The sequence below is a fragment of the Nycticebus coucang genome, chromosome X, assembly GCF_027406575.1.
Source record: "Nycticebus coucang isolate mNycCou1 chromosome X, mNycCou1.pri, whole genome shotgun sequence".
In the NCBI taxonomy this organism is placed as follows: Eukaryota; Metazoa; Chordata; class Mammalia; order Primates; family Lorisidae; genus Nycticebus; species Nycticebus coucang.
Window position 1 is genome coordinate 145,412,862 of NC_069804.1, and position 72,089 is coordinate 145,484,950.

The window sequence follows — 72,089 nt, forward strand, 5'->3', positions numbered from 1 at the left end:
TCATGAGGGCAGAACCCTTGTGACCTAATCACTTCTTTTTTTTTTTTTTTTGAGACAATTTTACTCTGTCACCCTGGGTAGAGTGCCATGGCATCATCATAACTCACGGCAACCTCAAACTATTGGGCTTACACAATCTTTTTGCCTCAGCCTCCCAAGTAGCTGGGCTTACAGGCATGTACTACCACACCCAACTAGTTTTTCTGTTTTTAGTAGAGCCGGGGTTTTGCTCTTGCTCAGGCTGGTCTCAAACTCCTGAGCTCAATCTGACCCCTTCAGCCTCCCAAATTGCTAGGGTTATAGGGGTGAGCCACTGCAGCTGACCCCAATCACCTCATAAAGGCCCCACTTCTCAATATTGCCATGTTGGGGATTAAGTTTCACATGAATTTTGAAGGGAACAAACGTTCAAACCATGTTGATGGAGGTTTTAGTTACTGCTAAAGACGAAGTCTACAATATGACTATGGGAGAGAATGATTGAGATAAGGTAGAGGGCAAGCAAGATCATTGGAAGAATGGAGTTCAAGGAACTCAGAGTAAATGATGTTAGAAGAATCAAGTAATTGCATATTCAAAGATTCAGGATAGGATTAGTGTTGGAGTGACAGAATCCAAGGAGTTAAAATTGAGAAGTGAAGAGGAGTAATCCAGAGGTCAGCAGATTACAGTAACAATGAGTGGGCAATGGATGAATAATATAATCTGATGTGAATTTTTTTTTTTTTTTTCAGACAGAGTCTCAAGCTGTAGCCCTGGATAGAGTGCCATGGTGACATCATAGCTCACAGCAACCTCCAACTCTGGGGCTCAAGCAATCCTCTTGCCTCAGTTTTTTTGTATTTTTAGTAGAGATGGGGTATCGCTCTGGCTCATGCTGGTCTCAAACCTGTGAGTTCAAGCAATCCACCCACCATGGCTTCCCAGAGTGCTAGAATTACAGGCATGAGTCACAGTGCCTGGCCTCAAGAGACAACTTTTTTTTTTTCTTTCTTTTTTTTTTTTTCTTTTTTTACTCTGTCTCGCTTTGTAGAGCGCTCTGGCATCACAGCTCACAGTAACCTCCAGCTCTTGGGCTTAGGCAAGTCTCTTGCCTCAGCCTCCTGAGTAGCTGGGACTACAGCACCCGCCACAATGCCTGGCTGTATTTTTTGTTGCAGTTTGGCCAGGGCTGGGTTTGAACCTGTCACCCTCGGTATATGGGGCCGGTGCCCTACTAACTGAGACACAGCTGCAGCCCAAGAGACAACATTTTGAATGGGAGAAAATATTTGCAAATCATTCATCTGAAAAAGGACTAATATCCAGAATCCGTAAGGAACTTAATAACAAAAAACAAATAATTCCATTGCTAAAGTTGGCAAAGGGCATGAATAGACATTTCTCTAAATAAGACATGCAAATGGCTGAGTGTTTTAAAAAATGTTCAACATGGGTGGTGCCTGTGGCTCAAAGGAGTAGGGCACCGGCCCCATACACCGAAGGTGGTGGGTTCAAACCCAGCCCTTGCCAAAAACTGCAAAAAAAAAAAAAAAAAAAAATTCAACATTACTAATCATCCAAGAAGTGCTAATCAAAACCACAATGAGATATCTTAACCCATTTATAATGGTCATTATCAAAGAAACAAAAATAACAGATACTGGTGAGGATCTGGAGAAATGGGAACTCTCATATACTGTTGGTGGGAATGTAGATTTGTACAGCCATTTTGGAAAACAATATAGAGATTTCTCAAAAAACTAAAAGTAAAGCCATATGATTCAGCAATCCTGCTGGATATTTACCCAACAGAAAAGAACTAAGTATTATCAAAAACATACCTGCACCCCTATGTTTATTACAGCACTATTCATAGTAGCAAATATATAGAATTAGCCTAAGTGTCCATCAACAGAGACATAGATAAAAAACTGGCATATATACACAATTGAGTAATATTTAGCCATAAAAATGAATGAAATCATATCTTTGCAACAACATAGATAGAATTGGAAGTCATTATGTAAAGTAAAATAAACCAGGTCCAGAAAGACAAATATCACATGTTCTCACTCATGTGGGAGATAAAATACTGATCTCATAGAGATGGAGAATACAGTGATGGGTAACAGAGGCTTGTAAGGGTGTGCATTTGGGTGGGAATGAAGAGTGGTTGGTTAATAGGTACAAGCATGCAGTAAGATGGAAGGAGAAAGTCCTAATTTTTTTTTTTTTTAGAGACAGAGTTTCACTTTATCACCCTCGGTGGAGTGCTATGGCATCACAGCTCACAGCAACCTCCAACTCCTGGGTTTAGGCGATTCTCTTGCCTCAGCCTCCCAAGCAGCTGGGACTACAGGCGTCCGCCACAACGCACGGCTATTTTTTGGTTGCAATTTGGCCGGGGCTGGGTTTGAACCCACCACCCTCGGTATATGGGGCTGGCACCCTACTCACTGAGCCACAGGCGCGGCCCCCTAATTTTTTTTTAAATGTCTGATAATTAGAAGGGTATAGATGATTAGGTTACGTTATTTGTGTTTGTTATGCAGAGTCCAAGTTGTAGTTGTGCCCCTTACCCAGAAGGTATGCATATACCCCTACATTGTGCCTGTTAGGTACAAGCACACCAATACCCTTCCCTCCCCTCAAGTCTTAAGTCTTGGTAGCAGAACAGAGCAACTATAATTAACAATATATTGTATATTTCAAAAAGTCCAGAAGAGAGGACTTGAAATGTTCCCAACGTGTAGAAATGGTAAATACTTGAGGTGATGGATAACCAAAATACCCTGACTTTATCATTACACATTTTATACATGTAACAAAATGTCACATATACCCCACATATATGTACAACTGTATTATAAAAAGAGCATATATGTCCTATATATGTAAATGCAAAAAAAATTTCTGGAAGGATAGATACACAAAATTATCACCAGTTTTTATCTGTAGGGAGAGAAAGTAAGAGCTGAGGTGGGGAGGGAGGGCATGGTTGGGTGAAGCAGGCTAGGGTAAGGGCAGGGGGATCTTTTATGTGTTGTGTCCATAGAGTACAATGTTGTCTAACCACTTGGTTCAAATCCAGATTCTGGTATGAATATTTGGTTAATCTTGGACAAGTTGCATAACCTCCTTTTCCTCAGTTTCTTAATCCTTCAATGGAAATAGTAATAGTATCTAATTCATAAATCACTTTGAGAATTAGATGAATTAATACCTGAAAGTTTTTCTTTTGTTTTCTTTTTCCCTTCCTTCCTCCCTCCCTCTTTTATTTATTTATTTTTTTTGAGACAGAGTCTTACTTTGTTGCCCTTGGTGGAGTGCCATGACATCATAGCTCACAGCAACCTCAGACTCTTGGACTCAAGCACTTCTCTTGCCTCAGCCTCCTGAGTAGCTGGGACTACAGGGGGCCACCACAATGCCTGGCTATTTTTAGAGGCAGAGTCTCACTCTGGCTCAGGCTGGTCTCAAACCTATGAGCTCAGGCAATCCACCTGCCTCAGCCTCAAAGAGTGCTAGGATTACAGGCGTGAGCCATGGTGCCCGGCCAATATCTGAAACTTTTTCAAAGGAGATGGATGAATAGTCCTGTTGCAGCAGTGCTTGGCACAGGGTAAGTACTCAATAAATGTTAGCCATTGTTACTGTCATTATACTTCTATGCTATTTGAGTGTTATATAAGGTGAGAATATTTATGAATTTCCTTTGGAAAAGCTGAAGCTGAGAGGAAGTAGCCAACAGAGAAGGAGAAGTTGAAAATACAGGAGAGGTTGAATAAGGTTTTTGAGGAGACCCATACATGAATGGGATCTGGAACCCACATGGAGGAATTAAACCTAGATTGAAAGAGGGATATCTTTTAACAGTAGGAAAGGATGGCTATGAATATATTTCTTGGGCAGCATTGTAGAGCCTCATGTCAAGATGACCCTGTAAGATCCTTTCAAATTTCGAAGAAGACAAACATAATTGTTAAAACATTAAATGCTTATTAGAGCTGGGTTACAGATTTTAGTAAAATGTATGATAGACTTGGGTTTTCTGTGTCCTATGATACATGTACATTAAGAACCCTTGCAAAATAAATGGCACAGAACAGTTGTGTACTTATTATAGGACAGAGAGCATGTATGTCTAAAACATAAAGTTTTTTTATATACTTTTTTTGAGATAAAAAGTGTCACTTTGTCACCCCAGTAGAGTGCTATGGCATCATAGCTCACAGCAACCTCTTGGATTTCAGCGATTCTCTTGCCTTAGCCTCCCAAGTAGCTGGGACTACAGGCGCCCACCACAACACCTGGCTAATATTTATTTTCAGAGACGGGGTCTCACTCTAGATCAGGGTGGTCTCAAATTCAGACTCATGAGCTCAGGCAATCCGCCCATTTTGGCTTTCCAGAGTGCTGGGAGTACAGGTGTGAGCCACTGTACTGGCATAAAAAAGTTTTTTTTTTTTAAATGAAAAGTTCAAGAAATTAGAAAATCTATCTAGGTGTTAATTTCTGGGTCTATCAAGTTATTACATATGGTATACATAAGATCTCATGCAAATAATACAATTTCACTTATCTGAATCTGCTTAATAATAGCTGTTTATAATGTGTTTGTTGTTAAATGGCAGGCTCCCAGGGTGATATGAGAGTGATATGAGAGTTGCCAGGACAGGAAGGGTCTTTGGCAAGAATCCTGACAGTGTAGCACTAATCAAAGCTTGGGATCTGGGTTTCAGTTTTGCATGTTCAGTATTCCAAATGTTGCAGAGTTGATTGGTGCTGGAAATGTGGATTCACGCTAAGGACGTTTTACAAGAGATCAATGTACTAACCAGAATGCCTATTGATTAATTTACAAAGACAGAACATAATAGTTCATGCAGATTTGATTTGAAAATATAAAATTCTTTCCTTGTGGGCAGATCTTCATGGGAAGCCAAATTATAATCAGAAGATTGTTTGTACCATAGAATCAGGACAAGGTGAGTTAATTAGACAATTTAAATGCATAGTACCATTTGTTATGATTGCTTTAATGGTCCTTCTCCCCAATATGAACAAGAGTATTTACTCCCTGGAGGGACTGGTATATTCATTTTAGAAGTCAGTGCACACCCACCCCACTTCCTGAGTAGTGCCTATTCAGGTTTTTAAATTTTTCTAACCCTTTCTTTGCTTATCAAAAAAAACCTTCTTGACTGGCATAAATTTGTTTTCCTGCCAGCTCTCTTTTTAAAAATTTACTTTAAAATAAGTAAAAAATATATCTTTAGTTGTTATTTCTTCGATCAGATTATAGTCAAGGAAATTACCTCTCTTGATTTATATTTCAACTTGTAGGTATCGGGGTGAAGCAGGAGGCAGCAATCTAATGACTTTTGTTTAGTAATTCTACGGGAGCACATTACTGTAGCCAGTGACTAGCATTACCAGATAAAAAAACAGGATGCTCACATAAATTCAGATAAATAAATATTGTATATATTTTAGTTTAAGTATGTCTAAAATATTGACGAGGCATAGTTACGCTAAAAATAATGTTCATTGTTAATCTGAAAATAGTGTTCATTGTTAATCCGAAATTAAAATTTAAATAGATATCCTGTATATTTATTTGCTAAAACTGGCAGTCCTATGAGCACATTAACATGAAGCCCTGAAGCATGCCTGTGTTCACGCTGGTCAGAAAGCACCAATCCATTCGGTTGCCTCATACCATCAACAAAAACCATTCCCACTAAAAAAATGTTTAGGTTGACAGTAGTTAGCAACGAAGATCGAAGAGTCTTGACCCTTTGAGGACTCCGTAACGACGCAACTGCCATAAATGCTGCTTTGATTGATTCCCCGCCCACTCCATTCTTGTCTTCCTGCAACTAGGAAGAATTGCTCTATCTCTTCTTCCTTCTTAAGTCCCGCCCTTTCAGCTACCTCCAACTGGACAAGAATCGGTTGCTCAAAAGGAGCTGTCTAAAGCGCCGACGTGGAGTTCACAGGAGCGGAAGTAGTTAGATTTCACTGATAGCCGTAAAGCGCGGCTGGCTTGCTCGTCTTCCGGATAACGACAACAGCTTGGACTGTCAGTGCCGGCCTTCCTCGTGTAAGGGGATCTGCCGGACCCTTGCTAATTTAATTTCTTTCCCATTCCGGGCCCTTCCCTATCGTCGCCCCATTCACCTTGGATCATGTTCAAGAAGTAAGGACATGCTATGGCCTCTATCGGCTGCTCACAAAGGTGGTGGGGGTGGGAGGTGGGGAAGAGGGTGAGAGCAATGATCCTCTTTCTCTCTCCCCCGCCCCTGCCATCCTGACTCCCTAAGGTTTTCTATAGTACTATGCTCTCACTCGCAACTTTGAACACTTCTTTAACCTTTCCATCCCTGTTCTTCAGTCGGGTCTCGGTCCCTCCACTCCCATTTTTATACTCCTTGTCCTTCTTTCTTTTTTGTCCCCTCCCCCAATTCTATCTCTATTCCTAGGACTCTGCCAATCACATTCGTGCACTGTGATTTAGGGGCATATCCTCTTTTTAGCTGAGAGGGGAACCCTACACTCATTGCCATATGTTTATTAGTTATGAACTGAATAAAGGAAGGCTTGACTTCCTGGGTCATGGAAGTGAAGGAGTCTGGGTGACAGGAAGCAAGCGGCCTGTCATGCTTATTGCTTAGCTGTCAGATTAACCTTGCCTTGAAAATAACGTGATTGCCCCACAGGCTGTTCGGTGTAAGGAAGACAAAAATTCCTTGGGAACCTACCTACCCAGTGGGTTTGCCTTCCAGATTTGATAGACGAAAAAAGCAAGGGGGGACATGGGCAAAGGAAGGTGGGTTTTCTGCATGGAATTTTGAGCAAAAATAAATAGAGATCTTAGAAATCATCGTCACTTAAAAAAAAAATCTCAGCAGATTGCGTAGCCTAGCAGGGGGCAGTTTTCTGTGTTCGGTTGGTTCTGTTTGGGTTGGTCTTTTGTATTTCAACCCTTGAGGGATTTTTTTTTCCGTCTTAAAAACAACATAGGTTTTATTATTGGTGGGAGTCTGTGTTTCTTCCTGGGTAGAAATGAGTAAGATCTTCCAGGAAAAGCATTTGCGTAGCTAATTAGAGATTATAGGGCAAAATCTTTCATCCCTCTTCTCCTCCCCCAGCTAATTACTGTATACATGACAGTTTATTTTAATACTGTATTAACACGTTGGTTTTGTGCTGGACAGAATAAAAAGGAAATGTTCTTTTTTTTCTTGGAAAAAAAAACCCCCTAATTTCACAATTATTTTAAGCATCTAAATACTTGTATGGAAATAGATGACTAGTTAGAACAATACCTTTAGGTATTCTGATGCTTTCTACTTAGAAATACCTTTTTTTCCCTGCAAAAATTACTTGGCAGATTTGATGAAAAAGAAAATGTGTCCAACTGCATCCAGTTGAAAACCTCAGTTATTAAAGGTATTAAGAATCAATTGATAGAGCAATTTCCAGGTATTGAACCATGGCTTAATCAAATCATGCCTAAGAAAGATCCTGTCAAAATAGTCCGATGGTAAGTTTTTGTTTTTCTCTTTGTAAAGCTCAGAGTAGCTGAATATTTAATGATTAGATTTCATTCATTCTAAATGGAATTATTTTCAAATTAGTTACTGATAGATTAATGGTGGGAATAGACACAGAATAACTAATATTATTGATATTTGTATTTTCTATGTCTATGAGAAATGCAGCTTTGTATATTGATTGTTCTATTAAAATAAGAGTTAAATGTTTTCATTCAGAATTGGATTTGGTTTATTTCAGTTTGTAATTCAGAGATTTATTAAATTATCTAACTGGAATTAAAATAATGTGAAGTAAAATTTGTTGTAGCAAGTTATGTTTTTCTTTGTTTCTTTACTAGATTTGTATGATGGGAAAAACAGTATAAAAATGTTTTTGGCTGTGATACTGATTGAAATGTTTTTGGTTTACTTTATCTCTGTGTATATGTATTTCATTGTAAATGTTAAAGGATGTTTGACTTATGTTCATTTTTGAAACAAAGTATCTAACTTGGCACTTTGTAACATTTGTCTTACAGCCACGAACATATAGAAATCCTTACAGTAAATGGAGAATTACTGTTTTTTAGACAAAGAGAGGGGCCTTTTTATCCAACTCTAAGGTTACTTCACAAATGTAAGTCTTGTTAGAAATATGCATTTGGGGATATGGAAAGACAAATGGAATTGAAGTGCCTTTTCATAGTTAACTCATTATTTATTAGTACTAGGTAATAAGGAATGTAAAACTAAAATGAATACCCATCTGAAAAATGCAAATTATCTCATTATGCATTCCAGAAATCCCAAGAATGAGCATTCATTAATTTAACAAATATTTATTGAACTTACTATGTGCCAGGTTCTGAGCTTAGTATTGAAAGTATAATTGGAAACAAAGACAGACATGGTCCTTATGAAGCTAATAGTCTAGTTGAGAGAATAGACAACAATTAGATAATTACACAAATATGTTACCTATAAATGTGATAAGCACTGTGAATACTTCCATTTTTTAAATTTGTGCCCACATTTGCCTACTAGAGAAAATTTCACGAATGGGAAAATATTGACTAAATGTGGGAAGTCTCACTTATTCTTAGTTGAGTGTCATGGTCAGATGTTATGAAACCAAATAATGTCTGTTTTGTACCCACATTTGCATGTTAGATTGAATGTATTACAAAAGAAAATCCAAAGTAAGATATAATACCGGGGCACAAAAAGTTTTCAAATGGGTAGTAAAATTTCTGCTTTTTAGTTCTGGCATTCTATCTAAGAGGTGGAAGGGAAGAAAGTAATTGGCAGGTTCTGTTGGTGATGGTAATGACTTAATGAGTTTCACTGTTTGGTAAGAGGAGATAAATTTTGAATTACTTGGTAGTGCAGAGTTAAGGAGTAGTAATGTTAGGCAAGTCTTAAAAGAGATAAAGCATTTTAATATTTAGAAGAAAATAATTACAGTTATTTGGTTAACTATTTCATCAGGTTAAAAAAGACTTTAATAAGAGAAATTGAATCCAGAAGAAATGGAAGAAAAGTTTTAAATGGAAATATCTTGGTGACATTAAGCTAATTGGATGACATTGATTTCTATTCAACTAAGAGAAAATAGAGACAAAATAATCAAATGTATTACATAAATCTAGATTTATTTCTGATTTGAAAAAGAAAGGGAAGTCCATTTCCTCTTTTCTCCCTCCTAAAAAAGATATGATAGACTTTCTTAGGACTGTTGAGCAAAATTGGAATATGATTTGGCTATAAAATGATATTGTAGAACTGTTAAATTTTTAGGTGTGCTAATAGTATTGTGGCTATGTAGGAGAATGACTATTCTTAGAAGATGTTTGCTTATTTATGGTGAAGCTTATATTTGAACTTAATTTCAAATGATAGAGGAAAATGTGTATATAAATAGAGACAAAACAAATATAGCAAAGTGTTAATGAACAATTGTTGAATCTAAGTGGATAGTATCCAGGTATTCATTGAACTGTCCTAGTTTTTCGGTACATTGAGCATTTTCATAATAAATCTGGGGAGAAGGCTGTTCCTATTTAATTTTTGCTGGGAATCAACCTTTTAGAACTTCTTAAAGTTATCCTTGTGCAAGAAGCAGATAATATGGTAGTTTAAAACATGAAGTTAGGCAGACCAGGGTTCAATTCCCAGTACATGTTACTTTTGGCAGCTCTTTGTTTCTTTATCTTTAAAAATGGACATGATAATTATATATATCTCTAGCTATTGTGAGGATTAAATGAGGTAGTGCATCTTATGTATGTAATACAATGCCAGAAACACGGTAAATGCTTAATATATGGTATCCATTGTAATGATGTAGTAATTGTTCAATAAATATTCATTACTAACTACTACTTCTTTTTTTTTTTTGAGATAGTCTTACTTTGTCGCCCTCTGTAGAGAGCTGTAGTATCATAGCTCATAGCAACCTCAAACTCTTGGGCTCCAGTGATTCTTTTGCCTCAGCCTCATGAGTAGCTGGAACTACAGGCACCCACTGCAATGCCCGGCCGTTTTTTTCTTTTTTGTTGTTGTTGTTGTTGTTGCAGTTGTCATTGTTGTTTAGCAGGCCCGGGCTGGATTTGAATCCGCCTGCCTTAGTGTATCTGGCCAGTGCCCTAACCACTGAGGTACAGGTGCTGAGCCAGTAAATTTTACCTGTTATTAACATTATTATTCCTAGAAATCTCTGAGAGGCTTAAATTTTTTTCTCCCAATATTTGTTTGAAATTCTCTAGGGATCCTTTAATTATTAGGTTATGGATTATTAGTAGATACACATACACACATATATTTACTTACAAAAGGAGTACATGTACATTTGCATAAATGTAAACATATTTATATTTACACAATATATGGAGTACAGGGAATGTTTTAGAATGGTAAAACTATTCTAAATTTTGTATCATACTGTTAACAGTAGATACTTGACATTATACATTTGATAAAACCCATAGAACTGTTCAATACAAAAAGTGAACCCTAATGTAACTATGGGCTTTCATTGTTAATCATGTATCAGTGTTGGTTTATCCATTGTAACAAATGTACTATACCAAGTAAAGATTAGTAAATACCTGTATTCCCATGACCTAGAGTAAACCATTATTAGTGTGTTGGTAAACTTCCATGCAATTATTTCTTGTGATGTTTATAAATGTATATATTTTTTATTTATTTATTTTTTTTTTGTAGAGACAGAGTCTCACTTTATGGCCCTCGGTAGAGTGCCGTGGCCTCACACAGCTCACAGCAACCTCCAACTCCTGGGCTTAAGCGATTCTCTTGCCTCAGCCTCCCAAGCAGCTGGGACTACAGGTGCCCGCCACAACGCCCGGCTATTTTTTGGTTGCAGTTTGGCCGGAGCCGGGTTTGAACCTGCCACCCTCGGTATATGGGGCCGGCGCCCTACCGACTGAGCCACAGGCGCTGCCTGCATATTTTTTTTTTTTAAATTGAGTTTTCTGCTACAGAGTTTTTTGATTGATATAGTATAACAGTTGTACTTATTTTGGGAGTATATGTTATATTTTATTTATTTATTTTTCTTCAGTTTTTGGCCGGGGCCGGGTTTGGACCCACCACCTCCAGTATATGGGGCTGGCGCCCTACTCCTTGAGCCACAGGCGCCGCCCTATATTTTAATACCTATATACAGTGTGTAATGATCAATTCAGAGTAACTGGGATATTAATTACCTCAAACATTTACCTTTGTGTTGGGAAAATTAGAATTCTTCTCTTCTAGCTATTTGGAAATACACAGTAAGTCATTGTTAACTATAATTTCCCTACTGTACTATTGAATACTAGAAGTTACTCCATTTTTAGGGTATAAAAGTATTAATTTATTTTATATTAGAGACAGAGAAGAGAGTGGGGGCCAGAAATGAGAAAGAGAGAAAACTGCAGAGAACAGGGAGTGAGAGAGGGGAAGAATGGGACAAAGAGAGAGAAAAGCAGCAAGAGAACCACATGGCATCCCAAAGAAAGAAAGGAAGAATGCCCGCTGAAGTTATTCCTTCTATCTAACTATATTTTTTGTAACTCTTAATCAACTTTTCTTTTTTCCCACTGTAGTTTTTTAAAAACCAATAGACTTTAGTTTTTAGAATAGTTTTAATTTTATAGAAAAAGTGAGCAGAAAGAACATAGTTCCCATTCATACATTCCCTCTATCCAACTCATTTTCCCCTATTATTAACATCTTTTGTTGGTATGATACATTTGCTACAATGGGTGAACCAACACTGATACATTATTAATGAAAACCCATAGTTTACATTAGGGTTCACTCTGGGTACTGTGCATTTCTGTGGGTTTTATCAAATGCATAATGTAGAGTATCTACTGCTAAAAGTATGACACAGAATAGTTTTAGAATAGTTTTACCACCCTAACCGTCCCCTGTACTTTACCTACTTACCCTTCCTCCTTCCTCCTCAATCATTGATCTTTTTGGTAACTCTTTGTTTCTTTATCTTTAAAAATGGACATGATAATTGTATATATCTCCAGCTGTTGTGAGGATTAAATGAGGTAGTGCATGTTATGTACATAATACAATGCCAGGAACACAGTAAATGCTTAAACATGTAAATGCTACTTTTTTCACTTAAAATTGTATTATGAACATCTCCAAGAGCATTTGGTATTCTTCAAAAACATGCTTTTTTTTTTTTTTTTGAAGGAATCTTTTTTATTTTATTTTTTTTTTTATTTTGTGTTTTTTTTTGGCCGGGGCTGGGTTTGTTTTTTTATTTTTATTTTTATTTTATTTTTTTTTTTTGTAGAGACAGAGTCTCACTTCATGGCCCTCGGTAGAGTGCCGTGGCCTCACACAGCTCACAGCAACCTCCAACTCCTGGGCTCAAGCGATTCTCTTGCCTCAGCCTCCCGAGCAGCCGGGACTACAGGCGCCCGCCACAACACCCAGCTATTTTTTGGTTGCAGTTTGGCCGGGGCCGGGTTTAGAACCTGCCACCCTCGGTATATGGGGCTGGCGCCTTACCGACTGAGCCACAGGCGCCGCCCCCCGGGGCTGGGTTTGAACCCACCACCTCCGGCATATGGGACTGGCACCCTACTCCTTGAGCCACAGGATATAGTTAGAACAGACATATCTTAATTCTTTCTCTCTTACCTTGTTAGGCATGTAGGCTGATTCCAGTTTGAGTTATTAAGTATTAGTACTACGATGTATATCTTTCTACCCAGATACATTGTACATCCTTCATTTTCTCTTAGAGTAAAGTACTAGAGGTAGGATTTCAGAGTCAGAGTTTGAACTTTTTCAAGGTTATTGATGCATTTTTGCATTAAGGTTATTGATATATTGTTGCCAAGCAGTTTTAAAGAACTACTGGTACCCTGTTTCCCTGAAAATAAGACATCCTCCAAAAATAAGACCTACTTACTGGAAAGATAAGACGTCCCCTGAAAATAAGACCTAGCGCATCTTTGGGAGCAAACCTTAATATAAGACACTGTTTTATTTTCGGGGAAACAGGGTAGTAGAAGACCTCTAGTAGTACATGGAAATGCCAGGGTTCCTACACCCTTGCTAGCACTAGCAATTACTTGTCTTAAAAATATTCACCAATTTGGTAAGTGAAGGATGTTTCAGTTTTATTTTGCATCTGTCAGAGTACCGTAATTTGGGGAAATATTTCTTCATGTTCTTTGCCTTTTTCTTTTGAGTCATCAGTCTTATTAATTTGTATAATGTTTTTCTTTTCTTCTAGATCCTTTTATCCTGCCACACCAACAGGTTGATAAAGGAGCCATCAAATTTGTACTCAGTGGAGCAAATATCATGTGTCCAGGATTAACTTCTCCTGGAGCTAAGCTTTATCCTGCCGCAGTAGATACCATTGTTGTATCCTTCCCAGGCTATAACTGCTGGAGAATGGATTCATTGTCTTTTTGTCATTACTGAAAGAAATATCTATCCAAGGAAACATTAGATGTAACTTTTTGGGAGTTACTGCTGCTGTTGTTTCATGCCTTTCTGATTACATTTGAAGTTGTGGGAAGTAACTGCTTTTATTCCTTAATACTATTTATGTCCTGTCTTAGGTAGTTTGTTTGTTTGTCTGTTTTGAGACAGGGTCTCAGCCAGGCTAGACTTTAGTGGCATCGTTATAGCTCACAGCAACCTCAAGCTCCTGGGCTTGAGTGATCTTCTGCCTCAGCTTTCCAAGTAGCTGGGACTACAGGTGTGTACCTCCATGCTTGGACAATTTTTCGTTTTTTTTTTTTTTTTTTTTTTTTTTGTGGAGGTGGGGACTTGGTATATTGCTCAGGCTGATCTTAAACTCTTGGCCTCAAGTATTCCTCCCGCGTTGGCCTCTCAAAGTACTAGGATTACAGGCATGAGCCACTGTGGCTGGTCTGAGTAGTTTCTTAGAAGTTAAATGAGAACAAGTTATAAAAGAGCCCCAGCTACATTTTGGCCCAGTTAAGGCCTATTGTTATCAGAGCTGAGACACAATATGAATCTCTTGATTACTGCTGGAGAGGATGTAGGTGATATGATTAGATCAACTACTGGGACACCAACTTGTTGCTTTAATGTTTAGTTTGACTTACCCATATATACAGAAATAAACGTTCTCCAGCGGGAAAAGAATTCAGGCGCTGGGTATAGTATCTCTTCCCAAATAACAATTTAGTGTTAGAAGTGGGTAGTGGGAAATATTGACAATCTCCACCTTTTATTTTAAAAATTTAAGTTGTTTGGGTCTCAGAGCATGTTTTCTCAAAGAGAAATGTCAAAGTTCCAGATAGTCCTTAAAGATCTATTTTTTATTTTATTTATTTATTTGTTTGTTTGTTTTGAGATGGCGTCTCACTCTGTCACCCAGGCTGGAGTGCAGTGGTAAGATCATGCTCATTGTAACTGCAAGCTCCCAGACTTAACTGATCCTCCCACCTCAGCCTTCTGAGTAGTGGGACTACAAGTGCATGCCACTGCAACTGGCTAATTTTTAAAATTTTTAGTAAAGATAGGATTTCACTACATTGCCTAGGCTGCTTGTTCTCCTGGGCTCAGGTGATTTTCCCACCCTGGCCTCCCAAATAGCTGGGATTACAAGTGTGAGCCACCACACCTGACCTTTAGGATCTTTTCAGCTTATGACTTAGCTGATGTATTCAAGGCATTAAGTTGGGGTGAGGGGAAATTCTGCATTATTTCCATTTCTGCAAAGCCATTTCAGTGATATTTTAGATTAAATAGGTTTTTGTGACTTCTGAACAGGAATCCATTAGAGCCAAAGTGGCCATTTGGGAAAAGAAATGGTGAAATAGGGAAATCACTTTTGGGAGTGGGTTCAAGAGTGCGTCCTTTGTTCAAAAGGATATCTTCTGTTGTGGCAGTTATAGCTAGTTGTATGTTTATATTTTAGGAACAGCTTGTGTTGACATAGATACTGTTCACATAATAGGTGCTGAAATATTTGAGACATTGAATGAATGAATGAATTTAAAACCAATGGAGAAAAGTATTCTGTGAGTACAGGCTATCTTTTTATATTTATGATTTGAGTGTTGGTAAATTTATAGTTCTGGAGTTTCCCTTAAATGGAAACTTTTCTTACTACCTAGACTTTACTTTTAAAAATAATTTTTATTTTGAAATAATTATAGATTTATAGAAAGTTGCAAAAGTTGTTTCAAAGGTTCTGTATACCTTGAACCTTTACTTTTTAAAATATGTACTACAGTGTTTGCCAATACAAAAACTTCAAATGATAACCAACGATAACCACCATTCTGGTGGTTCTAGAAAGGTTGTATTGGTTCTTAAAAATAGATTGGAAATGTAATTATTATTTTAATATGTTCTTTACATAAAACCACCATTCAGTGATTAAAACACTAGAACAATTGACATTTATTTCTCAGTTTTTAGTATATGTGCAAGAAATTTTATCTCCTTTTTTGTGTGACTTATTCTGGTTTTGTTGTCATGGAGTTATAGTATTAACATTTTACTTCAAATAAAAATGATTATAAGATTTATTCATTTAGTATTCTTTGAATATTTATAGTGTTTCCACAGACACTGCCAGGTCCCTACTCTCAAGGAGTTAATGGTCTAAGAAAGGACATAAGATGGATTCAAAGTGGCTTAACTAGTAACATGGTCATTATTTGACACCCTTCCCTCCCCTCAAGGCATTTTGATAGTTTTCTTAGCTGTGTTTTCAGGCGATCATGGCAGAAGGAAAACAGCATGCTCTGTGTATTGGAGTCATGAAGATGTCTGCAGAAGATATGTAAGTCTCACTTTAGGCCCCCTTAGCTTTTGAGGTATGGGTAATCAACCCAGGAAGCATCAGAATTACAGGTGAAATTTGCTCTCATTCATACCACATCTTGCAAATATCTAAGCACAGAAGCCTCATTTCTGATTTTTCCTAACACTTAGGAAGCCATTGAAACCTATTATGTCTTCGGGATTGCACTCTTTCTTATGCACACTGAAAAGAACCCATGTACCAACACAGCTGTTTTTATATGTATGTATGTGGTACTATAGGAATTTTTTATTTAGTACAGTTTAAGTGCGGAGGGGGGAAGATGTTTTACTGCTAGTTACTAAAACAGTGACGTAGTTCAGTACCACACAGTATTTATATTATATTCTGACCTGGTGGCAGAAGAAACAGAATATTAGAAAAATTATATATTTTGATACTTTGGGACCCATTTGATGACCATTTTGGTCCTATTGATTTTGTTTCAGGGTTAATGTAACACTTTGATATTCCAGGCAGTGACATTATTACTCTGCTTCTATAGACTTATTAGTTAAATTGCTAAAATTACTTTAAGACATGAACTTCTACAGAATGATGGAATTTAAAATAGTAATGTATGATAGTAATACTCTATATATGGTTTAATAATTACAAAATAGCAGTATACTTTGAATTATATTCATCATTAATAAGCTCCTAAATATGCATAAAAATATTTATATGTTTTTTTCCCTTCTGCAGAGAGAAAGTCAACAAAGGAATTGGCATTGAAAATATCCATTATTTAAATGATGGGCTGTGGCACATGAAGACATATAAATGAACCTCAGAAGGAATGCATTTGGGCTAAATATGGATATTGTGCTATATCTGTGTTTGTGTCTGTGTGTGACAGCATGAAGACAATGCCTCTATGGTTATGCTGAATAAATTCAATAGATGCTAAAATTCTGTTAGCTTCAGAAATTATTTTAATTTTTCTTAAACTCAAAATTATGTAGCTAACTTGGACATTAAAAGGTATCTGGTAAGTAACTAAACAGACAACTTAATGTTCTTTCTTAGGTTAGTGATAAATAATGAAGGGTAGGACTTGATAAATGGATTTGCCAGTTTATGGTGAACCCATAGTGAATCTGCCTAGTTAATGGGTCTAGAAGATAGAGTGGGAATTTTATGTTATTACCCCAGGGAACCTAGCAGTGCCCCTTCTCTTTTGTGTGTGTGTGTGTATGTGTGTGTGTTACTAATTTTTTAACTTTTCTTTATGGAAAATTCCAAACATATTCTAAAGTATGGGGAATACTATAATGGATCTTTCTATATCTATCACCCAGTTTCAACCTTAGTTCATCTATACCTCACTTATTTCTGCCCACCTAGTTATTTTGAAGCAAATCCCAGACATCCTATTATTTCATCCATAACTACTTAAGTATGTATCTTTAAAAGATAAGTTGTCTTTCTTTTAAGGAAAACACATAACCACAATACCATTATCATACCAAAATGTTTTCTTAATATGATCAACTGTGTTCAAATTCCCTTGCTTAACTGTTGATTTGCTTAACTTAAGCACTAGACAAGGTTCATACAGTGCATTTGGTTGCTTATTTAAATCTTTAATTTATAAGTGCTCTCCTTTTTTCCCTTTTAAGTTAATTATGTAAGAAATCTAATTGTTTTGGGTGACGCCTGTGGCTCAGTGAGTAGGGCGCCGGCCCCATATACCAAGGGTGGCGGATTCAAACCCGGCCCCCGCCAAACAGCAGCAACAACAACAACAACAAAATAGCCGGGCGTTGTGGCAGGCGCCTGTAGTCCCAGCTACTGGGGAGGCTGAGGGAAGAGAATCGCCTAAGCCTAGGAGTTGGAGGTTGCTGTGAGCTGTGTGATGCCATGGCACTCTACCGAGGGCGATAAAATGAGACTCTGTCTCTACAAAAAAAAGAAGAAAAAAGAAATCTAATTGTTTTGTCTTGTAAAGTTTCTACACATAGTTCAGATTTTGTTGATTATATCATTGTGAAGTTACTTGTTTTTATGCCTCTTGCATATTTTATAATCAAAAAGGCTTGATCAGATTTGGGTTTCATTTTTTTTTTTTTTTTTTTTTTAGTGCCTACTATTGAGTAGAATCATACCTAACAGATGCTCAGAACTTCCAGATTTGGGTCCCCATTTTATTCTTCAAAGACTGTATATCTCCTATCATAAATGGAGTATGGGGACCATGGGCCTACTTTAGTAAGAACAGTAATCTGTTTGGAAGTTAAAAGACCAGTTATGAATTAATTTGGTGACAAAGGCCTTTCTTCCTAATAACCTTGGTATTTTTCTAGTGTATAATCCATCTTCATTTGGTTGTTTACCAATATATGACATGTGATTTTATTTTTCAGATGGATACAGACATTTACAAGATTGTGGTGACCTGTGTTACAGTTAGAAGTTGGTGAGAAAGGTGAGGGTGGATAGTAAAAAGAGATCATTCCAGCTGTCTGTTCCAGCTGGACCTCCCAGGATATAACATAGGTGAATGTAGATCCAGGGTCTGACCCTCAGATTGAGAAACCATTTCCCACTGACAAAACTCTTAAGACTTGGAGATTCCCCAGTTAGAATGTAAATGTATTAATTTATTGTAGTAAGTCTAGGGTAAGCAATGAGTAAATAGGAAGTTTCTTGATGAACATGGATAAGAACAAAGGAAGGTTGATAACTTGGGATACTATTTCATTTGGGTTGGTACCCTGTTTCCCCGAAAATAAGACATCCTCCGAAAATAAGACCTACTTACAGGAAAGATAAGATGTCCCCTGAAAATAAGACCTAGCGCATCTTTGGAAGCACACCTTAAAATAAGACACTGTCTTATTTTCGGGGAAACAGGGTATAAGGCTTGGAGAATTTTTTCTGCTTCATCCTTAATTAGAATGCTTATCTTTGCCAAAATCTCGTCTCTTTTTCCTACTCTGTAGAGGTGCCCTGATATTTTACTTCCTATATCCTTTTAAAGTTCCATATAGTTTTCCTTTTGTCATGCCAGTTTTATTCTACTACTTGCCATCTTGTTACATTATTTGTTACTGGTAGATAAAAGTGTAAATATTCTTATTGGAATACATTTATAAATCGTCTCGCAAGGGAGGTTTCTCATTTCTCAGATAGTCTCATTTTATACTGTCTTATTGACTTCAAATTCAGATGTCTGTCCATTTTGGAGAGGAGGCAACCCTATAGGAGGATTGTAACTCCACATGTTCTTCCAAAAAGAATATACAAGTCATTTATGTCAAAACCAAACTTCGAACCTTTATTTTTGGTGCTAAGGTAATGTTAATCGACCAAGATTGCCTATAGAGTGTTAGCATTGAACAACAAAGCACACACAAACACGCATTACAGAAGTTAAACTTCTAACTGCCTGGTTTCTGAATTAGTTTATCCTTTTATCTAACCACTGTTATAGTGGGTGTAGGCTACACTTTTAAAATATTCAACATCAACATCTGTGCTTGTTTTTCTACTATACTGAGGTACACTAACTGTGTTGCCTTGGTGATATGGACTAAATACATATGTTCCCTGCTTCCCCTGGGTCTGAGGCCTCAGATTTATCAGTGTTAATCAGGGTTGTCACTCTATGTGTGCGTGCCTTGTCATTTTCTAAACATTAATTCAGGCGTGGAAGCCAGTTCAAAGAAATTAAACTAGCAGATATATCAGTCTCTTTAGGCATTATTCTTGAAGGAAATGTTGAGTTTACCTGTATTCCTGAAAGCAGAATACAGGGAAGGCCTGTTTTCTGTCAAGCAAGGTATCTCTAGTTAATTCAAAATTTAATTTTGTACCAAACCAACTTATAGTCTAGCTGTTTCTGTGTTTCTGATTCTTACTCAGCTGAGGTCAGTTCAGCTCAGTAATTATTTATTGAGTATCTATTAGGTTTTAGGTGATATGGCACAAAGATGATTAATACACAAAGCAGTCCTTACCCGTAAGGAGTTTCTAGTCTAGTGAGTAAAGAAAATTTACATTTTTAAAAAATCTGGGTAATGGTAACAGCCCAATACTAATTTATAAAGCCAGTAGGAATTTGCTAATACTTTTCTAGTTTCAGTTGTCAAAATTTGTAAATTACACATGAACCAAATATAAAAATAGTACTTAGATTGTATCCAGTGTGAGGTTAAAAGAAAATCCAAATGTCTCAGAGTGGCAGCAGTTCAGTGTTCCAGTGCATATGGTTGTCCTGTTGTCCAGTCAGTAGCATAAAGTCCTGACCAATCCTCTTCTAGCAGACTCTCTGTTACAGTGGTTTGGTGGTGTTCTGTTGGTTGCTGCATTTTTCCTTTTTCTTTTTTTTTTGTGTGTGTGTTCTGGACCCCAAACAAAAGCAGCTGAATTTATCCCATGGGTAGTCATGAATATTTCCAGTTTGAGAGATTTGATATTCCCCAAACAGTAGGTCAGATGGCATTTGTCAAACTGATTATATTCAGCTAAATTCCCCCTCTATACAAATCAGAAGTTGAGGATACAATATTTCTTAGTATTTCAGAAGAAAATATAAGAATGGCAGTTAATTAAATTTGCAGAGGTATTTTATTATAACAAATATTTCACTTTTTTGTTCACGAGAATAATGTAGCAATTATATATTAATAGAAATATGAAATTAATGTCCAAACAAAATGTGGTAAATATTTTAACTTTGTTTATCTAGGTTCCTTAATATTGAGAATATATCTCAAGGCTCTTGAAGAAACTCAAAATGATTCCAATTTCTAAAGGAGTATCCACTAAATGTGATTTATAATGAAAGAAAAACAATGAAAATGTATGTGCCCTATGTCATTATAACCATCACTTCTGAGGTCTCAAGCAATGAGAAACTTACTCAAGTTATTTAATAACCTATAAGAATCAGGCCATTAAAATACATTTTGGAAGCTGTGCAGAACACTATTGTTTAATATGTCATTAATCATAATTAAGGCAGTAGAAATTAGATGAAATATAATTGTACTCTTAATATCACAGTCTTATAGGAGCAGTTTCTAAAGAAATCCTGTCAACATGGATACTGATGCATGTAAATGTATTATACTTTTTTATACTCTATGTATTTATACTTTGTATGTATACTTTTATTATAATTTTATAGCAGGTAAAATAATAAGTAGATATTTTAAATTATAATATCAATTTGGTGAATATTGTATTAAAACCACAAGTGTTAGTAAAAGACCCCAATTCCATCAAATCAGGAATGAATGAACAAAATTGAAAGCCAGTTTTTAAATTAATGTTGAGACTATTAGGCAGGATGGTTTGTCCCTAAAAGGTTAGTCTTTTAGAGAATTTAATTTACACATGGAAAGAGATAGTGGAGATGATTCAATGTAATTTCTCCTAATACGGTTTTCATTAAGAACAAGTCATAGGAAGGGAAAACTAATAAAAACATCCAAACTCATTAGTATAGTTAATATTTGCCTCTTGGAGTGAAAATTAACTCCAAATTTTATCCTTTGAGAAATAAAAGATGAATTAAGGAAATAATTTCTACTTAAAATCTTAGTTGTTACAGAGAATTACATGCCTCACTATTAATGTCTAATTCTAATTAAGTGGATTGTTTTGGTAATGTTTGTGAAATATAGCAAACACAGTAATACAAGTGAAAACTGATGTTTCAAATGACTGAAAGACCTTGGATTTGAGGGAGGTAGGAAAAGGTGTGTAAATCATCAGAGGTAGTTAATCAGAAATTGAACTTATAGTCATCAGTCTTATACGGAATATTATAAAACTGTAGATGGTGATGGCCAAAATATAGCAGATATCTTAATATACAAGGGCCATCTGGAAACTATCCAGCCTATGTAATATGAAAAATAGAGACATACATGGCTGGATACTTAGCAGACAGGCCTTGTATATGAAATTGGTTTATCTTTTAGGCAAAAACAGAAAGCAAACAAATTTATCAACCCATTCACACACTGAAAACAAACTAGATTTCTATATTGTAAATGCTATTCTTGTTTCATTTCCCATTTAAAATACTTTTAACTTTAGCCAATATGTGACTATGGGGGACTTGTAGGGCATAATCAATTGCTTCAGTCCCTTCAAGTTCGTTGTAAGAGTTCTCAGAACTCTACTACATAGATTTGAAAGACAAAAATATTTACCTTTTTCTTTCTAATTTTAACTTTTATCACAGACTTGATTGTCAATGATAAGTATTATCTTTCATTTAATCGCATATGTGAAATAAGCAATTTCTTCTGATTTTCAGAAGCATGTGAATGAAGGATGAGGTTTTAAGGAATAAAACATTTGTCCTAACTAAGCACTTGCTTGGAGAAAGTGCTGTTTCTCTAGATACGTGCCTTGAAAACAAATCAAATTTAGTTCCCTTTTTGCCTTGTGGGAATCCATATTGGGAAGACTGCCAAGATCGGGCAACCCATTATCATTCTTACTAACTTCTATTTCAAAAGGGGATGCTTTCTGTCTTTGTTCCCAAATTCTGGGGTTCTCCTTTTATGCTGATATATAATGAAGCCCTGCGGCTTGGAAACTTGCAAACCAGTAAGTTAACCAAAGTAAGATGATTTTGTGATGAAACTGCATGTTAGTTTGATACTCTCTATTGATAGTCCTTGAGTAAGCTTAAAGTTGAGACAACTTTTTTTTTTTTGGTTTTTGGCCGGGGCTGGGTTTGAACCCGCCACCTCCAGCATATGGGACTGGCGCCCTACTCCTTGAGCCACAGGCGCCGCCCAGGTTGAGACAACTTTAAAAGCAGTATGTACTTTTAGTTTTGCTTCCCTCATTGGAGCTCAAAATGTCTGTTTCTGCATACTAGTTTTTTTTTTTTTTTTTTTAGAGACAGAGTCTTACTTTGTTGCCCTTGGTAGAGTGCTGTGGCGTCACAGCTCACAGCAACCTCTAGCTCTTGGGCTCAGGTGATCCTCCTGCCTCAGCCTCCTGAGTAGCTGGGATTACAGGCGCCTGCCACAACGCCCAGCTATTTTTTGTTGCAGTTTGGCCCGGGGCTGGGTTTGAACCCACTACCTTCAGAATATGGGGCTGGTGCCCTACCCACTGAGCCACAGGCTCCGCCATCTGCATACTGTTTTAACAACTTTTCAGTTTCTAGTGATCTGAAAGATTTTGTATGCTCTAATCTGGATACTTTTTTTTTTTTATCAGTTTTAATGCTGCTGCATTCAAAATTCATTTTTTGAAGCCGAAATTCACTCTTCACATCTGGACTAGATTTGACAGGGTGAGGAGGTTGGGAGGAGAGTCCTTTTCACCCTGTAGGCTATGGACAGCTTTTTTAGACAGTTGACTTATCCAGGATTAGGAAAAGTATGTTTTTGCATGATTAAGTTCTTTTTAAAGTTTTCTTGTATAAGCATTTTAAATTTAGGAAAGTTCAACTTGGAATATATTTGAATATAGAGTAGAACAGCTTGATTTAGTGGAACAATAGCATTCTCTAACACTTCAAATTAATATCTGCCTCCTAAACATCTTTCAGAAGGATCTGACTGGAAAATATTTTTCATTGGCATGGCTTTATTCTGTTTTTAAAATAGTAGGGGCTAAAATGTTATTAAAAACTTGGATGCTTACACTGCACTTATATTTTGTGTTTCACAGGGTTAAAATTTTATATTTTATAAAATGTCTGAAAAGGAATCCACAAAATAATTTCTTTCTTGTTTCCAAACACAGAGATCTGAGAGAAGGCACATGGCCCTATTAGCTTCTGGGTGTTAAAAACAATTCTCTCTCAAGTACTGAGTGCCCAGATACATTTACAGGGATGCTGGAGTCTCATTTATACAACAGCTTTTGCTAATAGAAAGAGAAACCTCTTGATTAAAGTGTGGGGAGATAGAAGTCATATCAATTTGGACAATTCTAGCCCCCCAAATGTCTACTTTTCTGTAAAAGAGGAGCATGTTCTAAGCTAATGTTCTTAAAAGCAACTTATGAATTTCTCCTTAAAATTTTTATAAAACTATTTTAGGAAAAGCTGTTTTATTGCATGGCACAGATTAAATGTACATATGTCATCTTAACTATTAAGGAATTCCCTTGTGATTTTGAATATTCAATGCCAACTATTATTCACATCAATATTTTCATATTTTAGCATCAATATATCAAATATAAAGTATTGATAAATAATGTTTAACTGTTTAGAGTCCTAGTTAAACTTGTTGAGATGAATAAGGTAAGGGGAAATAACATTCCTAAATGCCTACTGCGTGTACTAACTCTACGTAAGTATCTTGCCTAATCTTTATTTATTTTTTTTCAATGATTTCATGAGACAGATTTTAATTCTCATTTACAAATGAGGAAATAAAGGCTCAGAGAGGTGGTATAACTTTCCTGAATATACATAGCTAATAAATGGCAGAATTGGAATTTGATCTAAGTCTGGCTCACTGCTAAGTCTATGTTTTGCAGAAGACTCTCCTCTTGTATTTCATAAACTGCTAATCTCAGCCTACATTTGGATTATCATATTTATGGGTTATTGGAGAGAGGTATAAGTTGGCAAGCCTCTATGGGAAAAATGTGGATAGAATTTGAATGAGATAAGAGTGGGATGCTTTCATAGTGTCTTATTTGTGTTGCTGAGGGAATGTTTTTGTTTCCCTCTTCAACAGCAGAGTATATAGTAGGAGGATGTTTTGAATTGAAGTCAGTCGGATCTGAACTTTTCCTATTATGAGTTAACCTTCAAGACAGGTGATTTGTGACCATTTAAAAGTTCTGTTATTTAAAAGCCTTAGCTAGATCTCTAAGAAAGGACATAAGAAGGAGGGTTATTAAGGAGCATGGCACTAAGGATGTAGAGTATAATGGGCTAAATCAGGATTAGCAGGTTGCTATGAGCTGGGGAAAAGATTAGTGAATATTAAATCCAATGATAGGAGCAGTTTTGTTTCAGTTATAACTTAAGAGGAAAAGTTGAGGGGCCTAATCTATATTTTGCTCCAGATCCAGTTATTTAATTTTGAGCAGGAAGATCCAGTGATTGAATTCATGCATGGAGATGGCCTGGGGCTTACTGAAAGGTGGCAGTTACCATTGCAAGACAATTCAAGAAAATTAGAAAAATTAATACAACTTTTAGAAGAAACTTTAAGTTTTTTCTCATTTACATTTAACCCTGGGAGTCTCATACTTCGAGAATTGCTTAGGACTTGTGCTGTCAAAATATGGTAGCCACTAGCCATTCATATGTGGCTACTGAGTACTTAAAATGTGACTAGTCTGAAATGTATAACTATAAAATACATCCTAGATTTCAAAGACTTAATAAAAAACAATGTAAAGTATTTTTTTCTGTTGATTACATGTTGAAATGACAATATTTTGGATGTATCTGAGTTAAATAAAATACATTACCAAAAGTAATTTCACCTGTCTTTACTTTTTTAACATGGCTACTGGAAATTTTAAAATTATGCATGAGGCTCACATTATATTTCTTTTGGATGGCACTGGGATGGAGAATAGGCAGTATTCCCTGAAGCTTGCTTTTAGAGGCAGTGCGTTACAGTGGTAAATATGGAAAAGAAGATTCTCAGTGCCAATATTCAGTCTTCCATCAAGGCAGGTATAGTTTTTCCCTCTTCCCCTCAGATGGTACTGTGGTGGTATTTTGACTATTATAACATTCCCATTTGTTCAGCACTTTGGGTACATAGGTAAATGTCTGTGTCAGTCACTCGATCAAAGCACTTTTTTTCCTCATGGAAGTCTAATACATAAAGGGTTGTTATTCTTCCTATCTCTTAAGATTTGAGTGTCTTTTTTCTTTTATTTCAGATTAATATGAGGGTATGTATGATTAAGTTACATTGCTTGAGTTTGTTAGGAAAAGTCTGGGTTGTATCTGAGTCTTTTTTAAGACTTCACTAATTTGCATGTTATCCTTATACAGGGACCATGCTAATCTCTGCACCCCAGTTTTAGTGTATGTGCTGCTGAAGGGAGCACTAAAATCTGAGTCTTACTTTTAAGTCATGCTCTTTTTTCCAGGGCTTTTGCAAAATTGCCAATACAATGGCATAACCAATGTGGCTATTCTTGCTTGGAATCAGTGGAAAAATATGCCAGAAATGCAAATTATGTGGGTTAAAAGAAATAGCATTTATCAAATCTAGGAATTTTAAGACAAAAGGACTGCTATAGTCTAATAATAAATTATGGCTTGTCTTATTGCTCATGTAAAACTTATGTAAAATGATTGACTCCCTGTAATGAATCATGAGTTTGGGCTCCTTTTGCTTTCTACAAACCACCAGGCCTAGTGTTAACTTCATAGATACTCAATTTATAGGGTGTCCCAAAGGTTGCCCATAGTCACCATACATAGAGAAAATGGGAAATTGTAGCTAAATGTACTTTTATTTACAAAATACTTAGAAAATATTTTCTATATATTGGCCACCTCTTTGTAAAATTTTATATTTTGTAAATGAAGGTACATTTAGCTACATTTCCCATTTTCCCTCTGTATGGTGACTTTATGGGCAATCTTTATAGAGCACCCTGTATATGAGGAAAATTACAGCATATAGACTCCACACTAATAAAAGTAGGTTTTTATTTTGTTGTGGTAGAGACCCTAGGTATACACTGCTATTTAATCATTTCATATTTTCCAAACAAGTCATTTTTCTCATACTTTAAGTGCTCTGTAGTAGTCTATCTTTGATGATATTAGAATTGAGTATGGTTAATTACATTTGGGGGGAATCTTTTTTAAAGGGGAGGAGTTGGTAAACATTTCTGAATTTTCTTTGAATGCCAAATGAAAGCTAATTTCTTTAAACACATGCTTTTCAAGTAACCACACAAGCATGCACTGAATCCACCTAAGTCACCCTAATCAAAAGGAACACAATGTTCTTAACAAATGGAATTAGTTGTACATCTAGACTCTGCATTCAGCAACTTTTTTTTTTTGGCCGGGGCTGGGTTTGAACCCACCACCTCTGGCATATGGGGCCAGCACCCTACTCCTTTGAGCCATAGATGCCACTCTCAGCAACTTTTCTAATACAGGTGTTCCTTGCTTTATGGAAACCCAATAGTTTGTTTAAATGCATTATAAGAAAATCTGGGTATTATAAATCAAATTTAATACATAAGCAATCTTAACAATATGCAAAAAATGCCAAGTGGCCTAAATCTATATTTTGCTTAAGATTCAATTTTTTTTTTTTTTTTGAGACAAGAGTCTCAATAAGTCACCCTCAGTAGAGTATGGTGGCGTCTCAGCTCACAGCAACCTCAAACTCTTGGGCTTAAGCCAGTGGTTCTCAACCTTCCTAATGCCGAGATTTATTTTCATTGTTACAAAGGGGTCACAACCCACAGGTTGAGAACCACTGGCTTAAGCGTTTTCTCTTGCCTCAGCCTCCCGAGTAGCTGGGACTACAGGCGCCCACCACAACACTTGGCTATTTTTGTTGTTGTTGTTGCAGTTATAGCTGGCCCGGGTTGGGTTCAAACCCTCCACCCTCAGTGTATGTGGCTGGCACCCTACTCACTCAGCTATGGGTACCAAGCTAAGATTCAATGTTTTAATTTAGTGAAGGAGATCCAGTGATTGAACTCATGCAAGGAGATGGCCTGGAGCCTGTTAAAAGGGAGATTGCCGTTTCCTCTGTATTTAAGACAACCAGAAAAATAAATGCAACTTTAGAAGAAGCTTCTCTCATTCACATCTCAGTTACGTGTGGGGTTTTACACTTCTGGAATTACTTAGACCTGTGCTATCCAATATGTCAGCCACTAGCTATATGTAAAGTATATTCACAATCATGATCAATTGCCATTAGACCTCCATTCTTTCCAACTCTCTTCCCAATAACAGAGTGGGGTTAGGGTTATAGTTTTTGGGTATTGAATGTATTTTTTTAAATGTAAAGCTAATAGCAAATTTGTAATCATTACTTCAGTAGTACTATTTTCCATGTTACCAATTCAGATTTTATATATAATACTGAGTACAAATGAATTTAAAGAGATAGCATAAGACATTTTATTTAAAAAATGCTCATGTATAAAAATATGATCAAGAGCACCAATTTTCTTTTAAAAAGCAATGTTACCTTACTTAGCACTCATTAGCAAAACAATGGAGTGCATTCTTGGAAATTTACTGTGATATTTTGATACAGTAACTGAAGATAAAAGCAATATAAATAAATTTTAACACTGGTATTGGCAAGGTGGCACTTATAAACTGTCATACTCAGATACCGTTCATCACTGTACTCATATGGAACACGAATTGATGTATAGTAATTGCATGTGACATCACATATTAGGGTGCTTAATAAAGGGGTTTTATTATTCTTCAAAATTAATAACACTTTGGCTGGGTGTGGTGGCTCATGCCTGTAACCCCAGCACTCTGGGAGGCCAAGGTGGGTGGATTGCCTGAGCTCACAGGTTCGAGACCAGCCTGAGCCAGAGCGAGACCCCGTCTCTAAAAAAATAGCTGGGTGTTGTGGCGGCAGCCTGCTGTCCCAGCTACTTGGGAGGCTGAGGCAAGAGGATCACTTGAGCCCAAGAATTTGAAGTTACTGTGAGCTATGATGTCATTGCACTCTATTGAGGGCGACAAAGTGAGACTGCTCAAAAAAACAAAAACAAAAAAAAAAGCCCCACTTCATCTTAACCAAAAACCTTAATGAGGAAAATCAGATAAATTTTAAAGTGTTTTATATACTACTGTGAGGATTAGTAATTTCAAACCTAAGGCCCTCTTGAGGAAATTATCTTTTTGGTTTGCTAAAGCTGTAGGAGACCATTACCAATATGAGGCCAGTTACAGGAAATATTCATCTTTTAAACATCATGGTCTCATATTCCACAGGGGCTTATAGGTTTGACTTAATATAGCATGTGCTGACTAGATTATGTGACAAATAAGCCCCAATTATCCCACACATTTCTAAGTACAGGAGCTTTGCATCCACCACTGCATTAAGTTTCTGAATAGTCACTGAAGTTAGGCAAATGGATGGTAATCCAAGTTAGATGAGTGACATTAGAGCCTCCACACCAAACACAGATATGGTATAATTATGAACATAGAAAAATGTCTCTAAATTTGAACAAGAAAACAGAAACCAAGGCAGACTCAACTCAGTTCAGTGAAACTGTCAGATGGCCAAAACAAGTTCTTCAAAGGAGATTTCTTTCTTTTTTTTCATTTGTCACCCTTGGTAAGAGTGCCATGGTGTCATAGCTCACAGCAACCTCAAACACTTGGACTCAAGCAATCCTCTCTCTCGCCTCAGCCTCCTGAGTAGCTGGGACTACAAGCACCTGCCACAACACCCAACTATTTTTGAAGACAAGTACCCTTCTGGCTCAGGCTGGTCTTGGAACTCCTCAGCTGAGGCAAGCCACCCACCTCCGCCTAGCAGAGTGCTAGAATTATAGGTGTTAGCCACTGCACCCAGCCTTCAAAGATTTCTACAGATTTCATTAGTCCAGAAGGAGTATATAAATCTCCACTGATACTTTTTTTTTTTTTTTTGCAGTTTTTGACTGGGGCTGGGTTTGAACCCACCACCTCCGGTATATGGGGCCGGCACCCTAATCCTTTGAGCCACAGGTGCCGCCACCACTGATATATTTTTATCCAAGTTGTAGCTGGGAGCTTGATTAACTGGGAAAAAACAGTTAAATGATTAAATTCTTCACAGTCACCACTCTAATATCATTATCTGCATACTGAAGTACAGAGAGTTATAGTGAAATTGTGTAAGCTAAGGAATGCCACAAAATTAGCTCCTGGGAAAATTACTCAACCTTTGCAAGTCATTTTCACTTTTTCTCTCAGGGACAGATATCAACGTTCATCTTAACATTTCTTTAATTGCTTGTTATGTACTTTAAGAAGGCAAATCCATTGACTCTTGGGGAAGTTAGAACATAAATCAACATTAGAAGTAAACACACAGCTGAAAGTTTTACTTTAATCACAAATTCAATAACTTAGAAAGCTAAAAAGACATAATAAATTTTTAACCTATCAGCAAAACTGTGCAGATTTTAATGTTTATAATTTAGAATTTACCACATAAATACAATATTTATAAATATATCCTTTATCTGCAAAATTATTCTTAAAACATTTCTCTCCCATGCATTTACAGTTTTCATGTGTTTTAAGAAAACCACACCCCTTTAAAAATGTACTAAATTCTAGACAAACTTTAATGTGATTATATTAATTCCACAAAATTAGAAAAAAGAAATATACAGCTATATTGGATGTGTAGTCATTACTACAGATAATGACAACACATGTTCTATAGGTGAATCATATACAGACTCTTGTTCCACTTCTCAGTCATTGTCAGAACCATTTGGAGGTAAGAAAACCAATGCATCATTGAAAACATGCCCAAATGCCCTAAGACGGTATACCCCATACATCATCACATGCATCTGATTAGGAGTCAGTCCATTAAAAGTAACAGCCATATCTGAACAACATCCTTCTACTACCTGGTTGGGGTGATTAGTCATTGCCTCTTTAATAAACAGACCAACAGATTTGGCATTAAATACATCTTTCCCGTCAGCATCTTCTGCATTTTCTGCAAACACTCCAGCATATTTCAGGCAAATTGCTAGCTGCTTATCTTCAGGTATCTTCCAGATCATCCCGCCCTGTTCAGGACATTTTTCAGGGATATTGAGAAGGCTGTTAAGCCTTTTCATTGATTCTATACTTAAGACAATTCCTCCTTCCACACCCACATATTCAAGGTCTCCAGATTTTATGGTGTGGCCTAGATAGAAAGGCTGTGATGGATCCTTTTTTAACAAAAAATATTTTAGGTTTTCAATAATAGCAAATGTAGTAGGGCGTGCAAGAAAGAACCAATTGTATTGGTCTCTATATTTATCAAAGGCATACTTGTAAGCTTTTCTCATCATTAACCACATGTCATTTGTTTCCATATTAATTGACTCAAATACTTTAACATTTTCAGAACTGAAGAACTCTGCTGTGTCACAGTGTTTGGTCCAAGTCTCCTTTACCGCGGCCCAAAGACTCACATCTTTGGGTTTTACAAGGATAATACAGTATACTCGGAAGCTCTTACTGAGCTCCATGCGTTCATCCTCTGAAATTTTCAGGATATCTTCTTTGTTAGGAGCTTGTAGGTGATGATGCTCATGGTGGCGCATTCTATTTCCATGACCAATCCTAACATGTCCTAGCACAGTGATCAAAGCATAGAAAACGCTTCCAAGCATCACACCCTTCAAAAATGAGCTGCTTTCAGAAAGCATTTTTCCTGTAAAGAAAAAAAAAGACCCTTAAAATATGTAATAGAAAAAGATTAGTTGATTCAGTATTTCTTACATATATTTTGCTCTTGATGTACAAATAAAGTAAGCTGTATATGGTATCAAGGACTCTGATAATCTTTAGATTTTAATAGTATCTGATTACTGTTTGGTATAAACTGGAACTTTGCAACCCCTCCTCTATGAAGAATTTGCTGTGGAAAGGCTATTTTTGCACTTCATCTATGGAAATTTCATTAACGAAGTACTAAATCAAAGCATTAACCCTAGAAGCCAATGTTGTCTGTCCATCATCCTTGTTAAAGAATTTTGTATCACAAAATTCATATTATTTTATATGACCATATTAGTCATATTTAAATACCTCTGTAAATAATAAATGGAGTTTTGCACCAAAACATTAAATTGAACAGATAAAACCATCTATAATTGGCAAATTACCAGTGGTATCAGGGCTGACATTTCTGTTTTCAACAGTGATTTATTTAACTGATGGCTGCTATCCTTGGGTGTTTTGAGAATACCTAAATCAAGTTTCTTGAGACTGATACCGTATATATAAATATTTCCCTTTTCTTTTTTATTTTTTGAGACACAGTCTCAAGCTGTTGCCCTGGGTAGAGTGCCATGGCATCACTGCTCACAACAACCCCAAACTCTTGGGCTTAAGTGATCCTCTTGCCTCAGCCTCCCAAGTAGCTGGGACTGCAGGCGTCTGCCACAACACCCGGCTATTTTTGATTATAGTTGTCATTGTTTGGTGGGCCTGGGATAGATTTGAATCCACCAGCTCCAGTGTATGTGGCTGGTGCCTTAGCTGCTTGAGCTATAGGCGCTGCCCACTTTTGTTCTTAAAGGCAAATGGTTTCTAATAATACAGTATCCCAACTACTGATGTATTAAAAACCCACAGTAAAAATAGTGAATTTATTTGGATGAAAAATGAATCAACATAGGCCTATCTGGCAACTATTAATGAACTTTTTTTTGAGACAGAGTCTCAACTATGTTGCCCTCGGTAGAATGTCATGGAATCATAGCTCACAGCAACCTCAAACTCTTGGGCTTAAGTGATTTCTTGCCTCAGCCTCCCAAGTAGCTGGGACTACAGGAGCCTGCCACAACGCCCGGCTATTTTTTGGTTGAAGTTGTCATTGTTGTTTAGCAGGCCTGGGCCGGGCTTAAACCCGTCACCTTTGGTGTATGTGGCTGGTGCCCTACTCACTGAGCTATGGGCGCCGAGCCAATTATTAATGAATATTTTTATTTCCAGAAGGCATTTTCTTCTTTGGGGAAATAAGGGAAATTCTGTACTTTTATTTCAATCAGATATTAAAAGAAATACCAACATTAAGTACAACTGTTGAATATTCTAACCAATTATGCTACAAAGGCTGAAATTTTCCCAATCTCCTCTCCATCTTCACAAATATTCTACTGAGCTACCTAGATTTTTCCATTGTCTCTTAAAGTTGAAAGAGGCCACAGATGCTGCTTAATGTCATCTATCTCATTTTACAGATAGGGAACTGTAAGTAATTGACATAGACATTAAGTAACTGACCCAGTCACATGGCTAGTGAGTAGTAGAAGCGGACTAGAAACATCAGTTTAATGCTCTTCCATTACAGAATAATAATCTTTACAGTGCTTCTACTATATTATTCATAACTTAATGAATTACTGAATAACCTTGTTTTCTTACAATTGAAAAAAAGATGTGGGATCTGTTGACCAGTTGTTGTTTTGCACCCAATATCACCATATTGCTACAAGGAAACCATTCCCATGGTTTTCTTCAAAAGGAAATTGATATTGATTTCTACTAGAAGGACAAGGTGTGGAATAGTTTGCAGATGTAACTCATGAGTGGGGGGTGGGGAAAGAAGCAGGGTAGTTTGCCGGTGTTACTCACAGAACTTGGTCAACAAACACAGTTCCAAGAAGGAAAAGAGGAGTGACTGAAAACAAGCTCTGATTAACATTAAGAATTGTCAGATGTACTCTACAGGATTTTGGCATTTGGTATCACACGATTTTTATTCTTTCTGGCCAATATATAATTCACACATGTCTCTTTGCTCGGTTACAGCATACGCATGTATTGGAATTCTTCCTGATGGGGATACTACTGCTGGCTGCAAAAAATATTCATCAAAATTCAATAAGTCTAAAAATATTAGAAAATATCACATGAACAAATTATTCCAAGATTTTTTTTCCACATTAGGGAGCCAAAAAAACAAAACCAAACAACGTAACGCTAGAGATGCACATGATAAGATATTTTGTGCAAAAGAAAGGGAAACTGTACACAGGCACAAATCAGGCCGAAACTACCCAATTGGTTTTTGAGATCAACTTTTCAGGGTTAAGGTAGTTGAGGCGGAGTACGGAAAAGGAAGGAGGACAAAAAGAAGAAGACAGGTGAGACTGAGGACATGGTGACCTCAAGACCCCACTGAGGGGCTAAGGGAGTGCCCCAGGAGGGCAGCTCTTTGTCTCTCACGCTCACAATCCTCCCCCTGCACCTGTTTGGGCATCCCTGGCGGACCATGCTTAGGAGTGGGCCAGGGCTCACGCCTTCTCCAAGAGAGGTGAGTGGGTTGAGGGGGGTCTGACCGTTCCGGGTAGGGGCCAAGGCCACAGCACTCACCCGCGTCTAGAACGGCTCGGAGGCAGAAAAAGCGCATCCGCGTCCAGCTTCCCTTTCACGTTTGCGCACCACTCGGTTAGGCTCCGGCCGGGCTGCTCTAGACGCAGGCGGTAACCTCTCGTTGGTCTCGCTACAAGGTGGGGAGGGCCAAGAAACCACCGAAGGCGGGGTAGTGGGGCGGGGCAAACAAGCCCTCGGCTGGGCGGAGTCGTCCGTTTGCCCAACCGCGCCAACCCCGGAAGAACTTGTGGGCACGTCTGGTGCCCTTTATCCTCGCCTCTCGCCGAGTTCAGGGAAATGTGTCCGCATGGCGTGACCCGCCTGTTCCGTATTCAGTGCAACACCCAGAGAGGCATACGTGTGTGTGACTTTGTAACCTCCCACCTTCTTTCGACGTGGAAACTGAAAGCGAGAAAGAACCTTGTTTCTCGCAGCGCTTTTGTCAGTTCTCTCGATGGTTTCTCTGATATTCCGCGGCGACTTTGCACCCTTATGTTGACTAGAGTGTGCTCCATCCAGTACTCCTGGGCCGGGACCGAACTGTAAGCCATTGTAATAGTCACAGAATTATGATGTTTAGGACCTGTATGTTACTGGAATGGGATCTGAAGCCCCACTACTTGAAATCCAATCACATCCTTTTGTATCTTGGGAAAGTTACATTACCTCGCTGTGCCTATTTCCCTTTGTAAATTATAGAAAATATCACAATAGTGCCAATTTCCTAGAAAATTGAATGAGAGGGTGCACACGACTTACTTAGTAAAAGATCAAGCATTTACTAAATGTTGGCTGTTATTACAAACCCCTGTATTTCTAGTACTTAGTGCCAGCACTCAATAGAAAGTGCATTAATTTGTGGGATTAATGAATGTTAGAGTTACAGGTGAGGAACTAGGCCCACAAAGGAAAAGGAACTTTAAAAAGGCCAGACAGCTAATTGATGACAGTTAGAACTAGAATCCAGGATTGTTAATTATGAGTGCAGAGTTCTCTTTCCCCTAAATATGTGATCTGTCTTTTAAAATTCAATTTTGTGGCAGAAGGGTTTTTGTTCATATTACAAATTTTTACAAATGTTTAAAATGTGTTGTCACTAGGTTCCATTCACATAGCATTGAATGGTGACTTAACTCAGGCCTGAGTTCCTATATACATATATCTGAGTGTTGGCAGTGATCCAATTTAAGTAGACCAAAGGTTTCAGGGAGCACCCAAACAAGAAACAAATAGATTTTAGGCAATTACTCTCCTGGCAGCACTACTCCAAATTCTAGAGATACAATGGTGAACAAAATAAATCCACTGTCTTCATGGAGCTCTCAGTTTAGCAGGGAAGAAAGGCATTAATTAATTACAAATAATTATAATGGTGGTATATTCTCTTAAGGAATATATGAACAAATTTTAGACCTGGAAAGGAGCATAAGACTGCAGAATATGTCCATTGTATTTTGTTAAGTAATATATGTATATTGTTTTATTGTCAAATGTATAAATATATGTATATATATATAGTTGAGTGAAACAAACTGCAGAGTAATGTATATAATATGATTATGTTTTGGTGGAAACAAACGTGCATATCGATTTGATCTGTTGGAGGAAGGACATTGTGTAAGACTACTCAGCAAGCTGTTAATATTGAGTTACATCACAAGATTGAGATGGGAGTGATTAGCTTTGTCTTTATACATTCTTGTAGTGTGTTGTTTCACTAGTTATAAAAAAGCATTTATTACTTTTTTGTTTGTTTTGAGACGAAGTCTCACTATGTTGCCCTGCGTAGAGTGCTGTGGTGTCATAGCTCATAGCAACCTCTTGGGCTTAAGTGATTCTCTTGCCTCAGCCTCCCAAGTAGCTGGGACTACAGGCACCCACCACAATGTCCAGCTATTAGCATTTATTACTTTTAAGTTTGAAGAACAGCAAATAAACAGATCTTTTTTTTTTTTTTTTTTGTAGAGACAGAGTCTCACTGTACCCCCTCGGGTACAGTGCCGTGGCATCACACGGCTCACAGCAACCTCTAACTCTTGGGCTTACGCAATTCTCTTGCCTCCGCCTCCCGAGCAGCTGGGACTACAGGCACCCGCCACAACGCCCGGCTATTTTTTTTTTTTTTTTTTTTGTAGAGACAGAGTCTCACTGTACCACCCTCGGGTAGAGTGCCGTGGCGTCACACGGCTCACAGCAACCTCCAACTCTTGGGCTCACGCGATTCTCTTGCCTCAGTCTCCCAAGCAGCCGGGACTACAGGCGCCCGCCACAACGCCCGGCTATTTTTTTGTTGCAGTTTGGCCGGGGCTGGGTTTGAACCCGCCACCCTCAGCATATGGGGCCGGCGCCCTACTCACTGAGCCACAGGCGCCACCCAACAAATAAAGAGATCTTTAAAATGAGAGGGACAAAAAGAAAGATACCAATAAAAATATCTTTTTTTTTTTTTTTTTTTTTTGAGATAAGGACTTGCTCTGTTGCCCATACTGGAGTACAGTGGCCTGATCCTAGCTCACTGCATCCTTAAACTTCTGGGTTCAAGCAATCCTCCTGCCTCAACCTCTTGAGCAACTGGGACTGTAAATATGTACCACTATACCCAGCTAATTATTCTGTTTTTTTTTTTTTTTTTTTTTTGTAAAGACAGGGTCTCTTGTATTGCTGAGGCTGGTCTTGAACTCCTGTCCTCAAGGTGCTCCTCCAGCATTGGCCTCCAAGAATGGGAGAATTATAGGTCTGAGCCACCACTCCTAGCCAAAAATGCCTTTTAAAGAGTGCAGAGAACCAGTCTCTCCTTGCAAAGAGGGACCAAGGAAAGATGAATAGAAATGACATTCTGAATTCAGACAGTAACAAGGAGACAAGGTAGAATGTTTCTTCTTAAAAAAGGGTAATGACTTTCTGAAATATGCGTCTAGATGAAAAACTAAAAACATTTAAAAAAGAGTAACTATGTGAGGTCATAGATGTTAACTAGCTTGATTGTGGTAATCATTTCACAATGTATACATGTACATCATCACATTATATACACCTTAAATATATACAATTTTTATTTGTCAAACATACCTCAATAAAACTGGGGAAAAATAAAATGATTCTTTTAGGATAGGAAGGTACTGTATACCATATTGTAATATTAATGATACAGGATACTGTATTCTGAAACAGAATAAACTACAAGATTTTCTTTCTTTATTTATTTTTTCATGATATCAACAATCACTTTAATCTGACCAATTGCAAGACAGAAAGTGTCAGAGTAGGTTTATATTTTTATTTTATTTTATTTTTTTATTAAATCATAGCTGTGTACATTGATATGATCATGGGGCATCATTCACTAGCTTCACAGACCGTTTACCAAGTTTCACATATACCCTTGTAAGATGCACCGCTGGTGTAATCCCACCAATCCCCTTCCCTCTACCCACCTCCCCCCTCCCTCCCCTCCTGTTCCCCCTTCCCCCTATTCTTAGGTTGTAACTGGGTTATAGCTTTCATGTGAAAACCCTAAATTAGTTTCATAGTAGGGCTGAGTACATTGGGTACTTTCTCTTCCATTCTTGAGATACTTTACTAAGAAGAATATGTTCCAGCTCCATCCATGTAAACATGAAAGAGGTAAAGTCTCCACCTTTTTTAAGGCTGCATAATATTCCATGGTGTACATATACCACGATTTATTAATCCATTCGTGGATCGATGGGCACCTGGGCTTCTTCCATGACTTAGCAATTATGAATTGGGCTGCAATAAACATTCTGGTACAAATATCTTTGTTATGACGTGATTTTTGGTCTTCTGGGTATATGCCCAGTAGAGGAATTACAGGATTGAATGGCAGATCTATTTTTAGATCTCTAAGTGTTCTCCATATCTCTTTCCAAAAGGAATGTATTAATTTGCATTCCCACCAGCAGTGCAAAAGTGTTCCCTTTTCTCCACATCCGTGCCAACATCTCTGGTCTTGGGATTTTGTGATATAGGCTAGTCTCACTGGAGTTAGATGGTATCTCAAAGTAGTTTTGATTTGCATTTCTTTGATGATTAAAGATGATGAGCATTTTTTCATATGTCTGAAGGCTGTGCACCTGTCTTCTTCAGAGAAGTTTCTCTTCAAATCCCTTGCCCAGCCTGTGATGGGATCCCTTGTTCTATTCTTACTAATGCGTTTGAGTTCTCTCTGGATTCTGGTTATTAAACCTTTGTTGGAGACATAACCTGCAAATATCTTCTCCCATTCTGAGGGCTGTTTGTTTGCTTTACTTACTGTGTTCTTGGCTGTGCAGAAGCTTTTTAGTTTGATCAAGTCCCAGTAGTGTATTTTTGAAGCTGCTTCAATTGCCCGGGGGGTCCTCCTCATAAAATACTCGTCCAGACCGATTTCTTCAAGGGTTTTCCCTGCACTCTCCTCTAGTATTTTTATAGTTTCATGTCTTAAGTTTAAATCTTTGATCCAGTGAGAGTCTATCTTAGTTAATGGTGAAAGGTGTGGGTCCACTTTCAGTCTTTTACAGGTTGCCAGCCAGTTCACCCAGCACCATTTGTTAAATAGGGAATCTTTTTCCCACTGAATGTTTTTAATTGGCTTGTCAAAGATTAAATAACGGTAAGTAGCTGGATTCATCTCTTGATTCTCTATTCTATTCCAGACATCTACCTTTCTGTTTTTGTGCCAATACCATGCTGTTTTGATCACTATCGATGTGTAGTATAGTCTGAGGTCTGGTAGCGTAATTCCTCCTGCTTTGTTTTTATTTCTGAGTAATGTCTTGGCTGTTCGAGGTTTTTTCTGATTCCATATAAAACGAAGTATTGTTTTTTCCAGATCTTTAAAGTATGACAGTGGAGCTTTAATAGGGATTGCATTGAAATTATATATTGCTTTGGGTAGTATAGACATTTTAACTATGTTGATTCTTCCCAGCCATGAGCATGGTATGTTTTTCCATTTGTTAATATTTTCAGCTATTTCTTTTCTTAGAGTTTCATAGTTCTCTTTTTTTTTTTGTAGAGACAGAGTCTCACTTTCTGGCCCTCAGTAGAGTGCCATGGCCTCACACAGCTCACAGCAACCTCCAACTCCTGGGCTTAAGCGATTCTGTTGCCTCAGCCTCCTGAGTAGCTGGGACTACAGGCACCCGCCACAATGCCCAGCTATTTTTTGGTTGCAGTTTGGCCGGGGCTGGGTTTGAACCCGCCACCCTCGGTATATGGGGCCGGCGCCTTACGGACTGAGCCACAAGTGCCGCCCATAGTTCTCTTTATAGAGATCTTTCACGTCCTTTGTTAGATAAATTCCCAAATATTTCATCTTCTTTGGCACTACTGTGAATGGGATAGAGTCCTTAACTGTTTTTTCAACTTGACTGTTGTTGGTATATATAAAGGCTACCGATTTATGAATGTTGATTTTGTAACCTGAGACGCTGCTGTATTCCTTGATCACTTCTAAGAATTTTGTAGTAGAGTCCCTAGTGTTTTCCAGATATACTATCATATCATCCGCGAAGAGGGAAAGTTTGATCTCTTCTGACCCTATATGGATACCCTTGATCGCCTTTTCTTCCCTAATTGCGGTGGCTAAAACTTCCATTACAATGTTAAAAAGCAATGGAGACAATGGACAGCCTTGTCTGGTTCCTGATCTGAGTGGAAATGATTCCAATTTAACTCCATTCAATATGATATTGGCTGTGGGTTGGCTGTAGATGGTCTCTATCAGTTTAAGAAATGTCCCTTCTATACCGATTTTCTTAAGTGTTCTGACCATGAAGGGATGCTGGATATTATCAAAAGCTTTTTCTGCATCGATTGAGAGAATCATATGGTCTTTGTTTTTTAATTTGTTTATGTGCTGGATTACATTTATAGATTTACATATATTGAACCAGCCTTGAGATCCTGGGATAAAACCAACTTGGTCATGATGTATAATTTGTTTGATGTGTTGCTGGATTCTGTTTGTTAGGATCTTGTTGAATATTTTTGCATCTATATTCATTAGTGATATCGGTGTATAATTTTCTTTTCTTGCTGGGTCTTTGCCTGGTTTGGGGATCAGGGTGATGTTTGCTTCATAGAACGTGTTGGGTAGTCTTCCTTCTTTTTCTCCCTTTTGGAACAGGTTAAGTAATATAGGTACTAATTCCTCTTTAAAGGTTTGGTAGAATTCAGACGTGAAACCATCTGGTCCTGGGCTTTTCTTTTTAGGGAGGTTTTGTATGGTTGATTCTATTTCCGAACTTGATATGGGCCTGTTCAACATTTCCACTTGATTCTGGCTAAGTCTTGGAAGGTGACGTGCTTCCAAGTATTGGTCAATTTCCTTCAGATTTTCATATTTCTGAGAATAAAGTTTCTTGTAATATTCATTAAGGATTTTTTGGATTTCTGAGGAGTCTGTTGTTATTTCGTCTTTGTTGTTTCTGATTGATGAGATTAGAGATTTTACTCTTTTTTTCCTGATTAGGTTGGCCAAAGGTTTATCTATTTTATTGACCTTTCCGAAAAACCAGCTTTTTGATTTATTGATCTGTTGTATTATTCTTTTGTTTTCAATTTCATTTAATTCTGCTCTAATTTTGGTTATTTCTTTTCTTCTACTGGGATTGGGGTTGGAATATTCTTCCTTTTCCAGTTGCTTGAGATGTCCCATTAAGTTGTTAACTTCCTCTCTTTCCGTTCTCTTGAGGAAGGCTTGCAGTGCTATAAATTTCCCTCTTAGAACTGCCTTTGTGGTGTCCCAGAGGTTCTGATAGTTCGTGTCTTCATTGTTGTTTTGTTCCAAAAAGTTGGCGATTTCTTTCTTAATCTCATCTCTGACCCAGCTATCATTCAGCATAAGGTTATTTAACTTCCATGTTTTTGTATGAGTATGCAGATTCCTGTTGTTACTCAGCTCAAGTTTTATTCCATGGTGGTCTGAGTAGATGCATGGAATAATTTCTATTCCTTTAAATTTACTGAGGTTAGACTTGTGACCTAAGATGTGATCGATTTTGTAGTAAGTTCCATGGGCTGATGAGATGTATGTGTATTCAGTTTTGTTGGGATTAAATGTTCTGTAGATGTCTGCTAAATCCAAATGTTGGATGGTTAGGTTTAAATCTAAAATTTCTTTGCTCAGCTTCTTGTTGGAGGATCGATCCAACACTGCCAAAGGAGTGCTGAAATCTCCGACGATTATGGAGCTGGAGGAAATCAAGTTGCTCATGTCTGTTAGAGTTTCTCTTATAAATTGAGGTGCATTCTGGTTGGGTGCATAGATATTAATAATTGAGATCTCATCATAGTGAGTATTACCCTTAACAAATATGAAGTGACCGTTCTTGTCCTTCCTTACTTTTGTTGGTTTAAAGCCTATTGTGTCTGCAAATAAAATTGCAACACCTGCTTTTTTCTGATTACCATTTGCCTGAAATATGGACGACCATCCTTTCACCCTGAGTCTGTATTTGTCTTTTAGGTTAAGATGTGACTCTTGTATGCAACAGATATCTGGCCTGAGTTTTTGTATTCAGTCAGCTAACCTATGCCTTTTTAGAGGACAGTTTAAGCCGTGCACATTAATGGAGAATATTGATAAGTCTGGTAAAGGTTTGGGTATCGAGTTTTTCAAAAGTCAAGTGGCCATTTTTAATCCTTTTGCCAGTGTGCAAATTGGAGTTTGATCCGAAGTTTCTGAGTGAGTTTACTTTTGTGGTATAGGATTGGGTTGGTCATTATGGAGGATAGGTCTGAGAATATCCTGAAGAGCTGGTTTGGTTATGGCAAATTTCTTCAACATATGAATGTCATTAAAGTATTTAATTTCTCCATCATAAATGAAACTCAGTTTAGCTGGATACAAGATCAGGGGTTGAAAGTTATTTTGCTTTAGGAGATTAAAAGTCGGTGACCACCCTCTTCCGGCTTGAAAAGTTTCAGCAGAGAGATCTGCAGTCATTCTAATATTCTTCCCTTTGAAGGTAATGGTTTTCTTTCTCCTGGCAGCTTTGAGGATTTTCTCCTTCCTATTAACTTTAGTGATGTTAATTATGATATGCCTTGGGGATGTCTTATTGGGGTTGAGTCGTGCTGGGGTTCTGAAGCTGTCCGCTATCTGAATTTCAGAATCTCTAGGCATGTCTGGAAAATTCTCTTTCATAATTTCATGCAGAAGGGCCTCTGTGCCCAGCGAGGCCACTTCATCTGTTTCTGGAACTCCTATGATTCGGATATTCGCCTTCTTCGAATTATCCCAGAGTTCTCTGAGTGAGTGATCCGTTTTTGCTCTCCATTTCTCTTCCTCTTTGAGAGTTTGGGAGCGTTCAAAGGCTTTATCTTCGATGTCAGAAATCCTTTCTTCTGCTTGCTCCATTCTGTTACTGAGGGATTCTACTGTATTTTTCATCTCTTTGAGGGCTGCAAATTCTTGCTTCAGTGTGTCTAAGTCTTTGGTGGTTTTGTCTTTACATTCGTTAAATTCTTGAGACAACTTTTGAATTTCTCCTCGAATTCCTAATTCCACTTTGTTAATCTCGTCTGCAATCCAAATTCTGAATTCGATTTCTGACATCTCAGCCAGTTTTTTATGAATGGGATCTTTAATTGCATCTGCCATATCTTTCCTTGGAGGGGTTGATCTATTCTGGTTATTCATGTTACCAGAGTTTTTCCGCTGATTCCGCCCCATGGTTGTTTTAGTCCCTCTGATTTTTTCCCCTGGGGCTTTGTCGAGGGCCCGTACAGTGTTGTGGCCTGAGAAACTGGGGTCCTGTCTGGTGTGGTGGGGCTAAATGGTTCTGCCTTGTTTTCAGCTGGTTTCTGTTCCACCCTAGTGAAACAGATACTTTTTATTGAAGTCTCAGCTGTGGAGAAATATCAGCAATTAAGTCACCCTGCCCCCCACTGGCAAACAATTGGTAAAGAAAAATCAAACCTTCCTACCACCGTGCACCTAGGGCACCACCTGATTTGTCCTCAGGTGATTGGTTCAGTTCAAAAATGTCCAAATCACTTGTCTCAGTCTGCACCTGTCTCGGGTGAGAGAGTTTAAGAGGTCTCTGGGAACTGGATCACAGGGGTCCGGTGACTACTCTGGTGTGGCTTGCTCCAGTGTTGCGTGGAGTCAGGAGAAGCCACCCAGCGTATAAATCAGTCTGGGAATGTTGCTGCCTCCTTCCCCACCTTGCAGCACTTCACACCCAGTCACTGATAGCCCTGCAGTTGGCTGACCCAGTTGCCCGTAGTGAATCGGTACTCCAGGAGTTTGTACCTGCCTGAATCACAAGGAAGTCTGTCTGGCTGCTGCGCTCTGCCTCTCTCCAGCAGGAGGAGGTGAGGCCTGACAACCTCGGGCGCGAGATGAAGGTTGAGGGGTTTTCACTCAGGTCCAGTCTCACCCCTGATTAATATTACTGACAGCACAGAAAAGAACAACTCTGCGGTTCCCCTGCAGAAGAGAAGCTGAATTGAGTTCCAAATCAGCTTGTCTTTGCTCTTGTATTGTCTATAGGCTGACGATCCCCTGAGGGCCAGGTGCGTCTTAGGTTTAGTAAAGGGGACCTCTGGGTCAGCCCCGCCCTGGGAGTTTCCCTGGTTTGCAAGTTTATGTTGCCTCAGGCAAACTCAGAGTCTCTGGTTGCCCAGGGAGACAGGGGGTGTGGCTTCAGAATATTCTGTAGGGAGCCCTATTGCTAGCAATAGAGTCCTGCTGCCTTATGGCTCAGGCAACTGTTGCTCCGGTGTAGCTCCCCTCCGGCCAATCGTCCTCTCTCCGCTCCGTACCCCAGAGTCTGCACCGACAGGCTGCAGCCCAGCACTGTCTACACCCCTCGAGCAATCGCCCAAGAGTCTGGACCCCTGGGGACAGGCCTCCAGACCTTGGAGCGAGAGCAGAGGGGAGCCCGGGGAGCACTGGAAGCCTGGGGTTGAGGGCAGAGAACACACACAGCTTTACACAGTTTTATGCCTGGCCGTATTATCACCAAAAGACGGCTGTCGCATTGTGCCTCAGGGAACTGCCACTCCGGTGCAGTCCCCTCTCCGCTGACCAACCGGGACTGGCCTCCAGACCCCAGTGTGAGCGAAGGGGAGCGCTGGGAGCTCAGAATTCCAGGTAGAGACCATATACAGTTTATATAGTTTTATGCCTGGCAGGAGGACACCGTGGCACCCCAGTAGGAGAGGTAGGTCCAGTTTTTAGAGGGTCTCTCCCGTGGAGTGTAGTGGGAGGACCTTTGAACTCTGCCCGGTTGTTTGTGGGGCACTCTGAGTTGTTCTCATGGGGGAGGGGACTCCCGTCCGCTTGGTGATGGATTTTGTACCTTTTGTTTGTATCCTTGTGGTCGCAGCTCGCCTCAGCGGGGTTGACGTGTGTTCTACAACCTTCTCTCTTAGTGCAGCTCAAATCCACCAGGTTACTTGCTGAATTTTTGTCCTTTCACTCTCCTTCTGAACGGGAGCCTCTGTGGAAAGCTGGCTTCAGTCAGCCATCTTGTCTCCTCCCCTCTTTTTTTTTTTTTTAGACAGAGTCTCACTTTGTCACTCTCTGTAGAGTGTTGTGGTGTCATAGCTCACAGCAACCTCAAACTCTTGAGCTCAAGCTATAGTCTTGCTTCAGTCTCTGCGGTTGCTTGGAATATAGGCACCCACCACAACACCAGGCTACATTTAGAGACAGGGTTTCGCTCTTGGCTCAGGCTAGTCTTGAACTCCTGAGGTCAAGCAATCCACGTGCCTCAGCCTCCCAGAGTGCAAGGATTACAACTGGCCTCACAAGATTTTCAACACCAAGATTACTGTTAATGAAAGATAGTAGGAGGAGAGCTTAAATATACTTAGCATTTGAAATAAGTTAGTGAGATGATTAACTTATATTTTGGCAATTGCACTTTTTAAACAGCATTCTATATTGTAGCCCTAATTTTAAAAATACATGCTGTCTGGGCATGGTGGCCCATGCCCATAATCCTAGCCCTCTGAGAGGCCAAGGCTGGTGGATTGCCTGAGCTCACAGGTTCAAAACCAGCCTGAACAAGAGTGAGACCCCATCTCTAAAATAATATCTGGGTGTTGTGGTGGGTGCCTGTGGCCCCATCTACTTGGGAGGCTGAAGCAAGAGAATCTCTTGAGCCCAAGAGTTTGAAGTTACTGTGAGCTATGATGCCATAGCACTCTACTGAAGGTGACAAAGTGAGACCCTGTCTCAAAAAAAAAAAAAGCAATTAGTATCTATGAAAATTAAGAGTTTATACTCTTTGGCCTAGCAAACTCACTGTTAGTAATCCTTCCTGCAGAGATTAAAGCACCACTATGGGGGCGGTGCCTGTAGCTCAGTAGGTAGGGCAATGGCCCCATATACCGAGAGTGGTGGGTTCGAGCCCAACCCTGGCCAAACTGCAACAAAAAAATAGCCGGGCATTGTGGTGGGCGCTTGTGGTCCCAGCTACTCGGAAGGCTGAGGAAGAGAATTGCCTAACCCCAGGAGTTGGAGGTTGCTGTGAGTTATGACACCACGGCACTCTACCAAGGGCAATAAAGTGAGACTCTGTCTCAAAGTAAATAAATAAACAAATAAATAAATAAAGCACCACCATGTAAGGCTAAATGTATAAGTACAAAAGCATTATTATTTATAATAGCAAAAGTGGGAAATATTCATTATAAGAGAATGGTTGAATTCATTATGGTAAATCCTTATAATTGAATATTAACTGTGAAAGAAATAGAAAGTTTCACTAATCTTCACTAAACACTTCCCTAAACACACCAAATTGTACCTTGTGTGGGAGGGTTGCTAAGGCAAGATTACATTCAAAACTGATGACACTGTATTTTTTGTAAGACACTTCTGACAAGCACATGCATTATTCAGCATGAGAGATCATTAATTTCCAGTTAATTGATGATTTGCTTGCACAAGAACACTCAAATCTGTCCAAAGACCTTTGAGAAATTAAGCTTTCCACAACACTTCACAGGAATAATAAATATCAAAGAAAATCTGAGGTGGGTTGTTGTTTCCATAACATCTCTTTGGAGGGTTAAAAATGTGTTCTGTGATTACCTAAATAAAGTGTCTATGTGTACCTCTTCTGCCCAGAGTTTCTCAACTATTCTCCACCAACTCCCTTGCCTGAACAAATTTATTTTTGTTTCCATTTAAGTGTAGCATGATTTCTAAATGAATCTCTTTTGTGTGTGCAGGCATAGTCATGCTTGCAATCTCATTTCAAAAATAGTTTTCAGCCAGATGCGGTGAATCAAACCTGTAATCCCAGCATTTTGGGAGGCTAGCGCAGGAAAATTAGTTGAGGCCAGGAGTTTTGAGACTAGCTACCCTGTCTCTACAAAGAAAATTTTAAAAATCAGCTGGGTATGGTGGTACATGCCTATAGGCCTAGCTGCTTAGGAGGCTGAGGGAGGGATGATTGCTTGAGCTTAGTAGTGGTTACAGTGAGCTATGGCCTTATTGCACTGGCCTTATTGCACTCTAGCCTGGGTGATAGAGTGAGACCCTGTCTGAAAAAACTTTTTTTTTCTATTTGATGGCCATCTAAGAGCTTTCTCTTTTAAATTAACAAACTCGTCTGTCCTCTAACAAGCATGTACTGTTTATATTATTAGTATGTCAGGCACTGTGCTAAGCATTACTTAAAACTTTTTTATTACGGGAAATTTCAAACATTATACAGAAGTAGAACGGAAACTATAGTGAAATCACATGTACTTTTGATGAAGCTTTAATGTAGTCAACTCAAAGCCAATTTTGTTACATTGATACCCCTTCTACTTTCCCTCCCTTCCAGATTATTTAGGAGCATCATACAATTTCATCCATAAGTATTTCTATACGTATCTATAATAGATAAGGACTTACTAAGAAAAACCTACAATGCCATGCCAATAGTACAACTAAAAAGTTACTTCATTAAACATCCAGTCAATATTCAAATTACCAATATCATGATTTTTTTTTTCTAGCCTGAATTAGAATCCAAATAGTCTTCACATTGTAATTGGTTTTGGGGTCTCTTACTTCTCTTTGTAGTTTATAGTACTCCTCTCCCTCTGTCTCCCCTCTACTTTTCTTTACTGAAAACACTGGTTGGTTGTCTTGTACATTTACCCACAGTCTCATGCCGTTTGCATCATCCCGGTTCCTTTAATATGTTTCTATGTCTTTTGTACTCCTTATAAACAGGTGATTGAATCTAAAGTAGGGTTGCCAGATTTTGCAAATAAAAATTCAGGGCTCTCAGTTAAATTGTATTTCAGAGAAACAATGAATGCTATTTTAGTATAAGTATGTCCCAAATGCAACCTATGGAACATATTAAATATTGTATAGGGCATGCTTACTCTAAAAATGGTTGCTGTTTATCTGAAATTCAATTTTAACTGGGCATCCAGTTAAATTTTATCTGGCAACCCTAACTTTAAATTCTAAAGGCTATGTTGGATTCACTTTCAGTTTTCTTTTTTTTTTTTTTTAGGCAAAACTACTTCATAGTGGTGATGTATGTTTCCCTCAGGAGCCGTGTAATATTTGGTTGTCTTTCCTTTTGATGATAGCTCCCTTTGATGCTCAATGCCTAGATTGGTAAATCATTAAGATTGCAATATGATGATCTGCTAATTTTCCAAGGCACTTTTTTTTTAAGAGACAGAGTTTCACTTTATTGCCCTTGGTAGAGTGCTGTGGCATCATAGCTCACAGCAACCTCCAACTCCTGAGCTTAGGCGATTCTCTTGCCGCAGCCTCCCGAGTAGCTGGGACTACAGGCACCCACCACAATGCCCGGCTATTTTTTTTTTTTTTTGAGACAGAGCCTCAAGCTGTCACTCTGGGTAGAGTACTGTGGCATCACAACTCACAGCAACCTCCAAATCCTGGGCTCAAGTGATTCTCCTGCCTCCGCCTCCCAAGTAGCTTGACTATGGGTGCCCGCCACAATGCCCAGCTATTTTTTGGTTGCAACCATCATTGTTGTTTGGCAGGCCCGGGCTGGATTCAAACCCGCCAGCTCAGGTGTATGTGGCTGGCGCCTGAGGGGCTTGAGCCACAGGCGCCCAGCCTATTTTTTCTTTTTGCAGTTTGGCCAGGGCTGGGTTTGAACCCGCTACCCTCAGTATATGGGGCTGGTGCCCTACTCACTGAGCCACAGGTGCTGCCCTTCCAAGGCACATTTTGAAAAGGAAGTTTAGTATAGTGATTAGGAGGTAAGGGTGGGAAAAACTTTGTTTTGAAATCTGGTTCTACCTCCTAGCTGAGGAGAGAAGACTTTCTAGCTGTGTTATGTTGAGCAAGTTGCATCATTCTGGTTCCTTTAATATGTTTCTCTGTCTTTTGTTCTCCTTAATGGTCCTGTGTGATGTGGGACCATTTAATTTACTTCTCTCAGCCTTAGCTTTCTCATCTGTAAAATGAGGCTAACAATAGTAACCTATCTCGTAAAGTTTTTATGAGGGTTAAATAATGTATGTAGAAGGCTTAAAACAGTGCCTACATAGAAGGTGCTCAATAAAAACTATTATATCTAATGAGACTCTTGAAGAATTATGGCCTTTTAAATAATCCAATGTTCAAATTTTCCAATATTCAGAACTTTATTTTATAACTTAGTTTTTATTAAATCGTAACTATATACATTTATGGGGGATAATGTGATGATTTGATATACAACGTGGAATGCTTAAATAAAAGTAATTAACATAACCATCACGTCACTTACATATTTTTCATGGAAAGTCATTTATAATATACTCTTTTTATTATTATTATTATTATTTTTTTTTTTTTGCAGTTTTTGGCCAGGGCTGGGTTTGAACCCACCACCTCCGGCATATGGGGCTAGACCCCTACTCCTTTGAGCCACAGGTTCCGCCCCATAAACGGTAGTTTTTTTTTTTTTTTTTTTTTGTAGTTTTTGACTGGGGCTGGGTTTGAACCCGCCACCTCCAGCATATTGGGCTGGCGCCTACTCCTCTGAGCCACAGGCGCCGCAATATACTCTTTTTTTTAATTGTTGGGGATTCATTGAGGGTACAAGAAACCAGGTTACACTGATTGCATTTGTTAATGAAAGACCCTCTTACAATTGTGTCTTGCCCCCAATAATATACTCTTAGTTGTTTTGAAATGTACCCTTGCATTGTACACATTAGGTGAGATACCACCAAATACCCTCCCTCCACTCGCCCTCCCCACTCCCCACTCCATCCTCACCCCTCTTTCATTCTAGACTATATTTGTGTTTTATCATTCATATGAATGTGTTTAAGTGTTTATATATTGGTTTCATAATAGTATTGAGTACATTGGATACTTTTTTTTTTTTTATTGTTGGGGATTCATTGAGGGTACAATAAGCCAGGTTACACTGATTGCAATTGTTAGGTAAAGTCCCTCTTGCAATCATGTCTTGCCCCCATAAAGTGTGACACACACCAAGGCCCCACCTCCCTCCCTCCGTCCCTCTTTCTGCTTTCCCACCCCCAAAACCTTAATTGTCATTAATTGTCCTCATATCAAAATTGAGTACATAGGATTCATGCTTCTCCATTCTTGTGATGCTTTACTAAGAATAACGTCTTCCACTTCCATCCAGGTTAATACGAAGGATGTAAAGTCTCCATTTTTTTAATGGCTGAATAGTATTCCATGGTATACATATACCACAGCTTGTTAATCCATTCCTGGGGTGGTGGGCATTTAGGCTGTTTCCACATTTTGGCGATTGTAAATTGAGCTGCAATAAACAGTCTAGTACAAGTGTCCTTATGATAAAAGGATTTTTTTCCTTCTGGGTAGATGCCCAGTAATGGGATTGCAGGATCAAATGGGAGGTCTAGCTTGAGTGCTTTGAGGTTTCTCCATACTTCCTTCCACAAAGGTTGTACTAGTTTGCAGTCCCACCAGCAGTGTAAAAGTGTTCCCTTCTCTCCACATCCACGCCAGCATCTGCAGTTTTGAGATTTTGTCATGTGGGCCATTCTCACTGGGGTTAGATGATATCTCAGAGTTGTTTTGATTTGCATTTCTCTAATATATAGAGATGATGAACATTTTTTCATGTGTTTGTTAGTCATTCATCTGTCATCTTTAGAGAAAGTTCTTTTCATGTTTCTTGCCCATTGATATATGGGATTGTTGGCTTTTTTCATGTGGATTAATTTGAGTTCTCTATAGATCCTAGTTATCAAGCTTTTGTCTGATTGAAAATATGCAAATATCCTTTCCCATTGTGTAGGTTGTCTCTTTGCTTTGGTTATTGTCTCCTGGATACTTTTTTTTTTATCATTCTTAAGATATTTTACTAAGAAGTATATGTTCCATCTCTATCCAGGTAAACATAAAGATGTAAAGTCTCCATCATTTTTTATGGCTGCATAGTAAGTATTCCATGGTATACATATACCATAATTATTCATTCATGGGTTGATGGGCATTTAGGATGCTTCCATGACTTGGTTATTATGAATTGGGCTGCAGTCAACATTCTGGTACAAATGTCTTTGTTGTAAAAAGATTTTGGTTCACCTGGGTAAATACCTAGTAATGGGATTACAGGATCAAATGGTAGGTCAACCTTTAGTATCTTGATTTCCTTCTCCATACTTCTTTCCAAAAAGGCTGTATTAGTTTCAAATCCCACCAGCAGTGTAGAAGTGTTTCCTTCTCTCCACATCCATGCCAACATCTGCAGTTTGGGGATTTTGTGATGTGGGCTAATCTTACTGGAGTTGGGTGATATCTCAAAGTTTTTTTTAAGACAGAGTCTCAAGCTGTTGCCCTGGGTAGAGTAGCTGGGACCACAGGCACCTGCAACAATGCCTGGCTTTTTTTGTTGTTGCAGTTGTCATTGTTGTTTTTAAGTGGCTGGGGCCAGGTTCAAACCCGCCAGCCTTCGTGTATGTGGCTGGCACCTTACCCATTGAGCTATGGGTGCTGCCCTCAAAGTGGTTTTGATTTGCATTTCTCTGTTGATTAAAGATGATGAGCACTTTTTCATGTGTTCGTTGGCCATTTGCCTATCATCTTTAGAGAAGCTTCTGTTGAAGTCTCTTATCCACAAAGAGATGGGGTTGTTTGTTCTTTTCTTATTGATTAATTTGAGTTCTCTATAGATTCTAGTTATCAGACCTTTGTCGGAAACATAACCGGTGAAAATCTTCTCCCGTTCTGAAGGCTGTCTCTTTGCTTTACTTGCAGTGTCCTTAGCTGTGCAGAAGCTTTTTAGCTTGATCAGATCCCAGTAATATATTTTTGGTGTTGCTTCAATTGCCAGGGGGGTCCTCCTCATAAAATACTTCCCCAGACAAGTGTCTTCAAGCGTTTTCCCTGTATTGTCTTCTAGTATTTTTATACTTTCATGTCTTAAGTTTAAATCTTTTATCCAGTGAGAATGAATTTTTGTTAGTGGTGAAAGGGAGGATCCAGTTTCAGTCTTCTACAGGTCCCTAGCCAGTTCTCCTGGCACTACTTGTTAAATAGGCAATCTGTTCCCCAGTGCACGTTTTTGTTAGGCTTATCAAACATCAAATGATGATATTTGGCTGGGTTCATCTCTAGGTTCTCTATTCTGTTCCATATATCTGCATCTATGTTTTTATGCCAGTACTATGCTGTTTTGATCACTGTAGATTTGTAGTATAAACTGAAGTCTGGTAATGTGATACCTCCTGGTTTGTTTTTATTTCTAATTAATGTATTGGCTATTTGAGGTTTTTTTCTGATTCCATATAAAATGAAGCACTATTTTTTCAAGTTCTTTAAAGTATGACATTGGTGCTTTGATAGGGATTGCATTAAATCTATAGATTGTTTTGGGTAGTATGGACATTTTAACAATGTTGATTCTTCCCAGCCATGAGCATGGTATGTTTTTCCATTTGTTAACATCTTCAGCTATTTCTTTTCTCAGGGTTTCATAGTTCTCATTATAGAGATCTTTCACAATATTCAAAACTTTAAATTCTCCAGTTGTTACCAGTGGAAGAGGATCCAGCCACCTGTCACTGTCAGCCAAATGCAGGACGGAGATTAGGTCCCACAAGCTGTATTATCAAAAGGCCAGCAATTCTGGAGACTAGCAAGAGTGGTCTCCCCAAAACTGTTCTCCCTCAGTCACAATTTTCATAATTTTTATGATGAAATACAAGGAAACAAACCTAGAAAATGTTAACTTTATCTGACAGAAAACAACATCAAATAGTCTTCACCCTGACAATGTAACATGTTTAAACAACAGAAAAGTAACCTTCACTCTAACACTATAATAATAAAACTAACATTTACCCTAACAAAATAAGAGAATCATCAAGGAAAACAACATCAAAGTAACTTCTATTCTTTTTTTTTTGCTGGGGCTGGGCTTGAACCCACCACCTCCAAGATTTGGGGCGGGCACCCTACTCCTTTGAGCCACAGGCGCTGCCCCGAGTAACTTCTGTTACTTGATGAGTAACTTCTGTTCTAACAATACTTACGGTCTATGTATGATTTCTTCCCCAAAGTCTTTTGAGACAGACAGTCTCACAATCATGGTGAAACCTTCAGTAGATAGTTATAGAAGGCATGTTGGGTGGCTAAGCAGACTATATCAGCTGTATGTAATGCTTCATGCTTCAGCTTAGCTTCTCAGACTCCATTTGTAGGCTGCTTTTCTGGCTTCATAGTCAACAGTTAACATTTTTGCATTATTTACAAAAATAACAGTAAAGGTTTGCTGGGAGCAAGGCTCTTGCCCTCCTAAGGTTGGCTGAAAAAAATCGCTGACGTGAGGCAGATTGATTAATAGGAGGGAAAAGGCACAAATTTATTTTAAGACATACACATGGGAACCTTCATAATGAAAACTCAGAGATATAGGACAGCTGTGTAGAAATATGATTGGACAAAAAAGGTATGATTTGATGCCAACAAGCTGATTAAGGGAACCCAGCAAGGCATGTCTGTGTAGATTTTTCTTGGCCTCGCTTAGCATGCAATTCTTTCTTCTGGGGGTAGGGCAGGGCCCTTTCTGGAATGAAGGGCTTATTACCTCTAGTCTAACAAGGTAGGTCTGATAATTTCTTCTTCTTCTTCTTTTTTTTTTTTGAGACAGAGTTTTACTTTGTCATCCTCAGTAGACTGCTGTGACGTCTTAGCTCACAGCAACCTCAAACTCTTAGGTTTAACTAATTTTCTTGCCTTAGCCTCCCACGTAGCTGGGACTACAGGCTCCCACCACAATGCCTGGCTATTTATAGAGGTGAGGTCTCATTCTGGCTCAGGCTGGTCTTGAACCTGTAAGATCAGGCAGTCCACCCACCTCCGCCTCAAAAAGTGCTAGGATTACAGGTATGAGCCACCGCACCCAGCCCACTGGCAATGTGTTTTAGAGATGGGGTCTTGCTCTTGTTCAGGCTGGTCTTCATTGTCTAAGGTCAAGCAATCTACGCCTCAGCCTCCCAGAGTGCTAGGATTATAGGTGTGAGCCATGTTGCCTGGCCACATAGTTGTCTTTTAACCAGGAGGACTGGTTTTGTTTTTTACATCTGAAGAATCTTGGGTTTAGGGAGGCAACTTGCTCAACATAACACAGCTAGAAAGTCACACAATAGAGCAGTCTTAGCCCAAGGCTCTTTTGATGGAAAATAGGTCCTCCCTCCTGTAAAACTTTCATTTCTTGGTTTCAGTTACAACACTATCTTATTTTTCAACGTTTTTACTTATTTTTTTCTCCAAGTATTCCCTTCTCAGTCCTATCTTTGGTGTTTCTCTCTCCTCTTCCAATGCAGGCATTCTTGAGGTTCTGTCCACGGGCCATTTTTATTGCTATATTCTCCCCCTATGATATCTGCTCAATAGCTTTCATCTATTCCACTCCAACTGGGAGAATAATTTCCAGATCTGTATTTCTTGCCTTTACCTCTTGAGTTTTGGACCCTAAAGCTCAGTTGCCTGCTTGCTAGCTTCAGATGGCTATTTTAGACAGTATCTAACATTTAGTCTTCATATTTGAATCCTGATTTCAATCTGTTGGGGATTGGGGGTCCCAGTTCCCTGAACCAAGTTGACCTACTTTGATTACTCAATTACTTCAACCAGGGTGCAGCAGTAACGGAAAACAAAAGTGAGTGGAAACTGAAAATAAGACGAGTGACACAGGCAGTGGGGATAGAAAGTAAAAGTAACCTGTTCAAGTTTCAGGGTAACAAAGAAAGATTTTACTTAGGGAAGACAATGAGAAGTTTAGATCACTCACTTGCAAAGAGAGTTGGAAGTGGGTTCCTCTTGTAGGAGGAGAAAACTTGTGAGAGAGACTGAGACACAAAGGTCTGCAGTGGTATAAATACTCTCTCCATTTGAAATTGGCTGCAAGTTTTTCATTGGCCTCTCCATGCCTCCAGGAAGTATCACCCTTTTCTATTGGTGTTGATTATCTCTACTGGTCAGTGGTTACTAGGTTACTTCATACCCACATTCTTAAGGGCCCTCCAGACTTTCTGGTTTAACAGGCCAGATTTTCTTCCCCCTCCCCTTGAAGAATCCTTTCTTAGTGCCCCTTCTCACAACCAATGAACTATAAACAAATGAGGGAATGATTGAGGAAATTTGAATACTTAACTGGATATTTGATGACACTAAAGGCTTAATGTTAATTTTTAGGTGAGATAGTTGTATGTGGTTAAGAGTGTGTTTTAGGGCTCAACGCCTGTGGCTCAAACGACTAAGGTGCCAGCCACATACACCTAAGCTGGTGGGTTTGAATGCAGCCTGGGCCTGCCAGACAATGATGGCTACAACCAAAAAATAGCTGGGCATCATGGTCAGTGCCTGTATTTCCAGCTACTTGGGAGGCGGAGGAGGCAGGAGAATCATTTGAGTCCAAGAGTTGGAGGTTGCTGTGAGCTGTGATGCCACGGCACTCTACCCAGGGTGACAGCTTGAGGCTCTGTCTCAAAAAAAAAAAAAAAAAGAAAAGAGTGTGTTTTAGAAATACATAGTGAAGTGTGGGCGATCCAATACGATGTCTGAGATTTGCTTCACAATAATTCAATTCAGAAAAAAGTATGGAAGTCCCATAAAAAATTAAAAATAGAACTACCATATGATCCAGCAATCGCACTAATAGGTATATATTCAAAGGAAATAAAATCAGTATGTTGACAGTATCTACACTCCTATGTTAATTGCATTGTTCACAATAGTGAGGTGTCCATCAATGGATGAATGGATAAAGTGTGATAGGTATACATATTGGGACACTATTCAGCTATGAAAAACAAGCAAATCCTGTTATTTGTGACAACATGGATGAATCCAAAGGACATTATGTTAAGTAGGATAATCCAGGCACAGAAAGACAAATTGATATCATAAAAGTAGAGAGTAGAAGCTGGGTGAGGTGGTACATACCTGTAGTCCCAGCTACTCAGGAGGCTGATGCAAGAGGATCATGTCTTCGAGCCTAGCCTGGGTAAAATAGCAAGACTTCGTCTCAATAAATAAATAAATAAATAAATAATAAAAAGAAAGCCTGGTGTGGTTAGGACAGAGGAGGTATTGGGGAGAGGTTAGCCAAAGGGTTAAATAACTACAGTTAGGAGGAATAAGTTCAAGAGTTGTATCGTACAGGAAGGTAACTATAGTTAAGGAAAACTGTAGAGAGTGGATGTTATAGGCTCTCACCACACATAAAAAATAAATGTGTGAGGTAATGCATTTGTTAATTAACTTGATTTAACCATTCCACAATGTATATATACTTCAAAACATGTTGTACATGATGAATACATACCATTTTATATGTCAATTTAAAAGATTAAATTTTAATACACAAAAAAATGTAATTCAAGGAGGGGAGGACTAGATAAGGTATTGATGAATTAAGACTGACTGATGTGATAATTGTTGAGTAGGTAATGTGTATATGGGGCTTCAATATCCTATTCCCTCTCTTTTTCTCTGTTTGAAAATTTGTATAATAAAGATTTTATTATTATTATTTTTTGAGACAGTCTCACCTTCTCACCCTCAGTAGAGTACTGTGGCATCATAGCTCACAGCAACCTCAAACTCTTGGGCTCAAGTGATCTTCTTTCCTCAGCCTCCCAGGTAGCTGGAACTACAGGCGCCTATCACAGTGCCTCACTATTTTTAGAAATGGGGTCTCACTCTTGCTTAGGCTGGTCTCAAACTCCTGAGCTCAAGTGATTCACCCTTCTTGGCCTCCCAGAGTTCTAGGATTACAGGTAGGAGCCACTGCACCCTGCCGTATAACAGAGATTTTAAAAGACTAAATGGATTCAAAACCAAATCGCTCAACCTCACCTACATCTGTCTCCTGATAGTGATTCTCCCATTAATGTGCTCATATTTCCCCAGCCACTTATTGGGGAAATGCAAAGTTCTATTTGCTTTTTCTTCCCTGACCTCTACATCCAGTCAGTTGCTAAGTCAGGTCAAGACCCCCTTCACAGTGAATTTTGCATACATCCTTTCCTTTCCATTCAAGTTGTCACCACTCTATTAAGTCCTTCATCACTTGGATCCTGAAACCTCAATGCTGCCTCCACTCCAACTCTCGTGTGTGTGTTTGAACAAGATGTATTTCTCCGGCTGGGTGCAGTGGCTCATGCCTTTAATTCTAGCACTTTGGGAGGCTGAGGTAGGAGGACCAATTGAGTCCAGGAGTTCAAGACCAGTCTGGGCAACACAATGAGACCCCCCCCATCTCTACAAAAAATAGAAAACTTAGCCAGGCACAATGGCACACACCTATCGTCTCAGCTGCTTGAGAGGCTTGAGGCAGGAGGATCACTTGAGCCCAGGAGTTTGAAGGTGCAGTGAGCTATGATGATGCCACTGCACTCTAGCATGGGCAACAGAGTGAGACCTTGTCTCAAAAAAAGTAAATAAAAAAGAATGATTTCTCAGTTCCAAAGTTTAGATGTAAGAATAAGATATTCCCTAGCTCTAGATGAATAGGCCTTTATACACAGACAAAACAGACATGCAAAGTGTGAGTTAAAGAGAATCAAATTTTATTTTTTATTTTTTATTTTTTATTTTAACGTATTACAGGGGTATATATATTTTTGGTTACATGGATCGCTTTAATAATGCTTGAGTCATGGTTATATGTGTGCCTGTCACCCAGATAATGTTCATTATAGCCGCACAGTAGCTTCTCACCCATTCCTGCCCCTCCACTTAATTTCCACTGAGTTTTACTTTCTTCTATGCACATGTGTGTTCAATAGTTAGTTCCAATTCATAGTGAATACATGTGGTGTTTGTTTTTCTATTCTTTAGATACATCACTTGGAAAATGGTTTCCAGTTCCATCTGAGTTGTTGCAAAAGTCATTAAGTCATGCTTCCTCATGGCTGAGTAGTATTCCATAGCATACATATACCATATTTTGTTAATCCAATCATGAATTGATGGACACTTGGGTTGATTCCACATCTCTGCAATTGTGAATTGTGCTGCAATAAACATTCAAGTGCAGGTGTCTTTTTGATAAAATTACTTATTTTCCATTGGGTAAATACCCCATAGTTGGATTGCTGGATCAAATGGTAGGTCTACTTTTAGTTCTTTAAGGTATATCCATACTGTTTTCCATAGGGCTGGAAGAGTATAGTAACCAAAATAACATAGTATTGGCACAAAAATAGAGACATAGACCAGTGGGACATATCAGAAAGCTCAGATGTAAAATCATCCGCATACAGCCAATTGATCTTTGACAAAACAGACAACAGTATGCACTGGGGAAAAGAATTCCTATTCAGTAAATAGTCCTGGGAAAATTGGTAGCCACATGCAAAAGAATGAAACAGCATCCATATCTCTCACTGCTCACAAAAATTAATTTATGGATAAAAGACTTAAATGTAAGGCATGAAACCATCAGAATTCTAGAAAAAGATGTTGGAGAAACTTTTCTAGGCGTGGCACCGTAGCTCAATGGTTAGGGCATCAGCCACATGCTCCGGGGCTGGTGGGTTCAAGCCTGGCCTGCAAAAAATGACAACAACAACGGGCTGGGTATTGTGGTGGGTGCCTGTAGTCCCAGCTACTTGGGATTCTGAGGCAACAGAATTGCTTAAGCTCAAGAGTTTGAGGTTGCTGTGAGTTGTGATGTGACAGCACTCTACTGAGGGTGACACAGACTATCTCAAAAAAAAAAAAATCCAAAAACAATAGTTGCCGAATTAGATGTATAGAGAAAGGAACACTTATATACTGTTGGTGGGACTACAAATTAGTGAAGCAATTTTTTTTTTTTTTTTTTTTTGGCCAGGGCCAGGCTTGAACCTGCCACCTCCAGTATATGGGGCCGGTGCCCTACTCCTTGAGCCACAGGCATCACCCCTTAGTAAAGCAAATTTTAAAGTTGCCTCTTGTCCCCCCACTCAGTGGAAAGGAAAAGGCACGATCTCTAGTCCAGAGTGATCAGCTCTAGATCCAAGCAGGGCAAGGTAAATGCTGATGTTGAAGAAGGAGGTGGGTGGACATTATTCCAGTGACGTGGAGGCCTCTTGAGGAAAAACAAATTACCTGGTTTGACAAAGGAGGAACAGCTATAACTGCTACCAATGGGTCTCATAGGAAGCAACATCAGCAGTATGGATTGTTTAAAGGTCTTTATAGCCCAGATCTGTCCAAGAGAAATGGCTATAGAACCTTTGCTTTTTTGTGGCCTGGTTGGGTGTAATTCTGCCTTTTATGGACAGCAGCCAAGCATTCAGAGGCTGAGCTGATCAAGCACAAAGAACCACCCTATTCTTTAAAAAGAAAATGCTGTAAGTTGATAACATTCTACCATTTTAAGCATAACACAGCTAAATCCAAACTGCTGTATTATAATGAAGATGCATCTGCCTGTTTTATATTTAAGGCCCACAGGCTTCAACTTATTTGGAGGACCATCTGGTAAGAAAAAGAAAGTCTTATTACAAAGTGGCATTCATTTGTAGACTTAGGCCTCAGAAAGAATTGTCCTGCAGATCCCAGCCAGTGTTTTTGGTGGCAGTGCTCTTTACCACATAGGTAGAAGGAGCATGGCTTTGGAATCAGAGAGATAAGATTCAGTTCTCTTCAAGTCTCACAACCTGAGTGCCGGAGCCACAGGACTTCTGAGGTTCAAGTTTCCTTAATTTCCTCCCACATAACATGGTAATGTCGGGAAGATAAAAGGAGAAATAGTCTCCCAGAGAGAGCCTAGAACTATAGTTTCCCTTCCCAATATCTGTAACTTAATCTTATATTCCTTCTGATCCTTGCTCTTCTTTCTTCTTTGCCCCAAATCACTTTCACCTGCATAGATACTAGGTGTGTTTTTAAATAGATCTTTGAAGTAAAGATCTAAAAAGTTTTGTTCTAAGGCTGTTATTTGTTTACTTGTCCAGGAAGTAAAGAATTAAAATGGGATTACCCTAGGATAAACCAGTCAGAAGGCAATTTTGCCTTTTTTGCAGTATGCTAAGCAAATCTGTCCTCAAAGTCCTGTCCTATATTTACATAGTTGAAAGAATTCAATCTGTTAGCTGGGACAAATCCTGGTTTCAGTTCAAGGGTGGAGGAGAGGAGAGGGACCGAATTGCAGGTTGGTTAGAGATGGAAAATTTGGGAACGGTGATGTTTTTAAACTCTAACTAGATAACTGCTATACAGGTTATAGCATTATTTGAAAGAAGAATGTGAATTTGACTGTATTCCTGGTTAGAACTTAATGTGCAAAGTTTTCTCAAAATCAAGAAACAAAAAGTGATGATTAAGATTGGCAGAATGTAATTGGCTGAAGTTGAGTAATGGATACCTGGAACTTAATGCTTCATGGCACTATTTGTTCTAATTTTTGTGTTGAAAGTATCCGTCATTAAAAGTTTTTTGTTTATGTGAGAAAGGATGTCATGCAAGAACTGGGGAGTTTGACTGTCATGCCAGGAAAGCTAGTAAGAGGATATTTGAACCACAAAAATTTACTAGAGGAAATATAGTGATTTTTATAATGCTTATCTAGTTAACTGGATTTATTTAAAAGATTAAATAGTATTTGGATAAACATTCAGTGAATATAATACAAATATACATCATAAAGCTTTGGACAAGATGTCACAACCACTGTTTTTAATTAATTAATTAATTAATTTAGAGACAAGGTCCTGGCTCCATCACCCAGCTGGAGTGCAGTGGTTCAATCATAGCTCGCTGTAACCTTGAGCTCCTGTGCTCAAGGGATCCTCCTGCCTCAGCCTCCCAAGTAGCTAGGACTACAGGTGTGTGCCACTACACCAGGCTAATTTTTAAAATTCTTTTGTGGGGTGGGTGTGGTGGCTCACACATGTAATCCTAGCATTCTGGGAAGCCAAGGTGGGTGGACTGCTTGGGCTGAAGAGTTTGAGACCAGCCTGAGCAATAGTGAGATCCTGTCTCTACTAAAAATAAAAAAACCGAGGCAAGGATTGCTTGAGCCCAAGAACTTTACGTTGCTGTGAACTATAATGCCATGGCAATCTAGTCAGGGCGCCACACTAGAATACTTTAAATGCATATGTGATGGAACTACGTTTATTAACTTGAATCTACATGTGAAAGGACAAGATATATTAAAATTCAGTATTGTCCGAATGGACTAGCAAATTGTGGTACATGTATACCATGGAATATTATGCAGCCTTAAAGAAAGATGGAGACTTTACCTCTTTCATGTTTACATGGATGGAGCTGGATCATATTCTTCTCAAAAAAGTATCTCAGGAATGGAAGAAAAAGTATCCAATGTACTCAGCCCTACTATGAGCTAATTTATAGCTTTCACATGAAGGCTATAACCCAACTATAGCACAAGACTATGGGGAAAAGGCCAAGGAAGGGGAAGGGAGGGGGGAGGTTAGGGTGGAGGAAGGGTAATGGGTGGGGCCACACCTACAGTGCATCTTAGAATGGGTACAGGCGAAACTTACTAAATGCAGAATACAAATGTCTACATACAATAACTAAGAAAATGCCATGAAGGTTGAACAGTTTGATGAGAATATTTCAGATTGTATATGAAACCAGCACATTGTACCCCTTGATTGCACTAATGTACACAGCTATGATTTAACAATAAAAAAAATTCAATATTGTCTAACTTTTTCTAACCCAGAAAATACATTTGTCTTTTCATATTTTCTACTTTTCTTTGGTTTCTAAGAAGAGTTTTGTCTTTAACAGAACTGCTCTTTTGTGAAACTAAATTAGAGACCAGGGAGAGTTGAATTTAGCCAGAGCTTTAAAATTACTCTTTGTTGTTGGACTGTTTTCTTACATGCAATCCCATGCAGAGAGTTGGCCATGTGAGAGTCTGGTTTTTATTTGGGTCACATAGGTTAATATAATACATAGACATTATTTTCACCAGGGGGAGGGAGGAAGAAGATAATATTTTCTTTTTTTGTTGTTTGTTTTTTTGAGAAAGAGCTTCAAGCTGTCGCCCTGGGTAGAGTGCCATGGCATCCACAGCTCACAGTAACCTCCAACTCCTGGGCTCAAGCGATTCTCCTGCCTCTGCCTCCCAAGTAGCTGGGACTACAGGTACCCACCACAATGCCCGACTTTTTTTTGTTTGTTTGTTTGCAGCCGTCATTGTTGTTTGGCAGGCCCAGGCTGGATTCGAATCCGCCAGCTCAGGTGTATATGGCTGGCGCCTTTAACCACTTGAGCCACAGGCGCCGAGCCTGAAGATAATATTTTCTAAGAACTAGGTCCTGGATGAGGTACCTATTTTGCCATGTATAATGCATACTTTTTTGCCCAAATTTTTGAGGGAAAAATAAGGATGCACATTATACATGGGTAGTACTAATTCCATATCTATATAAATGTTTTTGATTCTTTTATTTATGCTTATGCATTAAGAATGTAACTCCAGAAAGGAAGATTATATCTGTATGCAAAATAATATCCTTGAGTATGGTAATCATACCCTCTCCATGTTACTCCCTCCTCCCCAGCCATCTTTTCACAGCTACAGGAGCCTCCAGCCTTCCTGGCTGATCATGCCAGACACTGCCACTGCTGTCATCTTGGAAGTGGGCATGATGCTGACGGTGATGTGATGGTTACCATTGGGACCTTGGTGAATGGAGGGCAGAAGTAGCTGTGCTGTGGTGCCTCCTTCTCTCACAACAGGCGTGAGATGCAGAGCTAGCTGCTGTGGAGAAGCTGGGAGCAAATCCAGGTGGCAGGTGAGAGTGGTCTGATGACCTGAACACCCAACTTCCCTCACATGTCCCCTCCCAGGCCACCCTGATCCCACATCTTCTCATTTCCTATTCCCACCCCATCTGTCAGTGTGAACATGGCCATGGCCACTCCGCTGAGAACTCCAGTGGGCTTATTTCCAGGGAAGCTGGTATGAGGGGAGAGGGCTGGCCCTGTTTGCTCAGGATCCTGACAGTAGATCCCTGCTCTTTCCAGGGATCCCTGCCTCTTCTCTCACACAGCTGGCCCCATTCTGAGCTGGCCCTATTCTGAGCTGGCCCCATTCTGAGCTGGCCCTATTCTTAGCTGGCCCCATTCTGAGCTGGCCCTCCTCACCTGTACTGAGGAGGAAGATCCCTAGCTGGGATGTGGGAAAAACCTGAGTTCTGAGACCTGCTTCTACTAGTAGCCCACTGTTGTGACCTTGAGCCTTAGTCCCGATGAAGTTTCTATCTGCAAGGGTAGTATCTGAGCCCATAGATTATAATTTTAAACTTATGATTTATTTGAACCCCCAAGATTTTTTTTGGTATAATTTCCCAAACTTGCCAATAGGAAGAACTATCTAGGATGCTTTCTAATGGATCAGACACTCAAGTCTTTCTACTGGAGAGCTGGTTCACTATATTTGGGTGGAGTATAGTCCCTCAGGTGATTGGTAAGATTTGTAAGTTTTGGAAAGTCTGGTGTCATTCATTCTGACATTACTGAGCGTCTAAGGTCTGGATTGTGCAAGGAGGTCATGGTCTAGTCAGTAAACAGAAATGTAAATGTGGAGTACTTCACTGGCATATCATCAGGGAAGGATTGCTCCTCAGTGTGGTGTCCTGGGGGGGCGCTCAGAATGGGGCCAGCTGTATGAGAGATGAGGCAGCCTGGAAAGGGCAAGGATCTACTGTCAGAAGCCCTGGGCAGGCAGAGCTGGCCCTGGCTCCTTACACCAGCTTCCTGGGAAAGAAGCTCACCAGGGTTCTTAGAAGAGCAGCTGTGGCCATGTTCCTACCAACAGACACAGGTGGGAATAGGAAATGAGACGATGTGGGGATGTGGGTGAGCTGAAAAGGGACAGTTGGGGGAGGTTGGGTGCCCAGGTTATTGAGACCTCTCTCACATGCTGCCTGGGCTTGCTCCCTGCTTCTCTGCAGTGGCTGGCTCCATGCCTTGCACCTCTCATGAGAGATGGAGACACCATTGTGTGGCCACTTCCACCCTCCTTTAAAAAATTAAAATGAAGCTCAGTGCCTGTAGCTCAGTGGCTAGGGGGCCAGATACATACACCAGAGCTAGCAGGTTCGAACCCAGCCCGGGCCTGTTAAACAACAATGACAACGACAACCAAAAAATAGTCAGACATTGTGGCAGGTGCCTGTAGTCCCAGCTACTCAGGAGGCTAAGGCAGGAGAATCACGTAAGCCTAAGAGTTTGAGATTGCTTTGAGCTGTGACGCCATGGCACTCTACCGAGGGTGACAGTGACACTCTGCCTCAATAAATAAATAAAAACTAAATATTTTTTTTTTTCCTGAAAGTTCGGACCAAAAATGTGAGTGCACATTATACATGGCAAAATACGGTACTTTTATTTACACCGTCTCATTTAATCCTATACACAAACTTGCGATCAATGGTGGATTTCCAAGTCCAGAGTTGATCCCCATTGTATGAAACCTTTAAAGCCCCTGGGAAGGGTCTTATGAGTTCAAATGGCCATAGAGTTTTGTAAAATTTGTGAAAATAAGTTATAAATGCAATTAGTTAAGCCTGCTATTTCCATCCTTTCTTCCTGTTAATCATTGCTTTCCCTCAAGTAGAATTGTGTTGGAATAGGAATAAGAATTTGGGGGATCCATACCTGTGGTGCATCTTACAGGGGTATTTGCGAAACTTGGTAAATGTAGAATGTAAATGTCTTGGCACAGTAACTGAGATAATGCCAGGAAGGCTATGTTAACCATTGTGATGAAAATGTGCCAAATGGTCTATGAATCGAGTGTATGAGGTCCCATGATCATATCAATGTACACAGCTATGATTTAATAAAAAAAAAAGAATTTGGGGGATTCAAATGAAGAGAAGTTGAGTTATAGATACATTTCTTTGGGGTAAGTAGGATATATTGATGTGGTTTGCTATCACCTCTGTGTATAGTTAAGTTAATTGCTGGTTGTGTCAGTGTAGGAAGACTAATGGGAATACTTTTTTAATTTTGTTTTTTAATTTTGTATTTAATTGTTGTGGTTTGAAGTTTTCTTTTTTAAATTTTTTTTTAATTTTATTTATTTATTTTTTTATTGAGACAGAGTCTCACTTTGTGGCCCTTGGTAGAGTGCTGTGGCATCATAGCTTATAGCAATCCCCAACTCTTGGGCTCAAGGGATTCCCTTGCCTCAGCTTCCCAAGTAGCTGGGACTATAGGCGCCCGCCACAATACCTGGCTTTTTTATTTTTTTTTTATTATTTTTTTTTTTTTTGGATTTTTGGCCGGGGCTAGGTTTGAACCCGCCACCTCTGGCATATGGGACTGGCGCCCTACTCCTTGAGCCACAGGGGCCACCCTGGCTTTTTTATTTTTTATTTTTTTGCAGAGACAGGGTCTCACTCTGGCTCAGGCTGGTCTTGAACTCCTGAGCTCAGTGTAATCCACTCGCCTCTGCCTCCACTCACTAGGATTACAGGCATGAGCCATCCCACCCAGCAGGGAATACTTCTAAAGTAGTCAATTCAAAGATTTTTTAAAGATTAGTCACTGTATAAAAGGCTTGAAATAATCTAAAATCTTATAGCTCATATATAAAAGAAATGATAGCCCCAGCACAGTGGCTTACTCCTGTAATCTGACCACACAGGGAGGCAAGAGAATCATTTGAGCTCAGGAGTTTGAGACCAGCCTGAGCAAGAGCAAGACCCCATCTCTACTAAAAATAGAAAAATTAGCCAGATGTCATGAGAATGCTCCATAGTCCCAGGTACTTGGGTGGCTAAGGCGGCAGGATCACTTGAACCATGGAATTTGAGGTTGTTGTGAGGTAGGCTGATGCCACTGCACTCTAGCCTGGGAAACAGAGTGAGACTCTGTCTCAGAAAAAAATGATAGAGGCTTAATAGTGGTTTCCCCAAATATGACAACAATCCAGTACATTTACATGACATTAAGGATGATTTGTTATACTGAAGGAGGCTTTTCTAAATTCTCTGGAAAAACCAAATTGTTTTTCTATACTCTCTATGGAAATTACACCACAAAAGTGGTATTAGGTTTTGCATGGGTGGTTCAAACCTGTAATCCTAGCACTCCGGGAGGCTGAGGCAGGTGGATTGCTTGAGCTCAGGAGTTTGAGAACAGCATGAGCAAGAACGAGACCCCTTCTCTACTAAAAATAGATAAAACTAGCCAGGTTTTGTGGCAGGCTTCTGTAGTCCCAGCTACTAGGGAGACTGAGGTAAGAGGATCATTTGAACCTAAGAGTTTGACATTGCTGTGAGCTATGATGCCATGGCACTCTACCCAGGGTGACAGAGTGAGATTCTGTCTCCAAAAAATTTAGAAAGTGGTATTAGATGAACAGGTGATCAAAGGATATGCATCCCCCCCAATTTTTTTTATTATTATCATTGTTATTATTTAGAGACAGACAGGGTCTCATGCTGTTGCCCAGGCTGGAGTGTAGTGGTGTAATTTTAGTTCACTGTAACTTCCAACTCCTGGGTTCAAGAGATCTTTCTGCCTCAGCCTCCTAAGTAACTGGCTGGCACTACAGGCATGTGCCACCATGCATCACTGAGTTTTAAAAATTTCTTTGTGGAGGTAAGTTCTGGTTGTGTTATCCAGCTGGTCTTGAACTCCTGGCCTCAAGTTATGTTTCTGCTCTCAAGCGATCCACCTTGGCCTCCCAACATGCTACAATTAGAAGTATGAGCCACTATGCCTGACCAATAGTAAGTATTATTTCATTTAATCTCCACAATAACTCTACATGTAAGTATTATTTTTTTTTATGTGTAAGTATTACCATCCTCATTTTACAGATGAGAATGCTAAGATTTAGAGAAGTGAGTTAAATTGCTCAGACTTCCACAGGTAAGAAATAGTAAAAGCCAATGAACTCATGTCTAAATCAGTCTAAAGCCTCAGTTATGCTATAAGCTGCCTGAGAGAAAAACCTAGAGTCTTTACAAAGAAAGATTCACTTACTGTTTCCTTACATCAATGTCCAGATGAATACAGAAGAGGATAGTGCCTTATCTGACCCAGATGTGAGCAGAGGATCATATCCTTTCCCAACAAATTTTGGCCATTTACATGTGACAAAATTATATAGAGCTAAACACAAAACCACATACAAATGATTACATGTGTAGCTGGTGAAGTGTGAATAAATACTGTAGATTTATCAATGTCAATTTCTTAGTATTTTATTTCATTTTATATTTCATTTTATTATTTATTTTACCTTATTTTTATTTTTTTTATTTTCCCTTATTTTGACAGGGTCTTTCTCTGTCATCCTGACTAGAGTGAAGTGGCCCCAAATAGCTCACAAGTAACTTAAAACTCCTAGGCTTAAATGATCCTCCTACCTCAGCCTGCTGAGTAGCTGGGACTATCAGTGCTTACACATTATTCCCATCTAATTTATTTTATTTTATTTTTATTTTTAGATTTCCAAATCTGATCTTGAACTCCTGGCCTTAAGTTATCCTCCTGCCTGAGGCTCAGTTTCTCAGTTTTTTTTTTTTTTTTAGACAGAGCCTCAAGCTGTTGCCCTGGGTAGAGTGATGTGGCATCACAGCTCACAGCCACCTCCAACTCTTGGGCTTAAGCGATTCTCTTGCCTCAGCCTCTCAAGTAGCTGGGACTACAGGTGCCCACCACAACGCCCAGCTATTTTTTGGTTGTAGTTGTCATTGTCGTTTGGCAGGCCTGGGCTGGATTCTAACCCGCCAGCTCTGGTGTATGTGGCTGGTGCCTTAGTCGCTTGAGCTACAGGCACCGAGCCCAGTTTCTCAGTTTTGATATTGCACTATAGTTGTATAAGATGCCAACAACATTGGAAGATACCAAGGGAAATGTACATGAGACTCCCCTGTACATTTCTTGCAACCTTCTATGAATCTGTAATTAGTTCAAAAAAGCAATAGTTTGAGAAGTTACTAACCAGAAATCAAAAGCATTAAAACTGTTAGACCCTTATATAAATTCAAAACCATAAATAGTGACATTAGGAGAAGATGGGCATATACTAATAATTAATCTTTTTTTTTTGCAGATTTTGGCTGGGCTTGAACCTGCCACCTCTGGTATATGGGGCTGACGCCCTACTCTTTGAGCCACAGGCACCACCTAATAATTAATCTTTGATGTTACAAACAGTCTCTCTTAGGAAATATTAAATTTTCATTTTTATCTTTTCTTTTTTTTTTTTTCGAGACAGTGTCTCACTTTGTCGCCTTTGGTAGAGTGCTGTGGTGTCACAGCTAACAGCAACCTCAAACTCTTGGGCTCAAGTAATACTCTTGCCTCAGCCTCCCAAGTAGATGGGACTATAGACTCCCACCACAATGCCTGGCTGTTTTTAGAGACAGGGTCTCACTCTTGCTCAGGCCCGTCCCAAACCCATGAGCTCAGACAATCCACCCACTGCATCTTCCCATAGTGCTAGGATTATAGGCGTGAACTACCACTTCTGGCCGAAATATTAAATTTTAAAAATAGATAAATTTTATTTTTTATTTTTTGTGGAGACGGGGGAATCGCGCTTATTTTTTATTTTTTGTAGAGATGGAGGAATCTCGCTATGTTGCCTAGGCAGGTCTCAAACTCCTGGCCTCAAGCTGTCCTCTCACCTTGGCCTCCCAAAGTTCTGGCACTATGGATGTGAGCCACCATGCCCAGCTGTGTTTTTTTTTTTTTCCCAATTAAAAAGGAATGTTTCTTGTGGGAAATTTAGAAGATGTAGCTCTAAACAGTTTATTAATAATTCTATCATTTTGAGATAACCATTGTTTTTCAACATCCAGGGTGTATCTTCTTCTTATTTCTATGAATGAAATTAAAACAAAAAATTTCACATTCAGTTAAAAATACATTTTCCTGTCTTTAAAGAATCGTTTATTAATACAACTCTAATGTATATACAGTATTCTATCATATGGATCCAGAATTAATATGTACTCAATCCTCTATTTTAACATTTAGGTCGGTTTCACATTTTTGGTATTATAAATGCTGCTGCAATACACATTGTAAATACATCTTTGTATATATCTCTGATTACTTCCTTAGTGTAAACTTTTGGAGCAAAATTATTGGGTCAAAGATTTTATACATTTTTAAAACTTTTGCTACATCTGGCTAAATTTTTTGCCAAAAAGTTTGTATCAATATTCCACCTATTTTTTTTCAAGACTACATTTTCTGTTGCTGTTGTTAGCAACAAGGCTGGATAGCCCCACTGTGCCAGTTCTCTTGTACTCTGTTATAGGATCCAGTACAATACTGGGTACACACTAGGCCCTCAAAAATATTTGTTGATTTAATATCTTTCCTAACGTGTTCTTTGAAACTCCTATTTAGAATTGGTGGGAAGCAAAATAACCAAAATATTGGTATGCTTTAGTCCTACATTATATCACTGACATCTAGGAAAGAGTAAGGTTTCAAGGGAGTGGGACAGGTACATTTTGATAGACAAGAAGCATCTTGGAGGGCGGCGCCTGTGGCTCAAGGAGTAGGGCACCGGTCCCATATGCCGGAAGTGGCGGGTTCAAACCCAGCCCCGGCCAAAAACACACAAAAAAAATTAAAAAAATAAAAATAAAAATAAAAAAAGAAGCATCTTGGAAAAGTCTGTAGGCTCTAAAGCAGAAACAGACACTACCAGAGGTTTCTTAGAGTAGTTCAAGGGAGTCTGAAGAGATAGAGGACACTTGTCAAGTTCATTCACTCCACTATTTTGCTGGAAAGGGCAGTAGTATCTGGGGCATCAAGGTAGTTGTTGGGGAGATGGGAGGAAGGAAAACTCTTGCCCACTCACTATGTCCTGTTACCTTGCTCATTTAAGCATTGAGGATGTTAGTTGACCTGGCAGCTGTTATGTAAAAATATCAAGTGTGCAGACTCCTCCAAGCAGAAGTCTGGGCAGGATTATGCTCAACTGTGCTTTAATTTTTAATTTTTTTCTAATCTTTTCTATCTTGTTCCAATTTTAAAATTATGTGCTTATTTATTTAGAGATAAGATCTAGTTCTGGACCCAAGCAATTTTCCAGCCTTGACCTCTCGGGGTGTTGGGATTACAGATGTGAGCAACCCTGACAGGCCTCTTTTTTATTTAGATTTTTATTTAGGGGGAAGAGGGGGGTAAAAATTTCATCTGTCTTTGCAAATTTTTCCCTTTGTCTTCTGCATGTGGCTGTTACCAATTAAATGAGACCAGTGGTCAAAAGTCTGGGTTCCCTGTCATTGTAACTTCTTCCATTCTCTACCTGAAATACAAACCAGTACAAGACCACACACATCCTAGGGCTCTCTGGGAGAAGCCTACTATGATTTCAGATAAGAAGAGCTGACAGCCAGTTCTATGTAATCACCAAATGAGATTTAGTATAGAAATATGTGAGCACTCAAAAAATTATGCCAGACTCTTCTTGAATGGCTTTATGTCATCTCATTTCATCTTTATTACAACCTTGTAAAACAGGTGCTTATCATCCACATTTTACAGTTGAGGAACTTAATTAACTTACCTCCATCACCCTGCCAGTAGTTGCGGAGCTAGGATTTACAATTGTATTTGAAATCCCATCTACCTGATACCAAACACCTGCTCCTAACCACCCGGCCTGATTAGAAGCACACAGGGCAATGTGCCTTTCCTGCACCTGTATCCTGCATTATATATCTTAATTTCTTAAATTCTACCATTTGAGATTCAATCCCTTGGATCATGAAGGCTTTTCACACCAAAAGATCCCATTTAAAAATGAATCTATCTCATTCCACATGGGTGCGTATAAAAACTAAAAAAAGGATCAACCCAAAGGAGCAGCAATGTCCTTATTATCAAGCTAGCATGTCAGGTAACATTGGAATAGAGGAAAATGGGCTAAATCCCAACAAAGGATATGGAGAATTAATTCAGTTTCTTCAAGGTAATCAGTTTTGGAGAATCAGAGAGGCAAAGGTGCAGAAAAGGATAGATTATATCAAGAATAACTTTTTAAATTTATTTTTTATGTTTTTTAAACTTTATTCAGATTAATATGAGAGTACAATATTTAGGTTACATTGTTCTTACTTCCAGGGTAAAGTTCCATTTATAGAAGAGCCATTCACCTAGGAGGTGTTTTTTTTTTTTTTTTTTTTTTGAGACAGAGTCTCACTATGTCACCCTAGGTAGAGTGTCATGGGGTCATAGCTCACAGCAACCTCAAACTCTTGGGCTTAAGTGATTCTCTTGCCTCAGCCTCCCAAGCAGCTGGGACTACAGGCACCCTCCACAACGCCCGGCTGTCTTTTGGTTGTAGTTGTCATTGTTGTTTGGCAGGCCCGGGCTGGGTTCCAACCCGCCAGCTCTGGTGTATGTGGCTGGCACCTTAACTGCTGAGCTACAGGCACTGAGCCCCAGGGGGCATGTTATACACCCTCACAATGTGCACAATAGGTGAGATTCCACTTCATGCCCTCCCTCCTTCTGTCATATGTCCTCCCTCCCACTTCCCTCTACCCCTGAACAGTATTATTTGTTTTTTGTTGTTGTTGCAGTTTGGCCAGGGCCAGGTTCGAACCTGCCACCCTCGGTATATGGGGCTGGTGCTCTACCCACTGAGCCACAGGCACCACCCCCTGAACTGGATTATAATAGTGTTTTACTGTTCTTAGGAACATGTAATTGTTTGTATATTGATTTCATATTAGTATGGAGTACGTTGGATATTTATTTTTCAATTCTTGCAATTCTCTACTAAGAAGAATGTATTTCAGCTCCATCTAGGTAAATATAAAAGATGTAAAGTCTCCATCTAGGTAAATGTAAAAGATGTAAAGTCTCCATCTTTTTTAATGGCTGAATAATATTCCATGGTATACAAGAATAACTTTTAAAAAATATTTTTTCTTCATTGGCAACATGCAGGGCAAAGAATAAATTTTATATTGGTACCCTCAGATGTTTGCTACTATTTAGAACATAAACTCTTTGGGGCCTACTCCATTATTTTTGCATTCCAATGACCTTGCTAGCATATAAAGTAAATAATATACTTTAATTCTCAGCAGCCCCTGACAGCAACCTTCTTCTGTAGCCTTTCTTGTGTCCCCAAAAGTTCCCTTTATTTCTCAGGATTACTGGATGACTCCATTATAATCATGCATCAGGAGGGAGTTTTCTTTCTTCCCCCAGAAGGCTGAGATAGCGTGCTGTAACAGGCCTTTTCATATTCTGGTTTTGCTGTACACTTTAATAGATACTTGTTCAAATTTTTTTTTTTTTTTTGTAGAGACAGAGTCTCGCTTTATGGCCCTCGGTAGAGTGCTGTGGCCTCACACAGCTCACAGCAACCTCCAACTCCTGGGCTTAAGCGATTCTCTTGGCTCAGCCTCCCGAGTAGCTGGGACTATAGCTATTTTTTGGTTGCAGTTTGGCCGGGGCCAGGTTTGAACCCGCCACCCTCAGTATATGGGGCTGGCGCCCTACCGACTGAGCCACAGGCGCTGCCCAGATACTTGTTCAAATTAATAAAAAATCTATAAAATGTCATTTTCTTGAGTATACATTATATTCCAGATACTACCCTGAGTTCTTTCTATATATAATCTCATTAAATTCTTGAGTCTGAGAACCAACTCTGTCCTAGAGAGGCTAACTTGTTCAAAGTCACAAAGATAGTAACAGAACCAGGATTTAAGTCTAGTCTGACTTTAATCTGGGCTCAAATCACGCCTGATGGTAACTATCATTAGATGATAATAATGATACAGG

General features: G+C 39.0%; 2 protein-coding genes and 1 pseudogene across 3 annotated transcripts; 1 reads left to right on the forward strand and 2 right to left on the reverse strand.

Moving 5' to 3' along the window:
* The first annotated feature begins 5,851 nt into the window (after nucleotides 1–5,851).
* Nucleotides 5,852–16,767, forward strand: MCTS1 (MCTS1 re-initiation and release factor). Of its 2 annotated transcripts, none has more exons than XM_053580091.1 (6): nucleotides 5,852–6,184; nucleotides 7,379–7,531; nucleotides 8,063–8,160; nucleotides 13,297–13,430; nucleotides 15,767–15,834; nucleotides 16,561–16,767. In XM_053580091.1, exons 1-6 carry the CDS (start codon nucleotides 6,174–6,176, stop codon nucleotides 16,640–16,642), a joined length of 546 nt encoding a protein of 181 aa, XP_053436066.1. In that variant the 5' UTR covers nucleotides 5,852–6,173; the 3' UTR covers nucleotides 16,643–16,767. The 2 variants fall into 2 exon arrangements, with proteins under 2 accessions (XP_053436066.1, XP_053436065.1); XM_053580090.1 differs by lacking the exon at nucleotides 5,852–6,184 and adding an exon at nucleotides 6,268–6,814.
* An 8,998-nt stretch (nucleotides 16,768–25,765) lies between these two features.
* LOC128578788 (uncharacterized) lies at nucleotides 25,766–25,866 on the reverse strand (annotated as a pseudogene).
* A 3,984-nt stretch (nucleotides 25,867–29,850) lies between these two features.
* C1GALT1C1 (C1GALT1 specific chaperone 1) lies at nucleotides 29,851–34,048 on the reverse strand. Its single transcript, XM_053580089.1, has 2 exons — nucleotides 33,875–34,048; nucleotides 29,851–31,205 (listed from the first exon to the last, which is right to left on the reverse strand). The coding sequence occupies exons 1-2, from the start codon at nucleotides 33,909–33,911 to the stop codon at nucleotides 30,244–30,246; spliced, it is 999 nt and encodes a 332-aa protein (XP_053436064.1). The 5' UTR covers nucleotides 33,912–34,048; the 3' UTR covers nucleotides 29,851–30,243.
* Between the last annotated feature and the right edge of the window lie 38,041 nt (nucleotides 34,049–72,089).

Excerpts from the sequence above, each read along its gene's own strand:
- MCTS1 (XM_053580090.1), top strand. Across the intron at positions 7,532-8,062 it reads CCTGTCAAAATAGTCCGATG|CCACGAACATATAGAAATCC; the intron begins GTAAGTTTTTGT and ends TTTGTCTTACAG. Across the intron at positions 15,835-16,560 it reads AAGATGTCTGCAGAAGATAT|AGAGAAAGTCAACAAAGGAA; the intron begins GTAAGTCTCACT and ends TCCCTTCTGCAG.
- C1GALT1C1 (XM_053580089.1), bottom strand. The coding sequence starts at position 33,911 with ATGCGCTTTTTCTGCCTCCGAGCCGTTCTAGACGCGG. Across the intron at positions 31,206-33,874 it reads CCGAGCCGTTCTAGACGCGG|GAAAAATGCTTTCTGAAAGC; the intron begins GTGAGTGCTGTG and ends TTTTCTTTACAG.